A 72089-nucleotide genomic window follows, 5' to 3' on the forward strand; every position below is an offset into this window, starting at 1 on the left:
CTCGATGGACGTGAGTTTGAGTGAACTCTGGGAGTTGGTGATGGGCAGGGAGGCCTGGCGAGCTGCAATTCACGGGGTCACAAAGAGTCGGACATGATTGAGCAACTGAACTGAACTGAACTAGTGCACAAAAATCTGGTCCCATCACTTCATGGCAAATAGATGGGGAAACAGTAGAAACAGTGACAGACTATATTTTTTGGCACTCCAAAATCACCATAGATGGTGACTGCAGCCATGAAATTAAAAGACGCTTGCTCCTTGGAATAAACGTTATGACCAACCTAGACAGCATATTAAAAAGCAGAGACATTACTTTGCCAACGAAGGTCCATTTAGTCAAAATTATCGTTTTTCCATTAGTCATGTATGGATGTGAGAGTTGAACTACAAAGAAAGTTGAGTGCTGAAGAATTGATGGTTTTGAACTGTGGTATTGGAGAAGACTCTTGAGAGCCCCTCAGACAGCTAGGAGATCCAACCAGTCCATCCTAAAGGAAATCAGTCCTGAATATTCATTGGAAGGACTGATGCTGAAGCTGAAACTCCAATACTTTGGCCAAATCATGCGAAGAGTTGACTCATTGGAAAATACACTGATGCTGGGAAAGATTGAAGGCAGGAGGAGAAGGGGATGACAGAGGATGAGATGGTTGGATGGCATCACTAACTCATAGGACGTGAGTTTGAGTAAATTCCAGGAGTTGGTGATGGACAGGAAGGCGTGGCGTGCTGCAGTCCATGGGGTCGCAAAGAGTCAGACATGACTGAGTGACTGAACTGACTGAAACTGAATGTGTGCAAACATACACACACACACACACACACACAATGTCTAAAAGGTATTCTGCAAAGGCACATAGAGCATCCAAAACAATAAACTGTATTTTGAACCACAGAACTAGTCTTAATACATATCAAACACTGAAATCATAGTGTATACTCTGTCAGAATTAAATTAGGCAATGAAACAGAGATGTGGAAAAATCTCAAAACACTGGGAAATTCAACAACACTTGTGGTGACAATGGTGGTGGTGGTGGTGTAGTCACCAAGTCGTGTCTGACTCTTGCGATTCCATGGACAGAAGAGCCTGGCAGTCTAAAGTCCATGGGATTCTCCAGGCAAGAACACTGGAGTGGGTTGCCCTTTCCTTCTCCAGGGGATCTTCCCAACCCAGGGATCGAACCCAGGCCTCCTGCATTGTGGGTGGATCCTTTACCAACTGAGCTACAAGGGAAGAGCTAATAAAACAAGAAAATATTTAGAACTGAATGAAGAGGATATACGGGATATTACTATAGCAGTGTTTAGAGGGTAAACTATAGCTTCAGTTGTGTATATTAGAGAAGGAAGACAGAAGAGAGCTATTCAAATGTTAACTATTTAAAAAGCTGGTAAAAATGAATTAACTATTAAATTTTAACTCAGAACAAAAGCAAACCATAAAGGTTAAAAGAAACAAGAAAGAAAATAGAAACAGACAAATAGAGAAAAATCAATATTGGTATGGAAATATTATCCCCCAAATAAAAAGTAAATAAACAACCTTAATAAGCATATAACTAGACTAAGGAAAAAAAAGAGAAAAACACAGCATCAGAAAAGGAGGAGGTGGCACTGAAACAGAAACTGTAAATGTGAACAACCCAATCCCTAAAAATTTGACAACTCACATAAGGATGCATTCATTGAAAATGCAAATTAACAGATGCAAAAAAATAGATGAATAATTCTGCATTTGTTAAGACATTGAACTTTTAGTTAATTTTTAAATTAATAGTCTTCCCATGAAGAAATCTTCATGTGCAGATGGCTTCCCTGTTGAATTCTAGATAACACTGTTAGAAGAAATATTATCAGTCTTAAACAAACAGAAAACAGTGGAGAAGGGAACTCATTCTAACTGATTTTATGAGGTCACCATAACCTTGATAGGAAAACCAGACAAGGACATAACAAGTAAATAAAACTCCAAACTAATAATGGCAGACACAACTAACAAAATATTAGCAAATTCAATCCAACAATATACAAAAAGAAACATATAATATTACAAGATCAAGTTGGGTTTATCCCTGAATAGTTTATCCTTTCCTTTAACATTTGAACATCAATTTAATTCACCACATTAACAGGATAAAGGAAAAAAATAGGATTAAATCAATAAATGCAGAAAAAGCTTGGCAAAATTTAATGCACATTTGTGAGAAAAAAAAATTTTATAGCAAAGTAGCAACAACAATGTCCGGTGAGAGAGGAGAGAGAACTTTTTTAGCCAGATAAGGACACCTATGAAAATTCTACTGGGAACAGCATACATAATGTTAAAAGAGTAATGATTTCCTTCTAATATGTCAGGAGTAAGATAAGATTGGCTACCCCAACCCTGCAATTCAATATTATCCTAGAAGTCCTACCCAGGGCAATAATACAAGGAAAATAGAGAAAAAGTATAGAGATGGACAAGAAGATGTAAAATGTTCTTTATAATGTTCTTAGAATACAGAAATTTCAAGTATCTATTAGAACTAATAAATAAATTAATGACTACTACAGAATACAATGGAAACAATAAAATATCAGTTCCTTTTATATAAACTGAAGATAAACAATGGGCAAATTAAATTTAAAATGCCATTTACAATAGCATTTGAAATCATAAACAGTGTAGGGTTAGGTTTTATGTAAGGCTACTATACAAAAAACTACAAAAGACTGGAGACATTTTTTGAAGACTTAAAACATTGATGAGATATACAATGTTAATAGACTGAAGACACACACAGTGTTATTAATATGTCAGTGCAGTTAACATAAATTTCTGAAGTCAGAAATTCCATGAAGAATTTCTGAAATTTAAAACCTGGTTCTAAAATTCATAAAAAATGCAATGAAATTATAATAGCCAAAACAATCTTGAAAAAGAAGAAATGTAGACTACTTACACTACCTTCTATTCAAGATTAGTCATAAACTTACAGTAAGCAAGATAATTGGTATTAGCCCAAGAACAGACAAATAGACCAATGGAACCAAATAGTAAATCCAAAAATAGACACATACTTCTCTGATCTAAAGTATTAAAAATTGAGACACAACTGGAATATAACATTGTGTAAGTTTAAGGTATAAACTTGTTGATTTCATAAGCTTTTATATATTGCAAAATGATTACCACTAAAATGTTGTTAGCTTACATTTCCATCAAGTCATATAATTGATCTTTGTGTGAGGATGGAACCTAGGATCTCCTACAATGCTGTTTTGGTGATGTCACCTCTATGGCCAATTGACTTTTGAAAAAGGTGACAAAGTAACTCAATGGGGAAAGGGTCTTCTTCAAAAAGTAGTGCTGGAAAACTTGACGTTTGTATGAAAAAATTTTACTTCAATCTACCATCACAATATATATAAAAAATAACTCAAAAATTACTATAGATCTATATGTAGCTGCTAAAAGTATTAAACTTCTAGAAGAAAACAAATGAGAGAATCTTTATTAACATTGATTTAGGCAAAGATTTTTATTATATAGCAAAAACTATAAAAGAAAATATTGACTGAGTACATTTCTACCAAGATTTAAATGATTTGCTATTTAGAAGAATATAGTTAAAAAAACAAAAGGCAAACAATCTGGATAAGTTTTTTGATAATCACATATCTAACAAAGGGCTTATATCCAGAATATAAGGAACACTTATAACTTAATAACAAAAAGATTTAAAAAGTGATCATTAAATTGGTAAGAGATTTGAAGACTTCTCCATTTAAACAGCCAATAGCCATTATTTATGAACAATGGCAGCATCATTAGCCATCATAGAAATGCAAGTTAAAACTACAATGTGTCTTCATTATCCACACTTGTCCACTACAATCCTAAAATTAGAAAGACTGACAATCTGATGTGTTGGTCAGAATGTGAGGACCTAGAAAGTTTAGACATAGCTGGCAGAAATGCAAAATTGTACAGTCAATTGGGAAATCAGTATGATAGTATCTTATAAAGTTAATATATCTGACTTTGCTTTGCATAGTATATACTACTATAAACATGACCATGAAATTGGAATGGTGCAAAAAAATCTTACTAATCAAAGATAGATCATAGTTGTGACTTTTTAAGATTCTGTGAGCTATCACAAACTCACTTTCAGTTATATATGTTTAAAGAGATTAGAAAATCTTATAAGGCTAATATTTTGTAGACTAAAATACTATCTACAGTGTTTTAAAATAATTATTTTAAAAATTACAGATAAAAAATTATTATTAAAAATTATTAAAAATTACAGATTAAAAAAATTATTTCTTTGTAAAAAAAATTCAAGGGTAATTTGAACAGTGCTTGCTTCTTATTTTACAACTCACACTGTGGAATGAACATTTTTTTTTCCCTCCCTATGCCTTGGCAAGCTGTCATACTTCTTTTTTAGTTAGGATCAACTTCCAACATTTCATCCTTTGCAATTTCAGTGTCATATGAAGGCTTTTTGCATCAGTCACTTCCTCTGGGACACTCTCTCCCATTTCATCGCAGCACTGTCTCATTTATGTCGGTAAGTTTGCTGTCACTAAGTTCCTGTGACTACAGATCTCAAATCTCTTGAATGGCAGCAACAGTGTGATGTATTCAAAGCAGCTGCTTCTCCTATCATGTCACTTATATTTCATTTGAATTTCACTTTCAGCTTTATGACTTTTTATTTCTTGGCTGCCCTTTCATCTTCACTGGTCATTTCTCGCTTTCAATTATCTGTTTCTGTAAAATACATCATGACTATCACGAAGAGACAAGAGACAACACAATGGCAAACTTGCTGTCTGGGTATGTACAGATGCACTGATTTTAAAAGAAATGGTGCAACTGATTACTAATAAGGCTCATCTGATATTTATGTGATGATTAGTACATTAAAGAGGTACCAGTGAAGTTTGTGTTTCATGCAGTTATCAGAATTAATATAAAATTGCAACTGAAATTAGAACTATGTTGTTGGGGGAATGATATGAATTAACTAAAACATGATGTCTTTGTTAATTTAGTTGGCTATAACAAAAATACCATACAGTGGGAGGATTAAAAAACAAATATTTGTTTAACAGATCTGGGGGCTAGGAAGTTCACAGTCAAGGAACGGGTAGATTCAGTGCCTGGTGTGGACCCACTTCCTGGTTCATAAACAGCCCTCTATCTCACTGTGTCCTAACATGATGGAAAGAAGGCTGGCTAACTCTCTGGTCTCCTCTTATAAAAGTACAAATGCCACTCACGAGGGTTGTAGCTCCGTGACATAATTACCTCCTAAAGGCTCTGGTCCAAATAGCATCGTACTGGGGCTAGGTTTCAACATATCAATTCAGGGGAAGTGTGCGGGCACAAACTTTCAGTACACCACACACAGTAAAAAAATGTGTGCATATCAGAATCCTACAGTGTGACGACTGTCTGCATGTACTTATCAACTGACTGAGATTTTCTACTTCGATGTGTTTTCCCAAGAGAAATGAAAATGCAAATCCACTTAGATTTGTGTACATATGTCATCACAGCAGCACTTTATTCATAATAGATAAAAAGTGCCAGTAACCCAAATGTTCATCAGCTCCTGCATAAACATGCAAATCGTTGTATATCCATACTATGCAACACTACTCAGCAATAAAATGTAACAAAATATTACTATATGCAACAATATAAGTGGATTTTAAAATATTAAAATGTATCCAAAAAAGTACAACACAGACACTATATATTATATGGTTCCACTGATAAGAAGTTATAAGAACAAATATAGTAACAAAAAACTTATCAATAGTTCCTTGGGATGAGGGGAAGTTATCAAATGCAAAAAAAGCACAAAGAAGATTTAAGATGAAGGAATTATCTTACATCTTGAATGTGAATGTGTTTCCATATAATTACTCAAATTCAAATTGTATACTTTGAATATAGTGAATTTTACTGCATATAAGTTATACTTCAATTAAAACTCCTTTAAAAAATAAAAAACTAAAGTGATTTTTGTCTGAAACTCAAAAGGTAAGAGGATTTCTCACTAGGAGAACCGCACTAAAACAAATGTTAAAGTCTTCCAGTTTGAGGGACTAAAATCACAGATGGAAATTTGAATTTATACAAAGAAATGAAAGGCAAAGGAAATGGTAAATATAAGTAGCTTTCTCAAATCAGTTTTATTTTTTCAGAGATAATTGACTATTTACAAAACCAGTTTATTTTCAAGTTATATACACACACACATACACACACACTAGTGAAATATGTTACAACAACATAAAAGACAAGGAGAAATGGAAGTATACAGCTGTTAAGTTTTTGTCATATGAAATGGCATACTATTACTTTGGTGTAGACTACAGTAAGTCAAAGATACATAGTTTGACATATTTTATCTTAATTTTATTTTCAGAAAATTTAGATTTAAGAGTTGTAAAAATAATAACCAGCCAACTTTCACCTGGATTACTAAAAGAGCATTTATATTACCTTTGTTTTCTTCCTTTTCTCTCTCCTCCCTTCTCCCTCTATCTATCTACACACACGAAAACAACTCTGCATATACAACACAGAGACGTGATACCCCCGCATATATAAACATTTTATTCCAATGTGTACTTCTCAAAACTAAGGACTTTTCTTACATAATAGAACAAGAATGTTAGAAAGTGAATATTTTAATAATATCTAATCCACAAACTTGAGGTTTTATCAGTTATTCCAGTAATTTTTATAGCAAAAGGAAATTCAAGCAATGTTTGCATTCAGTTGTCATTTCTCTTTAGTATATATATATATATATATAAACCTAGCACAGTCTCTACAGTATGGAAAAACACCAGATGCAAAGTAAATAAGAGTGGAGATAAAATGAAAAACTAAAATTACCTGAAAAATCCAAAAGGAGACTGAGGAAAAAGGGGTGAGGGAAGGAAGAGAGAACAAATGGAACAAATAGAAAATAATTAGGTAGATAGTGGATTTAAATCTTGTCATATTAATAATTATATTAAATATAAATGGTCTAAACATGGAAATTAAAAAGCAGAAATTCTCAGAATGGGTAAAAAAGAAAAAGACCCAACAATATGCTTAAAAGAAATCTTCACATATATATAGGGACAAAATAAAAGAAACAGGATGCCAAAAAATTCATTATGCAAACACAAAGTATTAAACACTGAAGTGTCCACCTTAACATCAGACAATGTAGACTTCAGGACATAAATAAGTGAAGAAGGATATTTCATAATGTTAAAGGATCAATTCATCATCAAGGTATAACCATTCTAAATGTATATGGACCTAATAACAGAGCTTTAAAATACATGAAGCAATAACTGTCAGAACTAAAAGAAGGAATCCACAATTACAGTTAAAGTGTTAGTCGCTCAGTCTGACTCTTTGTGACCCCACAGACTCTAGGCCACCAGACCCCTCTGTCCATGGGATTTCCCAGGCAAGAATACTGGAGTGGGTTGCTTTTCCCTTCTCCAGGGGATCTTCCCAACCCAGGAATTGAACCCAGGTCTTCCACATTGCAGGGAGAAGAAGTCCTGACATTCTCATTAATAGAAAACCAAAAATAAAAAATGAAATAGAAGAATTGCACAACACCATTAACCAACTTTGACACTTATTGAACACTTGACCAAATATCTGTAAAAGATACATGTACAGCAATCAATCACCAAGGTAGACCAGATGGGTCCTAAAACCAGGTCACCATAAATATAAAAAGACAGGAGTTAGAGAATACTCTCTAACATTATCAGAGGTCAATAAAAAAGTTATCTGGAAAATCCCCAAGTATGTATATAATGTTAAATGACTTTCAACAGTGGGTCCAATATAATTCAACTGAGAAATGAAATTCTTTTCAACAAATAATGCTGTAGTAACCATATTGCCACATGTAAAAGAAATGAACCTCAATCCTTACTTCACAAGATACACAAAAGGTATTATAAATGGATCACAGACTTAAACATAAAATTTAAAGAGCTAAATTTGTAGAGCTTTTAGAAGGAGACACAGGAGATTATCTTTGTGATCATGAACTAGGCAACAATTTAGTAGACAAAGGGGGGAAAAAACCCAATCATTTACAAATTTTTTCAACTGTACTGTATAGAAATTATAAACTTCCTCTTCAAAAAAAATGAGATAAATAAAATATATATTTACATGGTTAAAACAAGAATTGATATTACTACACTACCTCAAGTTGGCTTCCCTGGTGGCTAATACTGTAAAGAATCTGCCTAATAATGCAGGAGACCCAGATTTGACCCTTGTGTCAGAAAGAACCCCTGGAGAAAGGAATGGCAACCCAATCATGTTCTTGTTTGCAGAATTCCACGGATAGAGGAGCCTTGTAGGCTACCATCCATGGGGTCACAAGGAGTTGGACACTACTGAGTGACTTTCACTTTCACTTCATAAAGATCAGTTAAGAAAGCCACAGAATGAAAGAACAAAATTCCAAAGTGTATTTCTAACCAAAGACTTATAACCAGATGATATAAATTCAAAGATGATAATTCTTAACAATGAAAAGATAAACAAGCCAATTTTAAAGAGAGGCATCAAAAGACTAGAAAAGAAAATTCCACAAGAGAAAATGCGTGAAAGGCAAATGAGCACATGGAACAATTCTTGACATCATGAGTCTTCATGGAACTGCAAGTTCATACCACAATGACACACCACTGTATGTTTAGTATAATAATATACTGAAGAAACTGATGACATCAAAGCTTGGCAAGGAGCTGAAGTAACTGAGACTCTTAAAACATGTCTGTAAGCATGTAAAATAATAAAGCCAAACTGGAAAACATTTTGCATGTTTTAGGTCAAACACACCCCAAAAAAGATGTCCTTTTCATTATAGGGGACTGGACTGCAAAAGTAGGAAGTCAAGAAACACCTGGAGTAACAGGCAAATTTGGCCTTCAAGTACAGAATGAAGCAGGGCAAAGGCTAATAGAGTTCTGCCAAGAAAACACACTGGTCATAGCAAACACCCTCTTCCAGCAACACAAGAGAAGACTCTACACATGGAAATTACCAGATGGTCAACACTGAAATCTGATTGATTATATTCTTTGCAGCCAAAGATGGAGAAACTCTATACAGTCAGAAAAAACAATACCGGGAGCTGACTAAGGGATTAGACCTGATAGACAGAGTGCCTGATGAACTATGGACGGAGGTTCATGACATTGTACAGGAGACAGGAATCAAGACCATCCCCAAGAAAAGAAATGCAACAAAACAAAATGGCTGTCTGAGGAGGCCTTACAAATAGCTGTGAAAAGAACAGAAGTGAAAGCAAAGGAGAAAAGGAAAGATATACCCATTTGAATGCAGAGTTCCAAAGGACAGCAAGGAGAGATAAGAAAGCCTTCCTCAGTAATCAATGCAAAGAAATAGAGGAAAACAATAGAATGGAAAAGAGTAGAAATCGCTTCAAGAAAATTAGAGATACCAAGGGAACATTTCATGCAAAGATGGGCACAATAAAGGACAGAAATGGTAAGGATCTAACAGAAGCAGACGATATTAAGAAGAGGTGGCAAGAATACACAGAAGAACTGTACAAAAAAGATCTTCATGACCCAGATAATCACAATGGTGTGATAACTCCTGAGCCAAACATCCTGGAATGTGAAGTCCAAGTGGGCCTTAGGAACGTCACTACGAACAAAGCTAGTGGAGGTGATGGAATTCCAGTTGAGCTATTTCAAATCCTGAAAGATGATGCTGTGAAAGTGCTGCACTCAATATGCCAGCAAATTTGGAAAACTCAGTAGTGGCCACAGGACTGGAAAGGTCAGTTTTCATTCCAGTCCCAAAGAAGGGCAATGCCGAAGAATGCTCAAACTACCACACAATTGCACTCATCTCACATGCTAGTAAAGTAAGTCTCAAAATTCTCCAAGCCAGGCTTCAGCAATACGTGAACCATGAACTTCCAGATGTTCAAGCTGGTTTTAGAAAAGGCAGAGGAACCCGAGATCAAATTTCCAACATCTGCTGGATCATCAAAAAAGCAAGAAGCTCCAGAAAAACATCTATTTCTGCTTTATTGACTATGCCAAAGTCTTTGACTGGTGTGGATCACAATAAAATGTGGGAAATTCTGAAAGAGATGGGAATATCCGACCACCTGACCTGCTTATTGAGAAATCTGTATACAGGTCAAGAAGCAACAGTTAGAACTGGACATGGAACAAAAGACTGGTTCCAAATAGGAAAAGGAGTATGTCAAGGCTGTATATTGTCACCCTGCTTATTTACCTTGTATGCAGAGTACATCATGAGAAATGCTGGGCTGGATAAACCACAAGGTAGAATCAAGATTGCTGGGAGAAATATCAATAACCTCAGATATGCAGATGACAGCACCCTTATGGCAGAAAGTGAAGAACTAAAGGGCCTCTTGATGAAAGTGAAAGAGGAGAGTGAAAAAATTGGCTTAAAGCTCAACATTCAGAAAATTAAGATCATGGCATCCGGTCCCACCTTTTCATGGCAAATAGATGAGGAAACAGTGGAAACAGTGGCTGACTTTATTTTTCTGGGCTCCCAAATCACTGCAGATGGTGATTGCAGCCATGAAATTAAAAGACTTACTCTTTGGAAGGAAAGTTATGACCAACCTAGACAGCATATTAAAAAGCAGAGACATCACTTTGTCAACAATGGTCTGTCTAGTGAAGGCTATGGTTTTTCCAGTGGTCATGTACTGATATGAGAGTTGGACTATAAAGAAAGCTGAGTTCTGCAGAACTGATGCTTTTGAACTGTGGTGTTGGAGAAGACTCCTGAGAATCCCTTGGACTGCAAGGAGATCCAAACAGTCCATCCTAAAGGAGATCAGTCCTGGGTGTTCATTGGAAAGACTGATGTTGAAGCTGCAACTCCAATACTTTGGCCACCTGATGCGAAGAGCTGACTCATTTGGAAAGACCCTGATGCTGGGAAAGATTGAGGGCAGGAGGAGAAGGGGACAACAGAGGATAAGAGGGTTGGATGGCATCACAGACTCAATGGACATGGGTTTGTGTGGACCCTGGGAGTTGGTGATGAACAGGAAGGCCTGGCATGCTGCAGTTCATGGGGTTGCAAAGAGTCGGACATGACTGAGCGACTGTTTGAATATACTATATGATTCAAAATGTAATCTAAGAGAAATAGATATGTCTATCAAAATATTTATATATGAATGTTCACATAAGTTTATTCAACATAGAAAAATGAAACAAATCCAAGTGCCTCTCCCCCCAAAAATTGGAAAATGGATTTTAAAATAATGGTATATTCATATTAAATAGTAGTGGTTGACAATAAAAAGGAACATATTACAGATAAGCACAACACATGGATAAGTCTAAGAATCACTATAGTGAGTGAAAGAAGCCCAACACAAAATAATATATTCTGTATGATTCAATTTATATGAAATTCTAGATGAGGTAAAGTTGACAGCCTCCAGGTGGAAGAACTAAGTAGGAGAAGGGAACTTTGGGAAATAATATAAATGTCTTATGTCTTTTTGGGCTTCTCTGGTGGCTCAGACAATAAAGAATTTGGCTGCAATTCAGGCGACCTGGGTTCTATCACTGGGTTGGAGAAGATCCCCTGGAGAAGGGAATGTCAACCCACTCCAGTATTCTTGCCTGAAGAGTTCTTGACTGGAGAATGTCTTTTAAGGTGTTCAGTTACAAGGGTATATGCATTTGTCAAAAACCATGATGTAAATTATGCATTATTTAGGCAAATCACTTTTGTAAATTATACCCTCTATAAAACATTAAATCAATATCCTGGAAGTGAGTGTTAGAATTTTTCTTTCCTATAATACAGTGGAATCAGAGATATCCTAGGTTCAGGTCCCACTTCTGACTCTGACTGTGTGCAAGTTCAATTCTCAATGCCTCATTTCTTCATCAGCTTCTTTATCAGTCAGGGTAGCGGGAATTAAAAAAAAAAGAGACGGAACTGACTTATTCAATTTGTGTAACATTGGGATATTTTTATAAAGGGTTGATTTACAAAGGTGTAGGCAGTGTACTAGGAAAACCACAGGCAAGCCACTGCCTCAAAGCAAGAACCAGTGGGCCTCCTTATATTCATTTAACTGAACGAGTAAGAGAAGTGACACCAAAACCTTGAGGAAGAACAATCCTTTAAAAGCCATCTGATAGGAGCCATCACCCTCTGTGGAGGAATGCAGCCAGCTGGATATGGCAATACATGGAGGAAGCCTGGAGGTTCAACAACCCAACTTCACTCCCTTTTTTGCCTCTAATCAGCAGCAGGCTCTTCCCATTGGCTGAAGTCAGCCAGAAACCAAGTGGCTTTGATGATGTAATACACTATTACTAATCATCATCATGCACTACTTGGAGAGTTTTGATACTGTGATTTATAATAAGAAATAAATTTTTTCTCTCCTCTAGGAGCTTTCAAAAAACCCCTAAAACTCTTGGAAATTCTTAAGTGCTGAGAGATGTAAAGGAATCTTTTGTTATATTACTGAAGTGACTTTAGGAAAACCCCTATGGATGGGGGCAAGCTACCCAGAGAACCAACCAGGTAATTAGAGGGTAAATAATTTTAGTTCCATTCCTCTGGGCTCTGGGGAGGAAAAAGGATCTGGCAATTGAATGAACTGTCAATGGCCAGGGAGTTAATGAACTGTACCTGTGTAATGAAGCCTTCCTAAAAACCCAAAAGGTCAGGGTTCTGAGGGCTTCCAGGTTGGTGAACATATGGAGATTGGGGAAGAGTGATGCCTTCAGAAGGTGCATGGTAGCTCCAAACATTTTTCCCATAACTTGCCCTATGAATCTCTTCCACCTGGCTGTTCCCGAGTTACTTCCTTAGTTTAGTAAACTGGTTATCTAGCAAGTAAAATGTTTGAGTTCTGTCAGATACTGAAGCAAATCAATCAAACCCAAGGAGGGGCTTGTCAGATTCCCTGATTTATAGCCTGTAGGTCAGAAGTATGAGTAACCCCTCGGACATAAGACTGGCATCTGAAACCTCAAGTGGCTCCAGTATACATGAGGTTGGTCAGAAGCACAGATCTGACCAGGAACCTCGGCTTGTGACTGGTATCTGAAGTCAGGAGTTGGGGGTAGACTCGTAGAACTGACATCTGTGGGACCTAATGCCATCTCTAGCAAACAGTCAGAATTGAGTTAAATTGTAGAACACCCAGCTGGAGCCCCAGCATTGCTTGGTATTGGCGGGGAGGGTGGGTAGGTAGGTGGGGTAGATCCTACCTTTTAGTGGAATTGGGTCCAGGAATTCAAAATAGCCTTAAACCACTTATTGCTGTTCCTCAGTTCAGATTTTCTGTTTCAGCAGATATGAGTGAAGCCCAGTAATTTACATTTCTATGGAGATCCTGGTGACACTGATGCTGCTCATCTGAGGAACACAATTTGAGAATGAATGATGTAGTTTCTATGGGTCAGACTTCCAGTGCAGACAATATGGTGGAAAAGTGGCTAGTGGCCCTGGAGTTGGGACAAATAGATAACCAGCAAAGAGGATGAACCCTCCTACACTACTGATGGGAATGTAAATTGGTACATTCACTACGGATAACAGTATGGAGGTTCCTTAAAAAACTAGGGTTACCATACAATCCAGCAATTCCACTCCTGGGCATATATCCAGATATAACTATAATTCAAACAGATGCATGCACCCCTATGTTCACACCATCACTATTCACAGTAGTCAAGACATGGAAACAACCTAAGTGTCCATCGACCAGATGAGTGGATAAAGAAGATGTGGCATATGTGAGTGTATACACACACATACACAACAGAATGCAATTCATCCGTAAAGAAGAATGAAATAACGCCATTTGCAGCAATATGGATAGACCTAGGGCTTCCCCGGTGGCTCAGATGGTAAAGAATCTGCCTGCAATGTGGGAGACCTGGGTTTGATCCCTGAGTTGGAAAGATCCCCTGGAGGAGGGCTTGGCAACCCACTCCAGTATTCTTGCCTGGAGAATCGCCATGGACAAAGGAGCCTGGCAGCCTATAGTCCATAGGGACACCAAGAGTCTGACATAACTGAGCAACTAGGCACAGGGCACAGAGATTATCATACTAAGTGAAGTAAGTCAGAAAGGGAAAGACAAATCCTCGTATGGTGTCACATATGTGTAAAACCTAAAATATGATGCAAATGAACTCATCTAGGAAACAGAAATAAATTCACAGACATAGAGAAGAGACTTGTGGTTGCCAAGGTGGACGGGAGTAGGGTAGGGATGGATTGGAAATTTGGGATTAGCAGATGCAAACTATTATTATAATTTATAAATAGTAATGCTCTACTGTATAGCACAGAGAACTATATTCAATATCCTGTGATAAGCCATAATGGAAAAGAATATGAAAAAAATATGTATAACTGAATTATACTGTACAGTAGAAATTAAGACATCATAAATCAACTATACTTCAATAAGATAAATTGAATAAAAGAAGATATCCAGCAAAAAGGGGACATACACTTGACCCTTGAACAAGAAGTGTTACAACTGTGTGGATCCACTTATACAAGGACATTTTTTTTTTTTCCAGTAATTAGGTACATGACCCTGGGTTGGCTAAATACATGGATACAGAACAACAAATTTGAAGGGAAAGTGAAAGTTGCCAACTCTTTGTGACCCCATGAACTATATAGTCATGGAATTCTCCAGGCCAGAATACTGGAGTGGGTACCTTATCCCTTCTCTGGTGGATCTTCCCAACTCAGGAATCGAACAAGGGTCTCCCGCATTGCAGGTGGATTCTTTATCAACTGAGCTATCAGGAAAGCCCATGAATTTGAAGGGCCTACTGTAAAGTTACACTCTGCTTTCTGACTCCTCAATGGTCAGTGGCTCTAACACCCTGGTTGCTCAAGGTCAACTGTGTATGAACACAAGCAGACACATGAACATTACAGTGTCTACTGATCAATTAACAACCGCTTTTGCCCCATCAATAAATCTGTTAACAAATTTATCTATTCTAGAGTATCTGCTCTACTTCAATAGAAATAAACTCTTTTACCCATGAATAAGTGGAATCTACAGATATGTTATTGGCTAGAAGGATGGCCTCTTAATATCTCAGAGTTGTTTAAGGTAAGTTAAAGTGAAAGTGAAGTCACTCAGTCGTGTCTGACTCTTTGCGACCCCATGGACTATAGCCTACCAGGCTCCTCTGTCCATGGGATTTTCCAGGCAAGAGTACTGGAGTGGGTTGCCATTTCCTTCTCCAGGGGATCTTCCTGACCCAGGGATTGAATCCTGGTCTCCCACATTGTAGGCAGATGCTTTACCGTCTGAGCCACCAGGGAAGACTAAGGTAAGTTAAGACTATCCTAAAGAGATAAATATTGTCCCCCAAAAACTTGATGACTCAAGATAAGGAAGAAAATCACATAAAAACACTGCATAATGCACACTTGTAGTTTTTGAATACCTGTTATGTTTTAAGAAATTTACATATATGAATTCATTTAATCTTTCTAACAGTCTCAGAGTAGATATACTGGAATTATTTTTTTTTTTTTTCATTTTACAGTTTGCTAAATGTATGAAAGGGAAAAAAGTTCTCTATAGAAGAGAATAGAGTATTGCATTGGTATAATTTATCTTGTTCAATGTATCCTGTGAAATTAGTTTACAAAATGTATTTTTAATTTGTCACTGAAAGCTAAACTGAATTACTTCCACCTTTTCTTTAGTGGTGGAGTATCTACATTTAAAATGTTTTGAAGTTGTTTTACTATAAGTGGCTCTGCCAATAATTTGTTCATTTGTATTATGAACTTTTTAGTCCTTCTTTTTTCCTATTTTGAGGGAGAACAGTTAATAATGAAATATACTTGATGCTTATTCCTTAATTAATAGGTTCCAAGCACCATGTAAAATAGTCTCCCAGTTATTCCTTCTAAAATTACCTTTTTTCTTTCCTTCCTTCTGTGTTTATCATTTTTATGCTTCCTTCCAATGTAAGCATCTCATAGTAGCAGAACTGAATGGAGATAAATATTTTAATGCATTAATTGTCAGGTACTTTTCAAATCACTGATGGTACATCCATAAAAAGAGAAACAAACTAAAATTGCACATTTAGTGAGGATACCTTCTCACTTCATCCTATCAACAATTCTATGAGATAGGTATTATAATCTCTCCCATGTTACAGGTAAGAAAATTAAGACTTGAACAAGACATGTTACCTACCCAAAGTCACAAAGTATAAAAATAAAATGGGGATTCAAATACAGTTCTAATATTTCCCTAACACTGCTAGTAGGGAAAAATTATTCATAGGCTTGTCACAAAATCATCCATGGAACTGTTAGTATTAAGTCAACATTTCTTTTCCATCAAGTTAAAAGAAATTCAGTTATAAGAGAGACATTTACTATAGTTACATTTTCATCATACCCAACACAAGTTAATATTCTGAATAAAATTACTACCATGAATTAACTTTATGTCTGCGGAAAATGGGATTGTGTGTAATTACTGATTTCAATTCACAATAAAATAAGCAAATTATCTTCACCAGCATAAATGTACCATAAATTGTTTTGAGGCATAATGAAGAAATGAATTTCTAAAAGAAATACGGACTAAATCTGCCAAATCATTGTAAATGATAGCCCATTTAAAATTAGGGCATCTAATTGCAATTAGAAAATGTTACCCTCTTAATGGTTACATTATTATTTGGGTAGACCAATAATCCTCTTTGCTGATGTTCCATTTCTGGAGTATTGACAAATTTTACACATTTTAATATCAAAGCATCATCAAATTTATATATAGAATGATTTACTGTTTTCAAGATCAGATTTGTCATAATGAATTGCCTTCCATGAGTGTGTAACATAATGACATTTTAATTGAGAGAAGGTGCTTTGGCAAATAAAAAGGAAAGCTATTTTTCGTTGTGTATTTTTAAGTTTGTTCATTTTCAGCTGAGGGTACTTTCAATTCAAAAGATTGTTCTAACATATGGCTACTTGCATTTATTTTAATGAGTGAAAATAACCTTTACTATGTGACATTTTAAATCAAATAGAATAATCAGCCTAATTTCATCATAGTATTTTATAACAATTATCTATTACATTTTGCATAAGAATGCAACATCTGCATCACAAAATGTCACAGATAATAAAGGTGGCGATCATTTTATTGTAAAATTCTTATGTTATCTAAAAGAATCATTTATGTTATAGAGCCAATTCTAGTTCACTAGTAGCACTGAATTAAAATGTTTTCAAATCAAATTTTCACTGAACCTAGAGTAGTTATCAGTGATTTGAGAGATTATCAATTCAATGAATTAACCAATAAGTGACCTGTTTCCCACATGTGTGCTCCTTAACTGAGATATGCATGCTAAACTTGTCACTTTGCTAGTAATTTTCTAGCATCCATTGTTCTGACTGTGTGACTTCCCTAGCTGAGGGAAAACAAATATATATCTCTATCTCTATCTACTTAGTAAGCATTGTATTAAAAACCCGTTTAATTCTTTGAGGGGCAGTATTCTTTTTCAGTACAGTTCAGTGGCTCAGTTGTGTCCAACTCTTTGCAACCCCATGAATTGCAGCACGCCAGGCCTCCCTGTCCATCACCAACTCCTGGAGTTCACTCAGACTCACGTCCATTGAGTCAGTGATGCCATCCAGCCATCTCATCCTCTGTCCTCCCCTTCTCCTCCTGCCCCCAATCCCTCCCAGCATCAGAGTCTTTTCCAATGAGTCAACTCTTCGCATGAGGTGGCCAAAGTACTGGAGTTTCAGCTTTAGCATCATTCCTTCCAATGAACACCCAGGACTGATCCTTTAGAATGGACTGGTTGGATCTCCTTGCAGTCCAAGGGACTCTCAAGAGTCTTCTCCAACACCACAGTTCAAACACATCAATTATTTGGCGCTCAGCTTTCTTCACAGTCCAACTCTCACATCCATACATGACCGCAGGAAAAACCATAGCCTTGACTAGACGGACCTTTGTTGGCAAAGTAGTGTCCCTGCTTTTCAGTATGCTATCTAGGTTGGTCATAACTTTCCTTCCAAGGAGTAAGCGTCTTTTGATTTCATGGCTGCAGTCACCATCTACAGTGATTTTGGAGCCCAGAAAAATAAAGTCTGACACTGTTTCCACTGTTTCCCCATCTATCTGCCATGAAGTGATGGGACCGGATGCTATGATCTTAGTTTTCTGAATGTTGAGCTTTAAGCCAACTCTTTCACTCTCCTCTTTCACTTTCATCAAGAGGCTTTTTAGTTCCTTTTCACTTTCTGCCATATACATATCAAAACATTTTGAAATATTTTAATAAATATAAATGCATATCAATATAATTCATATAAACTTATAATGTGTGACCATTTTGATAAAAATCAAAATATTATTTCAAGTTATTGTCCTTAAATGGAACAATACAGAAATAGTGCAAAAGCAAGATACTTTGAAAATAGTAAATATGCATACCATTGGGAAAATGGTTGTTGATAAAATAATCATTTCACAACAAGGAAATTAAATAAACATATTTCTAGAAATCAATATCATTTGTAAAGGCAAAAGATACTGCAGACATTTACATATATGTTTATTTCTTCTTTTAAAATTTGGATTATCTGGATACTGATACAAAGAAGAGGTCTCTTTTCTCCATTATTACAGCAATTACTAAGCATGTCTATTTCATTTTTCATTGTAACCTCTTTCTTTGGAAGAGAGGGCCTGAATTTACTAATGAACTAAATTTTATTTTCCAAATCACTATTTCACTTGAAATTTTCCCTCTTTATTCCCACACCATGGGATCCCTAGTCTTTCCCATTCTGTTGTTTTCCTCTATTTCTTTGCATTGATCATTAAAGAAGGCTTTCTTATCTCTTCTTGCTATTCTTTGGAACTCTGCATTCAGATGTTTATATCTTTCCTTTTCTCCTTTGCTTTTCGCTTCTCTTCTTTTCACAGCTATTTGTAAGGCCTCCCCAGACAGCCATTTTGCTTTTTTGCATTTCTTTTCTATGGGAATGGTCTTGATCCCTGTCTCCTGTACAATGTCACGAACCTCATTCCATAGTTCATTAGGCACTCTATCTATCACATCTAGGCCCTTAAATCTATTTCTCACTTCCACTGTATAATCATAAGGGATTTGATTTAGGTCATACCTGAATGGTCTAGTGGTTTTCCCTACTTTCTTCAATTTCAGTCTGCATTTGGCAATAAGGAGTTCATGGTCTGAGCCACAGTCAGCTCCTGGTCTTGTTTTTGCTGACTGTATAGAGCTTTTTCATCTTTGGCTGCAAAGAATATAATCAATCTGATTTTGGTGTTGACCATCTGGTGATGTCCATGTATAGAGTGTTTTCTTGTGTTGTTGGAAGAGGGTGTTTGTTATGACCAGTTCAAGAAAATCGGAGATACCAAAGGAATATTTCATGAAAATATGAGCTCGATAAAGGACAGAAATGGTACGGACCCAACAGAAGCAGAAGATATTAAGAAGAGATGGCAAGAATACACAGAAGAACTGTACAAAAAAGATCTTCATGACCCAGATAATCACGATGGTGTGATCACTGACCTAGAGCCAGACATCCTGGAATGTGAAGTCAAGTGGGCCGTAGGAAGCATCACTACGAACAAAGCTAGTGAAGGTGATGGAATTCCAGGTGAGCTATTCCAAATCCTGAACGATGATGCTGTGAAAGTGCTGCACTCAATATGCCAGCAAATTTGGAAAACTCAGCAGTGGCCACAGGACTGGAGAAGGTCAGTTTTCATTCCAATCCCAAAGAAAGGTAATGCCAAAGAATGCTCAAACTACCGCACAATTGCACTCATCTCACACGCTAGTAAAGTAATGCTCAAAATTCTCCAAGCCAGGCTTCAGCAACATGTGAAACGTGAACTTCCTGATGTTCAAGCTGGTTTTAGAAAAGGCAGAGGAACCAGAGATCAAATTGCCAACATCCCCTGGATCATGGAAAAAGCAAGAGAGTTCCAGAAAAACATCTATTTCTGCTTTATTGACTATGCCAAAGCCTTTGACTGTGTGGATCACAAGAAACTGTGGAAAATTCTGAAAGAGATGGGAATACCAGACCACCTGATCTGCCTCTTGAGAAATTTGTATGCAGGTCAGGAAGCAACAGTTAGAACTGGACATGGAACAACAGACTGGTTCCAAATAGGAAAAGGAGTTCGTCAAGGCTGTATATTGTCACCCTGTGTATTTAACTTATATGCAGAGTACATCATGAGAAACACTGGACTGGAAGAGGCATAAGCTGGAATCAAGATTGCCGGGAGAAATATCAACAACTTCAGATATGCAGATGACACCACCCTTATGGCAGAAAGTGAAGAGGAACTCAAAAGCCTATTGATGAAAGTGAAAGTGGAGAGTGAAAAAGTTGGCTTAAAGCTCAACATTCAGAAAACGAAGATCATGGCATCTGGTCCCATCACTTCATGGGAAATAGATGGGGAAACAGTGGAAACAGTGTCAGACTTTATTTTTCTGGGCTCCAAAATCACTACAGATGGTGACTGCAGCCATGAAATTAAAAGATGCTTGCTCCTTGGAAGAAAAGTTATGACCAACCTAGATAGCATATTCAAAAGCAGAGACATTACTTTGCCAACAAATGTTCATCTAGTCAAGGCTATGGTTTTTCCTGGGGTCATGTATGGATGTGAGAGTTGGACTATGAAGAAGGCTGAGCACCGAAGAATTGATGCTTTTGAACTGTGGTGTTGGAGAAGACTCTTGAGAGTCCCTTGGACTGCAAGGAGATCCAACCAGTCCATTCTGAAGGAGATCAGCCCTGGGATTTCTTTGGAAGGAATGATGCTAAAGCTGAAACTCCAGTACTTTGGCCACCTCATGCGAAGAGTTGACTCATTGGAAAATACTCTGATGCTGGGAGGCATTGGGGGCAGGAGGAGAAGGGGATGACAGAGGATGAGATGGCTGGATGGCATCACTGACTCGATGGACATGAGTCTCAGTGAACTCCGGGAGTTGGTGATGGACAGTGAGGCCTGGTGTGCTGCAATTCATGGGGTCGCAAAGAGTCGGACACGACTGAGCGACTGATCTGATGGATATTTCTAAGTTTAGGAAAACTTGCCCAATAAAAATTTTTAGCCACTTATTTGTTATCTTCAGCCTTCAAAACCTTGAAAACTACTACAAGGTCTGGAAGAAAGACAAGATCAAAAAAAAAAAAAAAAGACAAGATCAAGGGAAGTAACATTAGCAATAAGAGAACTTACTGAAACAAATTATTTGAGCTTAATTTTATTTATCTGTGCAACTAGGTCAGAAATAACACCTACCTTCAGTGGAAAATCTTGAGGACTAGAAGGTAGTTAAGCAACTGGTATGCTGGTGGTTACTTCTCCAAGAAAGTTTCTGAGATCATGACTCATAATTCAAGATAGTTTTGTGGAAGCAAGAGACTGATGATCTCAAGGCAAAGTGTCAGGTTCTAGCTACTGTGGCTTAAACTTCAATCCTAATATTATTTATTAGGAATGTGTGTTATAATTGACTTAGTCTCATGTTGTTTGACACTGTGTATTTGGTAAGAGTCCAAATAGCAAACACTTAACTGAAAATTTAAGGTACAAATCATTGTGTACAGACTATAACAATTTTGTGGTTTGATAAAAATAATGTATTGAATTCATATCTTTTACGCAAATATGTCTGTGAGACACAATTCTGGACACCATAACATTGACAAATAAACAAGAGATTCTTCTGAACTTCTTTGTTTCTGAATATTTGTTACCAATTTTCTTTCTGGATGAAGCACAAGCTGGAATCAAGATTGCCAGGAGAAATATCAATAACCTCAGATACGCAGATGATACCACCCTTATGGCAGAAAATGAAGAGGAACTAAAGAGCCTCAGATGAAAGTAAAAGAGGAGAGTGAAAAAGATGGCTTAAAACTCAACATTCAGAAGATCATGGCGTCTAAGATCATGGCATCTGGTCCCATCACTTCGTGGCAAATAGATGGGGAAGCAGTGGAAGCAGTGACAGACTTTATTTTCTTGGGCTCCAAAATCACTGCAGATGATGACTGCAGCTGTGGAATTAAAAGACGCTTGCTCCTTGGGAAGAAAAGTTATGACCAACCTAGACAGCATATTAAAAAGCAGAGAGACATTATTTGTCAACAAAGGTCTGTCTAGGCAAAGCTATGGTTTTTCCAATAGTCTTGTATGGATGTGACAGTTGGACTATAAAGAAAGCTGAATGCTGAAGAATTGATGCTTTTGAACTGTGGTGTTGAAGAAGACTCTTGAGAGTCCCTTGGACTGCAAGGAGATCAAACCAGTCCATCCTAAATGAAATCAGTCCTGAATATTCATTGGAAGGGCTGATGGTGAATATGAAAGTCCAATACTCTGGCCTCCTCATGCAAAGAAATAACTCACCGGAAAAGACCCAGGTGCTGGGAAAGATTGAAGGCGGGAGGAGAAGGGGATGACAGAGGATGAAATGGTTGGATAGCATTACCGACTGGATGGACATGAGTTTGAGCAAGCTCCAGGAGATGGTGATGGACAGGGAAGCCTGGTGTGCTACAGTCCATGGGGTTGCAAAGAGTTGGACATGACTGAGTGATTGAACTGAACTGAATTTTCTTTCACTTTGAAAGAGATTTCAAACAAGTAAGTGACACAGACAAAGCATTATTTCTGCCAACAAAAATGTACATTGCAACTTTGTAAGCCATAAAGAACCTGGCTTTAAAGCATACTATAAATAACCTTAAAATTCATTGACAACCACATTCTATACATGCTTTGTAACAGATTTCACTATTGGACTTCTTTGCAGGAGGCATCTTGGGCTGTGTCTTGATCAAAGTCTTGATAAAACTATGGAAGCCACATGCATGTTGATTTTAAATCAACAATAGGGCCAAGATCAAAACTAATTTCAGCAAACTATAATGAAGAATGAAACGCAGCAGAAATACATCTTTAATAGATGAAGGTCAAGTCTCACATTATTTGAGTATCCCTCCTCCTTATGGTACATGAACTTCATGGAAAGCTCCCTTTACAACATCACCTTGTATGAAGTCTAGAACTTTGGCTTAACTCACACTTGGTTTAGAGGGATTTCAAATCAATTACAGCATTCAGAGAACACATATACCTGTCATCTTCCTAGCTCCAAAATTCACTCACAGTTCCAAAATACAAAAAAAAAAAAAAAAGTGATGAACCCAATTCCAAATATTATTTTCAATAGATAGCCTCTGTAACTGTGTTTTTAATTACTTAAGCTTTCTAACTTCCCAACTAGAAAATCAAGAATTAGAATAGCTAATCTTTAAAGCTTTTCTCAGCTTTGCAGAAGATAATAACCTTAGTTCTGCAAGTATATATGTATGTGTGAGTGCGTACTCAGTCTCTTCAGTCATGCCCAACTCTTTGTGACCATGTGGACTGTAGCCCACCAGGCTCCTTGACATGGGATTCTCCAGGCAAGAAAACTGGAGTGTGTAACCATGCCCTCCTCCAGGGGATCTTCCCAACCCAGGGATCAAACCTGCATCTCCTGCATTGCAAGCATATTCTTTACCACTGAGCCACCAGGGAAGCTGATATATATTTATACGTATGACTATTTTGGGGGCATCTCCTATGGCTTATATACAACTTGCTTATCTTACTTGGTATAAAGAGAAACAAAATCAATAAGAAAGAAGTTCCTAAAGTACTACAAATAATAAAGCCGGCATCAGAACATAAATGTGACACCCAAAGCTACACTCTATTTAGAAATAAATAAAAATCTGCGTTCATTCTGAAGAAAATGAATACAGGAAAACCATCTTTTTTCAATGCCTCTTGCGAAGTGACAGTTTTTCAAATACTTGTCTTTTTCTTAGTGCTTCTTTTTAAGAGCTAATAGTTCTACTTTCTGAAGAAATAATCATGGCTCACTCTAACATTTTTGTTTGCTTTTTTTAAAAACAATTACAGCTGTCCAATCATTCTGTGGACATCTTATAATGAGAAAAGTTCCCCATCATGGGCTGTTTCCAAGGAACAGACTTTTACAGCTTATTTTACAAAGGAAAAGAAAAAGGCTATTTCTTCTGAAAACATACCAGTGACTTTTTGACAGATAACATTGAGGAGTTGCAAAGAAAGCTTTCTGTCATATGTTTTCTTTACAAATAGAAATTTTACTGTTGTGTTTCTCCCACAGCCCTACATTAGAAATCTCTAAACAGCTGAGTGGTGGGAAAAGATCACACCATACATACATGCAGGCAAATACACACAGCTAAAACAAGTCTGAGAAATGATAAAGCCTCTGTGTTAGAAACTAACAAGGAGATACTCAAATTGATACTAGCCAGCATTATGGGCTTCCCTGGCAGCTCAGACAGTAAGGAATCCACCTGCAATGCAAGAGACCTGGGTTCGATACCTGGATTGAGAAGATCCCCTGGAGAAGGAAATAGCAACCCACTCCAGTGTTCTTGCCTGGAGAATCCCATGAATGGAGGAGTCTGGTGGACTACAGTCCATGGGGTCACAAAGAGCTGGACATGAGTGAGCAACTAAGCACGCACACAGTGCTGTGGTAGAAACTGGAATTCAGGCCACTTTCTAAGAGGAAACGTGGGGAAAGGAACAACTATTAACATTTTAATCTGTGTTATGTGCTAGAGACTGTGCTAAGTCTTTTATCCACATTTTCTATTCAAATTCTTCAAAAGCTTTGAAAGTAGGTGTTATATTCTTAGACAAATAAATACATAGAAATAGACCTTAGAAAACTTAAATGCTTAGTCAAAGCTAAGGAATAATAGCACCAGGATTCATGCCTAAGTATATCTGACTTCAAAGCTCATGCTTTTTCTCAAATATTAGCCCTTCTCCATCCCATCCCCTGGTCTTGACACCTAGAGATCTTAAATTTGTCATTTGTTAATATCCTGCATCTCAGCTGTTTCATTTCAATTCTGCTCTCTCACCTTAATTTTGAAAGGTCTTTTTGGATTTGGGAAGAAGCTTGAATTTCACCATGCCTAATTTTTTTCTTCACCTGTCTTATTTACTTGTGTGAATCTAGAAAGTAACCAACATGTGGTTTACTTTCATATTTGTGATCTTTGCAAATAACTTAATTCTACTTAGCCTTAACTAAAGTATCAGGGAAGAACAATCCTCTGCCACTGCTTTGTTAAAGGATAATTCTGTAGATTCTGTGGGGATTCTGATGACTGGAAAATTATTTTATAAAGAAAAAAATAGGCATTCACCATGATTGACATGAACAGTATGCTTTTTGCCCCCAAGCAAGAGAAAGAGCCGCTGGTGTGATAAGCTGAGACAAATAGTCAGGGGGATACTGAGGAAAAAGAAATAACACATATGTGTCTGGAAGAGTGGATTCTCAATATGAATCCAAATCTAGAAGTATTAACTAATTTTTTCCCTCTGTTTATAAAATTATAAAGTGAGAATTTGGTAAATCTTAATATATTTTTATTAATATTCTTGGAGATTATGAGGTAAACACATTTGACTTTAAGGTCAGGCTTATGTTTTTGTCTTTCCTATAAGCTGGGTTTCAATGATTGTTGTAAGTTAAGGAATAAGTCTTGTCTCTAGAGAAACAATGCTACCCCTGAAATCTACCTGTAACACAGCTGAACTGTAACAGTGGCGGGAAAATATCTGCACTTTGTTACTTGTTTAATTTTAACATAAATGTAAAACACACAAGAAAAACTATAATTTCACAAAAAAAGTGTTTATATTTTCTATAAAATTAGAACTTTTCTATTTTGTGGACAATTTTAAAGAAATGTGGTAAGTCATCAAGACAGTATGGTACTGGCACAGAGACAGATATATAGATCAATGGAACAAAATAGAAAGCCCAGAGATAAATCCACACACCTATGGACACCTTATCTTCGACAGAGGAGGCAAGAATATACAATGGAGAAAAGACAATCTCTTTAACAAGTGGTGCTGGGAAAACTGGTCAACAACTTGTAAAAGAATGAAACTAGAACACTTTCTAACACCATACACAAAAATAAACTCAAAATGGATTAAAGATCTAAACGTAAGACCAGAAACTATAAAACTCCTAGAGGAGAACATAGGCAAAACACTCTCCGACATACATCACAGCAGGATCCTCTATGACCCACCTCCAAGAATATTGGAAATAAAAGCAAAAATAAACAAATGGGACCTAATTAAAATTAAAAGCTTCTGCACAACAAAGGAAACTATAAGCAAGGTGAAAAGACAGCCTTCAGAATGGGAGAAAATAATAGCACATGAAGCAACTGACAAAGAATTAATCTCAAAAATATACAAGCAACTCCTGCAGCTCAATTCCAGAAAAATAAAGCACCCAATCAAAAAATGGGCCAAAGAACTAAATAGACATTTCTCCAAAGAAGACATACAGATGGCTAACAAATACATGAAAAGATGCTCAACATCACTCATTATCAGAGAAATGCAAATCAAAACCAAAATGAGGTACCATTTCACGCCAGTCAGAATGGCTGCTATCCAAAAGTCTACAAGCAATAAATGCTGGAAAGGGTGTGGAGAAAAGGGAACCCTCTTACACTTTTGGTGGGAATGCAAACTAGTACAGCCAATATGGAGAACAGTGTGGAGATTCCTTAAAAAACTGGAAATAGAACTGCCATATGACCCAGAAATCCCGCTGCTGGGCATACACACCAAGGAAACCAGAATTGAAAGAGACACATGTACCCTAATGTTCATCACAGCACAGTTTATAATAGCTGGGACATGGAAGCAACCTAGATGCCCATCATCAGATGAATGGATAAGAAAGCGGTGGTACATATACACAATGGAGTATTACTCAGCCATTAAAAAGAATACATTTGAATCAGTTGTAATGAGGTGGATGAAACTGGAGCCTATTATACAAAGTGAAGTAAGCCAAAAAGAAAAATACCAATACGGTATACTAACACATATATATGGAATTTAGAAAGATGGTAACAATAACCCTGTATACGAGAGAGCAAAAGAGACACAGATGTATAGAACAGTCTTTTGGACTCTGTGGGAGAGGGCGAGGGTGGGATGATTTGGGAGAATGGCATTGAAACATGTATATTATCATATGTGAAATGAATCACCCGTCCAGGTTCAATGCATGAGACAGGGTGCTTGGTGCTGGTACACTGGGATGACCCAGAGGGGTGGTATGGGGAGGGAGGTGGGAGGGAGGTTCAGGATGAGGAACACATGTACACCCGTGGTGGATTCATGTTGATGTATGGCAAAACCAATACAATATTGTAAAGCACTTTGCCTCCAATTAAATAAATTTATATTAAAAAAATAAAGAAATGTGGTAGTCCTTGTTCCCCTTTGCTCTTTATGTATATTTTAAGATGTCAGTAAATTTCCTTTTGCTACATGGCATAATTTCACTAGTGTCTTGCCAACCTTTTTTGTTAACTTCTAATACGATGAATAAAAGGAGTGATACAAAAATGATGATCACTTAGTCTTCTAAAATTTTAAGATGTTAAAATCTTTTTTAGACTTTTGTCATTGTAAAATATCAACTGTAGACTTATAGTTTGCCGATTCTGCTAATATAAAGTGTACATAAAATTGTCCTCTTCTTTCAGCTAGAATATTGTATAAGGTTAATGGAAACATGTCCACCCAGTATATAGCAATACTGTTCAAAGCTGTCTGTAAAATTCTCTTTTTGTTGTTTACTCACTAAGTCATGTCTGACCCTTTGTGACCCCATGGACTTCAGCATGCCAGGCTTTCCTGTCCTTCACCATCTCCCGGTTTTGCTCAAACTCATGTCCATTGAGTTGATGTTGCCATCCAATCATCTCATATTTTGTCGTTCCCCTCTCCTCCTGCCCTCAATCTTTCCCACCATCGGGGGATTTTCCAATAAGCTGGGTCTTTGCATCAGGTAGCCAAATTATTGGTGCTTCAGCCTCCACAAAATTCTCTTATTTAGTCACAACAATTAGAAAATCCAAACTTGGTCGTGAATGGGTGTTCTCATCTATTCACCATCTTCCAAGATACTTACCCTTTACTTTCTGTGGTGATGGATCATGCCAAGGTTTGAGTGAATAACAGAAAGGGTGGTCTCAGCCTCTTCCACACACTAGAGATGAGAATCAGACACTCTCGAAGCAAAAACCACACTCTAGAGCCAAATGTTAAGATGAGTCATGATAGACATGTCAGGTAGGGGAGAATCTAAGGTGTTTCTCTCTCCACCCTCTCTGCCAACATGCAGGAGAAAAATCACTTTCAACTTTGTTACAGGGAAATCCTTATGTACAGAATGACTGATTGCCTAAGACAGACAGTGAAGAAGGAACGGGTCCTGGGAAAGGAGGGCAGAGGAGGGAGGGGTGGGGAGAAGAAGAGATGAGAGTTAAGATGATGATCTAAGAATGACCTGATACAGTGGTCCTAAAAGATAAGGAAAGAGCTTTGGTGTACTACCCTTAAAGGATTTCAAAATTAAATGGGGTGCTATTCTAATATTGCTAAAGTTCATGACATTTTACGGAGTGCCAGTTTCATGGATTTCACCTTTATATTTTACAAATATTAGTTTTTAAATTGAATCCTCTCAACGACTCTATGCAGTAGATACTCTTATAAATCCAATTTCACAGATAAGGAAAATGATATTCAGAGTGGATAAGTGAGCTGTTGAATGCCATATTTCTAGAAAGATATGACAGGATTCACACAGCCAGGTTCAGCTAAATCTAGACATGTATTTCTGTTTCACCACACAGCATAGAGAATTTCACAAGTCTGCCTTCAGTATGTGAGACAGAGAGAGAGAGAAAGAGTCACTAAAAGAGACAGAGACACACAGAGAGATGGAGAAAGAGAGACAGAAAGACATACATGCTTAGTCTTGGAACAAAATCCTGCATATGCTATAAGGAGACACAATGGGGAGCGTCACTTGATTCACAAAGGTCTGAATGTCACCTGGGGGTGGGAATTGCTCTTAAAGTTATCATCCACATGTTGTTGTTGTTCAGTCGCTAAGTCACGTCTGACTCTTGGGGACCCCATGAACTAGCCCGCCAGGCTCCTCTGTCCATGGGCTTTTCCAGGCAAGAATACTGGAGTGGGTTGCCATTTCCTTCTCCAGGGGATCTTTCTAGAGCGGGGATTGAACTTGTGTCTCCTGCATCTCTAGAGCAGGTGAATTCTTTACCACTGAGCCACCAAGGAAGTCTATCATTCATGTAGCTAAGGCCAAATATCTTTACATATTTGGATGGGATAGGAAAAACTTGCTCTAGTTTCCTCTATTCTATATAGGTAAGAGAAAAATACCTTTATGCATTTAAACAGTGAGCAAAGTTTTAGTCTCTGGCATTCAAGATACATACTGTTAAGTAAGGCAGAAAAAGAATTTTATGTGGCTTTGTCACTTTTCTGATGAGAAGCTCAAAAACATTAAAACATACTCTACCCTTTTAAGAGAGGTAATATTAAAAGCTTTGAGAGAGGTATCTTTTTGTTGTTGTTATAGCATATTCAAAAGCAGAGACATTACTTTGCCAACAAAGGTCCGTCTAGTCAAGGCTATGGCTTTTCCAGTAGTCATGTATGGATGTGAGAGTTGTACTGTGAAGAAAGCTGAGCACCGAAGAATTGATGCTTTTGGACTGTGGTGTTGGAAAAGACTCTTGAGAGTCCCTTGGACTGCAAGGAGATCCAAACAGTCCATTCTGAAGGAGATCAGCCCTGGGATTTCTTTGGAAGGAATGATGCTAAAGCTGAAACTCCAATACTTTGGCTACCTCATGCAAAGAGTTGACTCATTGGAAAAGACTCTGATGCTGGGAGGGATTGGGGGCAGGAGGAGAAGGGGACGACAGAGGATGAGATGGCTGGATGGCATCACTGACTTGATGGACGTGAGTCTGAGTGAACTCTGGGAGTTGGTGATGGACAGAGAGGCCTGGCGTGCTGCGATTCATGGGGTCACAAAGAGTTGGACACAACTGAGTGACTGAACTGAACTGAACTAATTGTTCCTCAAAGTGTGGTATTGTCTGGTGGACAAGAAATAAGATGCTTTTCTGAAGCAGCTATTAAAATCTTTAGGAAAAAATGCACTGCTGACCTTTGCAACATTTGCTTAAGACTTATAAAGCACCTCCATCTTCTGGGATTAAAGACACTAAAATATTTGGTGGGTTTATCACTGTATTAACATTCATGACTATTATCCAATTCCTAGTTAAAATAAATAAGGATGGTGCCCAGTGTCCTCTGTTGATCTTGTTTCCTTAACAACATATTTTATAGGAAAAAATAAGGAAACTTTTTTTCATACTTAAAAAAATAGATCTAAAAAAGTGGTAGTTTGTGAGTGACAGATGGTAGTATAAAACACCATAATCAGAGAAAATGTATTATTTAGGGAAAGTAAATTCCTTCAGTTTCTGGTAGCTGCTCTAATCATCTGAATAAAATAACAGTATGCAAATGCTTGCTCTGGAGTTTGACAAGGCTGTCACTTTCCCTTATCGGACACAGTACTTTCTCACAATGCAGTGGAAAGAAAGGAGGAAATGAGGTGGAAAATATTATTATAGGATTTTTAGGGTACTTTGATAGAACCTAGAGACAGCTGTTAAAACTACTGTATTTAAGAGCAAATGTGGGTAATGAACTATAAAGTGAAATATGTAGGGCAGGGAAATATTTCTGGCAATATATATGCTCTAACATAAATTTTACTTCTGTATTTGATGTTAAGGAGTAGGCTGAGGCTATGTGGAGACATTGATCAGACAGTCAACACTGCCATTTTGTTTACAAAACAGAGTTTGAGAATTAGTTTATGAAGAGTTGGTGACTGCCTTGTGTCACGTAATAGAGACTTTGTAATCCATCTCCTCCCTCCTTTCCACCTTCTCTCATTTACTCCTTCCCTCTGTCTCATACTTTCCCTCTTTGCATTGGCTGCCAGGAAGCATGGGGTGCAATATACTGAGAGTATGACTCAGCTCTGCCTCTCAATACAATTACCACTTTTCTATTAATATTAACAATATCAGTCTATTTTTCTTGGACTCTCTGCATATCATTTACACTGGCATAAAGGTGATTTTATTATGAAAGTGAAAGAGTTAGTTGCTCAAGCGTGTCTGACTCTTTGCAACCTCATGGACTGTAGCCCACCAGGATCCTCTGTCCATGGGATTCTCCAGGCAAGAATACTAGAGTAGGTTGCCATTCCCTTCTCCAGGGTGTCTTCCTAATCCAGGGATCCAACCCAGGTCTCCTGCATTTCAGGCGGATTCTTTACCATCTGAGCCATGGCTGACTGCAAGATGTCAATATCTGTTTTCCTCTGAATCTCTGCATACCATTTACACTGGCATGAAAGTGATTTTATTATAATCCATTTCAAATACCTTGTAGAGAAGCAGATTGTTAATTCTAAACAAACATGAAACAGATACAAGAGTTAAATAATTAATTTCAAAGAAAATTCAACAGATAGAGCAGGGTGGTGATCTGATTCTTCTTTCTCATCCTATTCTCTTGGGTGACTAACATAGAAAGAGGGTGGTACCAACAGGGAAAATGTGTTATGGGATGTTGGAAATCATTGTTAACAATGTTTTGGGGTGAATACATGAGTAGCAACATAAGTTGTATTGATTATTATTGCACAGTTTGCTCTGCGAAAGCTTTCTTATTATTTTTCTGGCACTGTCGAGGGAAAACAGAATTCTTTTATTACAAAAATATGACTATCATTTGGCTATGTGTTTATCTCTCTAGACAATATTTTGAAGGTTTTGTGAAATAAGTATTTAATACCACAAAGAAAAGACTACTGAATTGGAAATGATTATTGTGGTATGTAAAATATTCTCTTTTGATGTGAGGTTTACTATAGATGGCCAGTTCTGGAGTTTCCTCTCTTGTTGTCTTGTTTTGAGAAATTTTAACTATTTTTCTTTTTGGGGGTTGAAATATTTGTTGGAAGTGGGTAGGGGGCAATAATGATTTTACCAAAGGGTTTGTAAAATCTAAAAAGATGATATGGTAGGATGAAACCGACACGACAATGTTCATTCTTAAGCAAGCAGAGATTTTTTTTTTTTCAATCAGGTTAGATAACCTATGAAAGATAAAAGTGTGTGATAGGAGTCACTGTAGAGATTCTGCCACATGGAGAAAAGATGATGAGGAACAAAATATCCCCCCTATTATCAAACACTGAGCTTCTCGGCCAACCAGTTGGCAATCTTTCTTTCCTTAGAGAATGTGGAAGGTGGGGAACATAAATACCTTCAACCTGAACCCAGAATAGAAGTTGACCCAACACGATTTAAATGCTTTGTGGTCTAAATGAGAAGAATCTGGAAAGAAGTGACATTTCAAAATCAGAAGTGTGTACCTGTCTTGCAAGAGTCAGAGGCTTGAATGCTCCTCTGAGGTAGGCTGTCACTTGTTCTTGGGAAGCTGTTTGAATTGTCCTTTAAAGGGAATAAATGTGACGGCAGTCAGCTCCTCTGAGGGATGCTCTTATCTCTGTCAAGCTCATCTGTCTTCTGTTACTACCAAAAAACGTGTGTGTGCATGCACACGCATGGTGTATGTAAATATCCTGAAAGAGTCTTTTTGTTTGTTTTTATTTCATGATAAACACAAATGCATTTATTATCAAGCACACATATAAATATGTATATGACCCATTCTTGGAGTACCATATACTTTATCATTCAAACACAGATAGGTTTGAGGGAGGAACAGGACATTATTAACCATTATACTGGAGCAGCAGTAATAGCCTGGGACAGACTTGGTTGTTTAGTTACTCTAACTTTGGTTTGTTATCTCTAAGCTTTCATTTGTGATATGGTCAATCATTATTATCACATGAAATCGAAGGTTTGAATGAAGCAAATGTCAAGATTACAGAGGCAAAATTTTGTCACCCTTTTAGCTGATGGAATCCAAAAAATATGACTGGACATTGGACTGGCTCAGGGTGTAGCCCAAGCTGTCATGCCTGAGGCTTTCCTAGAGCCTCATATCTTGTCCATATAAAGACCAAGGACTTCTTTAAACTGGTGCTCTTAAAATTAACATGCACATGTGAACACAATGAGTGTTCTGTCATACACAATGAAGTTGGAAAGAGAAAAGCAAATATTGTATATTGATACATGGATAAGGAATCTAGAAAAATGGTACTGATGAATCTATTTGCAGGGCAGGAATAGAGACTCAGATGTAGAGCACGGACTTGTGGACACAGATGGGGAAGAAGAGGGTGGGATGAACTGGGAGAGTAGAGTGGACATGTATACACCACCGTGTGTAAAACAGACAGTGGGAAATTGCGGTACAGCACAGGGAGCTCAACTCCGTGCTCTGTGATGACTTAGGGGGATGGGGTGGGGGGTGGCATGGAGGCTCAAGAGGAAGGGCTTATATGTATACTCAGAGCTGATTCTATATCGTAGAAACTAACACAACATTGTAAAGCAATTACCCTTCAATAGAAAAATAAAAAATTAAAAACTAATACGCATATGAATCACCTAGGAATCTTGTGAAATGTTAAAATACAGATTCTGATTCTTGTGGTAGGGCTTGAGATTCTGCATTTTTGATAAGCTCCCAGGTTGTGCTCACTCTGCAGACCCCATATTGAATAGCATATCCCTAAACTATTATAGTTAACTCACAAATTTTGTATATTTCCCATTTTTTTCATTGAGAGATCATTTCATCATACCACTTAACAAGATGTTACTAGATTCACCAAGGAAACCCCATGTTAGATACACAGTAGACCAATTAAAGCATGACTATTGTTGATAGACAAGTGTTTCAGAAGGGCTTCTGTCATCTACCTCTGGAGTAAAAAAAGTCTCAAAGGAATGAGATTTTAAATGCCATGCTTTATCTATGGGCTGTTTTAAATCTTACTTCTTCCTGGAAATAAATTGACAGTGTTCTTGTTTCTTTGATCCCTTCTTCTCAAGTAATAATGTGTTTACTGTTTCCTCAGAATTCCTCTTCCTTTGTTTGAAGACAGTAACTTTGATCCATACCTTCATTCTCACTTCTGAGGTTTCAGTTCAGTTTAGTTGAGTTCAGTCGCTCAGTCATGTCTGACTCTTTGCCACCCCATGAATCGCAGCATGCTAGGCCTCCCTGTCCATCACCAACTCCTGGAGTTCACTCAGACTCATGTCCATCGAGTCATTGATGCCATCCAGCCATCTCATCCTCTGTTGTCCCCTTCTCCTCCTGCCCCCAGTCCCTCCCAGGACCAGGGTCTTTTCCAATGAGTCAATGCTTCGCATGAGGTGGCCAAAGTACTGGAGTTTCAGCTTTAGCATCATTCCTTCCAAAGAAATCCCAGGGCTGATCTCCTTCAGAATGGACTGTTTGGATCTCCTTGCAGTCCAAGGGACTCTCAAGAGTCTTCTCTAACACCACAGTTCAAAAGCATCAATTCTTCGGCACTCAGCTTTCTTCACAGTCCAACTCTCACATCCATACATGACCACTGGAAAAACCATAGCCTTGACTAGATGGACCTTTGTTGGTAAAGTAATGTCTCTGTTTTTGAATATGCTATCTAGGTTGGTCATAACTTTCCTTCCAAGGAGTAAGCATCTTTTAATTTCATGGCTGCAGTCACCATCTGGAGTGATTTTGGAGCCCAAAAAAATAAAGTCTGACACTGTTTCCACTGTTTCTCCATCTATTTCCCATGAAGTGATGGGACCAGATGCCATGATCTTCGTTTACTGAATGTTGAGCTTTAAGCCAACTTTTTCACTCTCCTCTTTCACTTTCATCAAAAGGCTTTTTAGTTCCTCTTCACTTTCTGCTATAAGGGTGGTGTCATCTGCATATCTGAGGTTATTGATATTTCTCCTGGCAATCTTGATTCCAGCTTGTGTTTCTTGCAGTCCAGTGTTTCTCATGATGTACTCTGCATATAAGTTAAATAAACAGGGTGACAATATACAGCCTTGATGAACTCCTTTTCCTATTTGGAACCAGTCTGTTGTTCCATGTCTAGTTCTAACTGTTGCTTTCTGACCTGCATACAGGTTTCTCAAGAGGCAGGTCAGGTGGTCTGGTATTCCTATCTCTTTCAGAATTTTCCATAGTTTATTGTGATGACTTCCCTGGTGGCTCAGATGGTAAAGCGTCTGCCTACAATGCGGGAGACCCGGGTTCAAGCCCTGGGTCGGGAAGATCTCCTGGAGAAGAGAGATGGGAACCCACTCCAGTATTCTTGCCCCCCACCCCCCAAAAAAGTGGCTCAAAGAGGTTTCAGGACCAACTATTTTCTTCTCATTTGAAAAACTTAGGACAAGAATTCAGACACCTCAATATTTTGATTAGTCCCCTCAGATGATGATTAGTTTTGTCTTGCAGGGGAAGAAGTTAAGAACATAGGGAAGCTGGAGAGGTGAGGGTGACAGGAGACAATACTGTTTATTGATGTGAGTGAAGGGGCTGCCAGTTAACTACCTCCTTGTTAAGGGACACTACCCACAGACAACCTTTGCATCTATTACAAAACTATGTTTGTGACTTTGTGCCACGGTGGTAATGTAGAGTATGCAGGTCTCTCAAGGTATCTCCCAACTACCCTCTCCTCATGCACAGAAAAATGTGCATACCATTTGATATATCTATTTGCTTCTCAAAAAAAAGGGAAATACACATACACAAGTTCACATAAATTGCTAAATATGATGCATACAGTCAGTGGCAGGAAATTTATTAAAATTCCTATTTAGCAAATATTTAGTTTACTGTAAAAAGAAGTGACTAGGCTATGGTTTTTCCAGTGGTCATGTATGGATGTGAAAGTTGGACTGTGAAGAAAGCTGAGCACTGAAGAATTGATGCTTTTGAACTGTGGTGTTGGAGAAGACTCTTGAGAGTCCCTTGGACTGCAAGGAGATCCAACCAGTCCATCCTAAAGGAGATCAGTCCTGGTTGTTCATTGGAAGGACTGATGCTAAAGCTGAAACTCCAATACTTTGGCCACCTCATGCAAAGAGTTGACTCATTGAAAAAGACTCTGATGCTGGCAAGGATTGGGGGCAGGAGGAGAAGGGGATGACAGAGGATGAGATGGCTGGATGGCATCACTGACTCGATGGACATGAGTTTGGGTGAACTCCGGGAGTTGGTGATGGACAGGGAGGCCTGGCGTGCTGCGATTCATGGGGTCGCAAAGAGTCAGACACGACTGAGCAACTGAATTGAACTGAACTTAATATATTTTAATTCCAGATAATTCAAAATAGTATCACAATAAAATGAAAGATGATATAATGGAGTCAAGGGATTTTAAAGATCTGGTTGATACAGAGAAGCAGAAGTATTATATGGTATCACTTGTATGTGCAATCTAAAAAGAAATAATACTAATCACCTTTTTTACAAAAAAGAAACAGACTCACAAATTTAGAGAACTAACTTATGGTTGCCAGGGGTGGGGAGAATGCAGGGGGGTAGTAAGGAATAGTTAGGAAGTTTGGAATGAACATGTACATGCTGCTATATTGAAAATGAACCAACAAGGACTTTTGTATATCACAGGGAAAACTGCTCAAGGTTATGTGACAGCCTGGATGGGAGGGGAGTTTGAGAGAGAATGGATACATGTATATGTATAACAGAGTCCCTTTGCTGTCCCTCTGAAACTATCACAGTACTGTTAACTGGCTACATTCTAATATAAAATAAAAAGTTTAAAATAAATAAAGATTTGGCTGATGTACCTCTTTCATGTCATTTCTAGTTTACTGTCTGTCAAAATTTCAACAGAGAATGAGTCTAGACTGCCGATCAAATCTTTACTGAGCGATCATCAAAATGCTTAACTCCCCCAATGTCCCTGTCCGCACACTTTTAACAGTGTACTATGTATTTCCTGGTTTTTTAGCTTGGGTATGTTTATGAAGCTTTGTGAGGACTGAAAATTCTATTTCGCATTCACTGTGTTTTCCTTGCACACCTGGTCATCCTTGCTCACCTATAGGAGCCATCAGTAGTAGGTTGAATGGATTCTCATTTTGTATATATTTTTATCTTTGTTTAAATATGTTTTTAATATATCTTTGTGTAACCCATCCTAATAAAAATGAAAACGAGTTCACATCAATCAATTTGTCCCTACTAATCAAATCTGCCATTGCAAAAGACTATCATTTCTGAGGCAGAAATAGACTGTTTTTTAAAAAAAAACAGATGAAATGAATAGAAAATTGTCATTCATTATGTAAAATTAAGCAAAGCTTAATAATTAATCTCATTTCCTTGTGAAACAGTTTTTTTTTTTCTGCATGTCTCACTTGAATTAATGAAATAAGTAAAAAGGAGACAAAAAGACTAATAATCACTGCATGCCTAAGTGCTCAGGATGGTGAAGTATCCTGTGCTGAATATTTTTATTATGGTAATTGATTATTATGATTGGAGATTAGAAGACATTTTCCAATAATAGCTTTCACTTATTGAAGACCTCCCATCTGCCCACAAACTAGGCATCCGCATGAATCATTTAAAATACTCTTAGCTGGGTTTTATCATTCCCACTTGATCGATGATGAACCTTAAGCTCAGAGAGGTTAAGTGGCTTCTCTACATCTAACAGCTTGTTAGTGCCAAGCTTTGAGTCAGATAGCTCCTCATTTGAATTATAATTTCATGTCCTATCTATGACATTTATATTTTTCTTAAGAAATATATGTCCTGAATGCACCCAGCTCTTTTAGGTTATTCATATATAGCTGCACATGGAAGATTTATGAAATCAGACAATTCACAGGAAAAAAATTTTCACTTCCCATAAACAATGTTTCTCCCACCTTAGGCCTATTTGCATATGTATATATACAAATATCTATTTGTATTTTGCTCAAATTGCTCTTTCTCTTTCACAGTTATCCTTTCGATTGAGTATTTGTTTCATAATCACAGGTGATTTTGAATTAGTAACTATATTTATTACCATCATTTCTATCTTTATTTTTGCAATAATTTAAGGCCACTTCTTACGAGTACTGATACTTTCAATATTACCATTACCATTGTACTTCTAAGAGGGAATGTCTACTATTGAGATCAATGACTACAAAATTAGCATAAAAGTAACACAATAGGTTACAAAAAACTCGACACACAAGGTTTAGATGACCTTTGTCAAATGCTCAGGTCATGTCTAAGGGTAAAAACCAAGCTGAGTTAGTGTTACTTTAGAGAGTAACTTGGTTCAAGTCTATAAAATTCATGTGCTGAAAATCCATATGTAGAGATGTTTCAAGATACATCATGGTTTCCCTGGTGGCTCTAGTGATAAAGAATCTGCTGCAATACAGGAGATCGAGGTTCATTCCCTGGGTCAGGAAGATCCCCTGGAGGAGGAAATGGGAACCCACTCCAGTATTCTTGCCTGGAGAATCCCATGGACAGAAGAACTGGTGGACTACACTTCATAGGGTTGCAAAGAGTCGGACACAACTCAGAGACTAAACTTTCACTTTTCAAGATACATGATCATCATTGTTATTAGTTTATGGACATGTATTTATATGCGATATGCATGTGTTTTATTTCTAGCTTCTCATCTTTTAACTTTTTATTTTATATTGGATTATAGCTGATTAACAATGCTGTGATAGTTTGAAGTGGATACCAAAGGGATTCAATCATACATGTATTCATTCTCCCCCAAAGTCCCCTCCATTCCAGGCTGCCCCAGGATGTTGAGCAGAGTTCTTTGTGCTATACAGAAGGTCCTATTGGTTATCCATTTTAAATACAGCAGTGTACATGTCCATCCCAAACTCCCTAACAATCCCTGCACTCATCCTTCCCCTCTTCTGTCTTCTCAGCTTTACTTTCCTTGTTTTGTCGTATCTATTTTCTTCTTTATATGTTTATATCCTAAAAGCAATGCCTCAGGTTTAGCCTACTTGACTGACTCACTATTGCCTAGATCAGTCATTTTGAAACTTTCATCCAGCACTCACCAGTAAAATATGGAAACATTTATCACCAATGTCAGTAGATTTATTTGTAAATAATTTACAAAAACTTCTACACTAAAATATTCTATGTATTTTAAAACATGCAGAAAAAAATATTTTAAAAGATGATAAATACATAAGTTCTAATATTTTCTTTCCACAAGTCAATAAAGTACATTATTCAACTCACTTTGGCTCAGAAGTTAATATTTAATTTTTGAACCATAGTTCTCAAGATCTAAAGAGAAATATATGTTACCAAGATACTGCCCTAGCCTTCAGTTCAGTTCAGTTCAGTCTCTCAGTCATGTCTGACTCTTTGCGACCCCATGGACTGCAGCATGTCAGTCTTCCCTGTCCATCACCAACTCCCGGAGTTTACTCAAACTTATGTCCATTGAGTCAGGGATGCCATCGAACCATCTCATCCTCTGTCATCCCCTTCTCCTCCCACCTTTAATCTTTCCCAGCATCAGGGTCTTTTCAAATGAGCCAGCTCTTCACATCAGATAGCCAAAGTATTGGAGTTTCAGCTTCAGCATCAGTCCTTCCAATGAATATTCAGGACTGATCTCCTTCAGAATGGACTGGTTGGATCTCCTTGCAGTCCAAGGGACTCTCAAGAGTCTTCTCCAACACCACAGTTTAGCCCTAGCCTTACTATTCATCTTTTGTCATCTTAGATAAACACATTTTCCTTTACATGGGCTTTGCCATGGCTTGGAGGGTAAGGGGACACCCCCTGGGTGACCCTAATAATCAATAACCTTTTCAGTAATAGGACACTTGGCAAAGATCTTTTAGAACATTTTCAGATATAAAAATCTTTTCCATGGTTTGATTAAATGTGTGTGCATGCTCAGTTGCTTCAGTCATATTGACTTTTTGCAATGCTATAGACTGTAGCCCGCTGGGCTCCTCTAACCATGGAATTCTCCAGGCAAGAATACTGGAGTGTGTAGCCATTTCCTACTCCAGGGCATCTTCCTGAACCCACATCTCCTGTGTCTCTTGCATTGGCAGGCAGATTCTTTACCACGGAACCACTTGAGAAGCCCTTGATCAAACACCCAGGACCTAAAATATGTCTTGTAAATAGAGTGTACATTTGTGTTTTCTCTCTTCTGCCAAAAACCTAGAGTAATTTTTACATACAGTAACACCTAAGCAATTTAGTATTAAAGCAAGACTTCTGGGAAGGTAGGAAATGATCTTATTGAGTAATCTTTGGAAAAAAGTGGTTTCTTTACACTTTTCTACCAGATGAAAAACATGATTAATTGAATATCAGAAAATTTCAAAAGAATATCTATTTAACATTCTTTAAAAAATAACTTATATGCATTAGCTTTCTATAAATGGCATAAAATAGGTAAACTTTTAACCATAGATGCCTTAAGTGCTTTTATGCTCTACATAAAGTGACATTAGTCTGAAAACAGAACAAACTTTAAGAACAAGGTGCTTCAAAAAAAGATCTTCCTTTGTGGTAAGTGCCAACAAAGAACACATTTTACATTAATTGGTTGTCTCAGTCCAGACCATCTGTCTCTCCAAATGTAATGAATCCTGGCATTCTTATTGGTATGTACTGAATAGCTCAAATTGGGTCTGAAATAAACCCACTTCAAAGTCTTGTTATAGGATCAGTTTGTGAGTTGTGGAACAAATGTTAAGATTCTTCTAATCAGAGTCCCTCCTGGTGAAAAATTTAAGTTCGATTGCCTATAGCTGGAGGATGGGCTTCACGTGGACACATTTTGCATTTGCATACTAGAATCACACGTTCTTCTCTCACTATACAACTCACGCATGTGTAGGTACCATTACGTAATGTGACTGTCTAGCATTTGAAACGTGGCATTAAAATTCACAAGTGTCTTTATACTGAGTGTTTCATTGGTTCCTGACAACTTACCACCATTTTGTAGATGAGAAAATTGATATTTCAGGGCGGTGCATAACTTAAACTGTGACTGTTTCTCCTATGATACTCTCCTCTTTCATTCTGTTGACATTATATACTCTGGTCATCTCCTGCAGCCAAACTTCTACCTACCTTGAATCTCTGTAACTTATGAAAGAGGAAGGGAGAGAGGAAGTTATCCCATAATCCTACCAGGCACTTCAACCCCATCTTAAATGGTTCAACTTTCCCTCTATCTCAGACCACCATAAGTCCCTCTATAAACTCTTACTGTGTTAGTTGCTCAGTCGTGTCTGACTCTTTGCAACCCTGTGGACTGTAGCCCACCAAGCCCATCAGGCTTGTCCGTTTATGGAATTTTTTAGGCAAGAATACTGGAGTGGGTTGCCATTTCCTTTTGCAGGGGATCTTCCTGACTCAGGGATCAAACTCAGAACTTCTGCATTGCAGGCAGATTCTTTATCATTTCAGCCACCTTATAGATACTTTTTTAAATAATTGTAATTAAAATGATATATACACAAGAATGATCCACCAATAGAAAACTTCAGGAAAATAGAGACATTGTCTATTTTGCTGGCCAAATACAGTAATAATATTCAATTTCAAGTAATGATTGAACAGTTAATTACCAGGTTCTGTGCAAGCAGCAAAACCCTGTCATCATGAATTGGAAAATATGACACTTCCTCTCACTTAGCAGCTCTTTTCAAGGTGCAAGCAAAATGGAAACTGTAAAAGAACTAACTTCAACACTGCTGCCTATTATGGAACTAGTGAGAAGCTTTTGGAATTAGTCACGCCTAGGATTGATAAGTAGCTCATCCCTACACTAGGGGATAACATTAGACCAGTAACTCTGCAGTCATTCTATAGCTATTCATATAGCCATGTATTAGACACTATCTATTAAGATTCTTTAAGAATTTTTCAACTTGTTGAAAGTAAAGTACATGCATTCAGACTTTCTGGTGGTCCAGTGGTTAAGAATCTACCTGCCAATGCAGGGGACACAGGTTCAATCCCCAATCCAGGAAGATTTCACATGCTATGGTGTAATGAAGTCTGCACGTTGCAACTGCTAAAGCCCACATGCTCTAGAGCCCTACTCTGCAACAAGGGAAGCCACTATAATGAGAAACCTGTGCACGACAGCTGGAGAGTAGCCCATGCAACTAGAGAAAGTCTGCGCACAGCTATGAAGACCCAGCACAGACAAAACAGATAAACAAATACAATTTAAAAAAGAAGTAAATGCATTTGTACAATCATTAGATAGATGATATTTTTTTCTCTCTTCTGGAGATACATATGTATCTCCAACAAGATAGGTGATAATGAGGTAGAAGGTAAAATGTTGAGTTTATGAATGGCAATCATTGATAAGGTTAGTAACTTCCCCAAATGAGGTTTTAAAGAAATGTCAAAAAATTCATGGCTGTTTGGCTGCCAAGAGGGAGGAGTGTGCGGAAAGGATGGAGGAGGAATTTGGGATTAGCAGATGCAAACTACTGTATAGAGAAAGGATAACAATAAGTTCCTACTGTATAGCACAGGGGACTATATCCAACATTCTGTGATAAACCATAATGGAAAAGAATATGAACAAGAATGTATACATACATGTATAATTCAATCACTTTGCTGTACAGTAGAAATTAACACATCATTTTAAATTCACTATACTTCAATAAAAAGTTTTTAAAATTCATGGCTGTTTTAATAACAGTAATAAATCATTGCAGTGGGAAAAAGTGTGGATTACTTCACCACAATCCCCAAAACAACAGGAAAAACTCTACCCAACATTCCAAAGTCTAAAGGAGAGGACCAAAGAGGCTAAGTCTGGAGACTTTCCAATGGTTTGGCCAGATTACTTTCACTCAATAGTTATTCAGTTGTTCTAAATTCTTTGCTACTACTATTACTGTTACCACCTTTTTCAGTAAAACCAGGATAGGTAGAGGGGATGTTTGCCTTTGGGGGAGGGCAGTGATTATAAAGAGTGAAACTCTCCCTCTACCACATGCCAAATACTAAATTCTTGAGAGTCCCTTGGACTGTAAGGAGATCCAACCAGTCCGTTCTGAAGGAGATCAGTCCTGGGATTTCTTTGGAAGGAATGATGCTAAAGCTGAAACTCCAGTACTTTGGCCACCTCATGTGAAGAGTTGACTCATTGGAAAAGACTCTGATGCTGGGAGGGACTTGGGGCAAGAGGAGAAGGGGACGACAGAGGGTGAGATGGCTGGATGGCATCACTGACTCGATGGACGTGAGTCTGAGTGAACTCTGGGAGTTGGTGATGGACAGGGAGGCCTGGTGTGCTGCAATTCATGGGGTCGCAAAGAGTTGGACACAACTGAGTGACTAATCTGATCTGATCTGATTCTGTGATTTAATGGGGAACAAAATAGACCTGGGCACTGTTTTCACAGAATTTAGAGTCTTAAGGATTAAATGTAGTAAATTACATATTATGATCTAATCAATGCCTATAAGAAATACTATCAATAAGGTTCTGATTGTGCATGATATGATAAACAGACTTAGTCTGGAAGCTCAGGGTATTTAAGAAGTAACTACAGGAGGGAGGAAGGCTCAAGAAGGAAGGGATATAAGTATACATGTAGCTGATTCACCTTTTGTACATCAGAAACCAACACAACATTGTAGAGCAATTTTACTCCAATAAAAAAATGAGAAAAAAAAGAAGCAACTAGAATAACTAGGTTAAAACTGGAGAGCAATAGAGGCATTCTAGATTGTGGGGACAGTATAGGCAACAGTTTTGAAACTGGAGGGAACACAGCAAAGAGCATGTAAAGTCTTAGACATGGTACAGTCATTTCACATATATTATCTCATTTAACCCTCACCTTTTTCCTGTAAGGTAGGCATTGTTCTTTCCTCTGGTGTAAAATAAGGTGACAGATAATTAACGAGAATGAGTAACTTGCCCAAGGTCACACAGTTTACTGAACTCGTATCTAAATTCAGATCTCCTGTTTCTGATGGTGATGGCTCAAACTCAATGGAAATACAAGAGTTTACTAACAAACAAGCATAGGAAGCTTCCTGAGTTAGTCTGGCTTGCAAATTTGATGAAAAGATAAGATTTAAGCAACCAGATAAATCAAGTTATTCTATATCCCAAAAGTTCAAAATAACTCCCAAGAAGCTTTTGTTCATTATTCATTTGTGGAATAAAAATTAGGTATTAGAAATCAGCCAGCATTCTACACTTTTGTTGCAAGTAAAGATTAACTTTGAAATTATTTAAGAAGGCTGACAGATGCTTCAAGATTTTCAACCTGCTTTTAGTAGAGAAAAACAGACACCATATTCTATTTATTGCACTTCTACATGTAAATCTTACTTTAAATTTGACTACAAGAAAACTACCTTTGAATATAGAGCTATTTATTCCAAAATGTCATGCTGGCACATACGGTTTCTTCAAGCAGTCTTTTCCTCTACACAAAAAGGAGCAATGATGAAGTGAACTAGATTCATAGTGACAATTTTCATGATTTTTATATACCTTTTATGTGATAATCCCTGGTGGCTCAGTGGTAAAGAATCCTCCTGCCAAAGCAGGAGACACAGGTTCGATCCCTGGGTCAGGAAGACCCCCTGGAGATCATGGCAACACATATCAGTATTTTTGCCTGGATAATCCTATGGACAGAGGAGCCTGGTGGGCTACACCCCATGGGCTTGCAAAGAATCTGACATGACTTAGTGACTAAATAGCAATAGCAACACGTCTTTCACGTCTTCTGGTGGTTGACAATTACTCAGAAGATATACCTTGGGAAAAGTTTCAGACGTCACGGCTATATGAATTGTCTATTGGACAACAGACGATGAGATGATTGGATGGCACCACTGGGTCAATGGGCGTGAACCTGGGCAAATTCTGGGAGATGATGAGGGACAGGGAGGCCTGGCGTGCTGCAATCCATGTAGATGCAGAGAGTCAGACATGACTTGGCAACTGAACAACAGCAACAACAAAGCTTAAAAAGAAAGGCAGAAAAAATTATAGGAACATTTACTTTTCAAAATAATAGTGGCTTTCCCAGGTATACCAAAGAGACTAATGGCCTTGGGTCTCACTGGACTGACAACTCCATTTGTAACAATCTATCATGAGAGAGTGTGTGCCTCTTTAAAGCCTCAAGAATATTTCCAAATCTTCAGGAACCAGAAATTGAATATGACAGACTATATCCTGCGCTGCTTTGTGCTTCCTTAGAGTCATGTCCAATCATGTTTCGGACAGCCTTGCAGCTTGGGAAAGTCCCATGAAGCCTTGCCTTTATTATCAGATGTTGTAGCCCCTGAATAGGGGACAGTTGCGGGGCCTACACATTGCATTGCTCATGTTGGGCTCCCACCTCGCTGATTCTTCTGAAAATGTGGTTACAAATCAGGTACAAAACATCTTGGCAAATATTTTCAAGTCATAGTCACCCCTTTCCAAAGTTTATGGAGATGTCAGCCATGATTACCAACATTCTGTTTAAAGCATAAATCCTCATTGGACTTAAAAAATAGTTTTTAATTGATAGTGCTGCACATACTAAGGGAATTTTTAAAACTCTTCATACATACAAAGAACAGTTTTACATTTTTTGCCTTTTCTATTTCTTTTCCAAATTAGCTCTTTCTTCCCATGTGAAATTGTCTAACTCTGTTAAGATTCTTGAGGGAAAAGCAACAGAAACAGAACTGGGCTGGTCAAATCTTTTTGAGGAACTAACTGAAAGCTCACTTGGAACATCATGGAATGAAATGGAAAGCCGAACACCTGCATTTTGGGAGGAGAAGAATCATGGCGTATTGAAAGATATTACGAGCAGGTACTTGGGTACAATCTTTTGTACCATTAACATTTCCTGTGTATCATAATACTAAGAATTTATCCCAAAGATTGTTTTAATCTGTTTTCCAAAAGAGAAATGAGGTGTTGTTACCAAAAAAGCGGACAAAGGAAGCAAATGCCTGTAACCATTGTTTTGAATTTTGTGGTTTGGTTTCAGTTGTCTTGTTTGCTCTCAGGCTGGTATACCTGTATTTCTTTCTTTTTTTTAAGTTGCTACAGAAAACTACTCAAATGGCCATCAGTAATAATGTGAATACAGCATGTTATATTCACAAAAATAAGTGAAGCTAATTCATCGTGTTAAAAGACAGGATTTTGGTAACCTTTGAAGTAAGGACTAGAAAGAAAAATGAAGAGGCTCTAGAGACACGGGTCATGCTCTTTCTTGAACTGAGAGCTGGTTTCAAAGACAGTGTTGAGTTTGTGAAAATTCACTGAGCTGTAGAAAAAAAAGGACCACCGAGCTGTAAACTGTAAACTTATGTACACTATTTCGTATGTACATTGCCTGAGCCAAAATGAAAAGGAAATAATGTTGATCCTGTCTTTTAAGAAAATGATGTGTTAACCACAGATTTCTTTTTTTTTTAATCTTAAGGAACATAATGAATGGAATGTAGAGAACGTGGAGAATAAAAGTCAAAGGGCACAAAATGGCTGAGCCAAGGTTATAGATAATTTCTTCCTCTAGCAAAATAATTTTCCTCATCAGCTATTGATCTTTTAATGCCCATTCCTCTCCTTTCTTGATGGTTATGTGCCATGGAATAAATCTCAAAACCTTCCATATTTTCCATTCCCAATCATACATTTCCAAAGGAAAAAAAATTAAAAACACAAATTCTACAAGAAAACAACTTTATCCATTTGCCTACCCCCAGTACCTTAAACAGTGCCTAGCATTCAGCATGTGCTCATACGATATGTGTTAATTACATTTTTTTTTTTTAAATTAGAGAAACATTTGTCAAAGTCTTATCCCTGCTATGGGAGACTCAACCAAATGTCAAAGTGAAGTTTTTCTTTCTTTAAATGTCAGCAACTCAAGGAAATTCTGTTTGAATAAGGTCCAAGGTCAGAATAGCTTCTTTAAAAAGACGAAAACTACTATTCAGTTTTCTCAAAGAAATTTTAATTTTAAAGCCATCAACGATTTCCCAAGATTAATTATCTTCCTCAAGAGAGATAGTGACAAAAGTCAATTATTGAGAAAGGTTACAAAGCGAAGAGTGTATGATTTTCCAATTATGGCCTTATGCAGGTTTTTTTTTTGGCTATTTCTTTAATGCTAAATTGTATTTAATGTAATTTAGTTCTTTCTCCTGACACTCTAAAAGTCTATCAAATGCTTTTGTCACTCCTTTTGACTTTGCTTTTGCTTTTGGATTGCTTATTTCTGATTAATAGAAGCTTGAAAGTCTCTTGTTAGGAAGTCAATCAGAATGTAGCTGTTTAATAATGGTACAGTGAACAGTTGACACTCTGCTGGGCTAACATCTTTTCAACAAAATGATTACATCTACTGCACATCAATCACTTGACATAACCAAAATAAAGCTGGCTTAATAGAACAATATCTCATGATAAATACCTTCCCTTGAAACTTCACATCTTTGCCTCCACACTTATATATTGATAAATGATGTTCCTTCACCTTGATGCTCTCTTTCTCTGAGCAGGAGGCTCATTGTCCTATGACGGCATCCTATTGCATTCACTACATTACCTAGATGTTTAAGGCAGTTTTCAAAAAGAGTCTTCTCGGTCTCAGTATATTGCCAGTTAAATCAATAAACACTGCGAGATGGCCTAAAGTTTAGAAAGGCTGGGTAACAAGACACCTGTTTCTTACTTTCTGTCATCTTTATAGCCAAGAGCAAAATCACAGGTTAATCAGGTTGCTTGCCTGTCTTAGACCAGTTTCACAGGTCTCAGATGAACAGGAGCTTAGCCTGAGCCTCCATCTTCAGTAATTTCTTCTGTCTGTGAAGTAATAAGAATGATGTTTATCTCTTGAAGAGTTTTATAAGACAGTTACAATCAACCATTGGAAATGGAACAGGCTTTGTATGGAGGCTTCCAGTTTTTCAGTCTTCATACAACTTCTTTGTAAGTCAGTTATCTTCTAAATGAATCTGATATCTTCTAAATGAGTTAAAGATCTTTTCTCATGTAAATTCTGTATTTGTTCACTCTTGTTTTAAGACAATGCTACCTCCAAAATCTGCAGCTTTAGATAAGAAGTATTTATTATTGTTCAGGAGTCTATGAGTCATCAGGGTTGATTTAAGCCAGGTTCAGTCATGTGTCAGGAGAAGGAAATGGTAACCCACTCCAGTATTCTTGCCTAGAGAATCCCGTGGACAGAGGAGCCTGGTGGGCTGCTGTCCACAGGGTCCCACAGAGTTGGACATGACTGAAGCGACTTAGCATGCATGCATGCATTGGAGGAGGAAATGGCAACCCACTCCAGTGTTCTTGCCTGGAGAATCCCAGGAACAGAGGAGCCTAGTGGGCTGTCGTCTATGGGGTCGCACAGAGTTGGACACGACTGAAGTGACTTAGCAGTAGCAGCAGCAGCAGTCATGTGTCAACACTCAGTGATAGGCCAGCTGGGAATTGACTGGCTTCACTCAGAGGCCTGTTGATTAGAGAGCAGTCAGCCAGGTCAATGGGGTGACCCAGGCAGCTTATCTCTCATCACCCTACACACCAGCTTCTGCTTATTTACATGGCAATGGTTTTGTTCCCAGGGAATAAATGGAAGCACACACCAGAATATTGCATCTGACCCACTGTGTGGCCAGAACAAGTCACAAACTCAGCGCAGCATCAAAGGATGGGAAATACAAGCCACCTCTTCATGGGAAGAGATTCAAAGTCATGTTCCATAAGCCATGGATATGAGGAAAGGAGAAAAATTATAGCAAATTTTGTAATCAATCTATGGTAAATTCAGGAGTACCCAAATAGTCAAATATATTTCATGAATTTTTCAAATTATTACCCACTTTAAAATTTCAACTAAAATTTTTGTGAAACCAGTCCAATGAAATTATTTCATTTATGTAAACAATGGTCTTGAATTTCATTGATGGACTTTTAAAAATTATGGGATACATGTTAGGTGGAAAACAACATTTATGAATTTGAACATTTCATCATAAAGTTATGTATTGATGGCACCCTTTCAAATTCATATAAAACAATTTTTAACTGCATTGTCAGTATTAGAAGCGTTAAGTAAGCTGAATTTGAGAATAGAAATGACATTATATACTTTATGTCAAATAAATCTTCCTTGGTGTAAAATCTGAAATGTTCACACATCATATAAGGCAAGGTGAATGCCACATATGTTCAACTTAATATCTAGGTACTTTTGATTTACCTATAATAAGGCAAATAAGCATATTATAGTCAGATCTTTATAGCAATCTCATAAAGGAGCAGTTTAAAAGAATATGATTAATACCAAGGAATTTAGAAAAATTAAGCAAAAAACATGCTTAAAGCTCTTTGGTTTATAAAAGTATTAAATAGTATATGTAAAGAACTATTATAATATCTAATACCCATCACTCAATACGTAGTAGTATTTTTGTTCACAGTTTAGCATAATATTCATTACTTTTAGAAGGCTAGCACGTATTTTTCAATGAGTTCTGTGAACAACATACATATATCACTGTGGCATAATTCTTTAACCAGTAAATATGCTCATACTCTACTGGCTGTAACAGCCTGACATTTTATAATTTAGTGGCTTTTATTCCCACTTGTGAAGGCTGCATTATTTTCTGTCAATTTATCCTTTAGTGGGAAGTTGTTTTCAAATAGAAAATATACTATTACATTAATAGATGAAAAAAATGGTTGCATACTCTTCTTTCAAATGTTAATTTAGTACTAAACAGACAAGAAAACATGAGAAATAATGTTAACCCAAGTTTCCAATAATCTGCAAGTGAAGATACAGGAAGCCAATTTATCATAAGGACTGTAGAATGAAATAATTGTTTAATAAATTGCTTAAAGCTTAATTACTGCTTTCTGTATTTCAGTCAAAAAACTTTAAGCTGGTCTATAAAGACTTCAAGCATGAATATGGAATTTTTCACAGTTCAATACCGTGAGTAGTAATTCTAGGAAATGTATGATAAATGTTTTTTTCTTACTTCATTCTGTCCTCTGAGATCAGATCATCAGCAAACAACAAATGAAACTTTGAGCAGGGAGATAGAACTTTTCTGCAGATGAGAAAGACAAATTCAGGATATCATCATATTCGTAACAATTACAAACCTTTTTTGGATACCCAAAACCAAATATTGAGGTTATATAGAAAAGAAAATATATCTAGAGAAACACCACCAGTGTGTGTGTGGGTGTGTGTGTGTGTGTGTTTCTTTTAGTAACACTAGCTTGAAGGTCTTTAGCTATATTAACTTTAAAATTATTGTGATGATTATACTTACATGATAGTTACAAAGTGTTTCAGAGAGTATGTGGCCAAGCGTGTGCTTAAAACATAGGAAATCATATTATCATTATTAACATCATTGTAATCACCATTATCTTTAAAATACTTGTACTAAGACTTCTCTGATGTTCAGTTTCTAACAAAATACTGTGAAAAGCATTTTAATTTATCTGTTTTATCCACAGCAAAAATTTACTCCTAACTACACAAATGTTTTCATTGAAGCTGACATACAAAAAGAGTTCTATGAGTACATTATAATCATAAACTAGTCCATGAAGATTCGAAACTATATCACACCTTCAGCTAATGCTTTCTGTGTAGTCAGCTATTTCCAAAGTGGTATCACAAATTTCTGAGCTTGACACAGAGGTGTCAAGAGAGGTGTCACAGAGGTGAAGTTTTCTTCAAAGCAAACAACAATACTGCATTCTCTGCTTCTTTCACAGAGACATTTACTTTAGCTCTCAAGAGTTCTATAAAGACCCACAACCAAAAAGTCATGAATCCCCTATTCAGTCTATTGTGAGCATCCCTTCTGAGCATCACAATATCCTTTCTCTGGGATAAAAAATAGGACACCCATGTTCTGCCCTCCATCCCTTATGAGGTGACCACTGGTGTGTTCCTAGGTATAAGGCTCTTTAAGAGAAGAAACTATACTGATTGAATTTGCTTCTGCACAGCATGTACAAGGAAACAGAGCTAAAAAAGAGCCTTAATCAATATTGACTAAAGATGATAATTTGAGAGGTGAAAGAAAATCTATGAGGATTTCTTTGGAAAAGCCTGAACCATCAGAAACAAGATAACAACTTAGAGCTTAATCTGTGGTAACAAATTTATAACAAAATAACTTTTTAAAGTACTCCACTATTATGTCAGCATATTTTTTTTAATACCACAGCAAACTGGGCACTAGGATTGTGGATTCCATTATTAAGACACTCATCTGATCTGGAGGAATATTCTTACAGGAGAACAGTCTATATTAGTGCTTTCTAGGATGCCTATATTTTAACATATTCAAGAAGTATAAGAAAAAGTGATTTAAGTTTAAATATTTGAATGAAAACATAAGCCCAAGTCTGCATGTAAATTCAGTTCAGTTCAGTCACTCAGTCGTGTCTGACTCTTTTCGACCCCATGAATCACAGCACGCCAGGCCTCCCTGTCCATCACCAACTCCCAGAGATCACCCAGACTCATGTACATCGAGTCAGTGATGCCATCCAGCCATCTCATCCTCTGTCGTCCCCTTCTCCTCTTGCCCCCAATCCTTCCCAGCATCAGAGTCTTTTCCAGTGAGTCAACCCTTCACATGAGGTGGCCAAAGTACTGGAGTTTCAGCTTTAGCATCATTCCTTCCAAAGAACACCCAGGACTGATCTCCTTTATAATGGACTGGTTGGATCTCCTTGCAGTCCAAGGGACTCTCAAGAGTCTTCTCCAACACCACAGTTCAAAAGCATCAATTCTTCGGTGCTCAGCTTTCTTTAAAGTCCACTCAATGCAATTACTTATGGTCTACTCATCTGCTGTAAAAATGCATGAATCCATTAGAATATACAGATAGATAAATATTTCCATTTTTTCAATTGTGTTAAGAACACAATGAGATTTATATTTACATGTTTAAGTATATAGTACAGTAATGTTAAGTATAGGAACATTATTGTACAATGGATCTCTAGAACTTATTCATCTTACAGAACTAAAACATTTTTTTCAACTTATGATTTCTTTGAAATCAAGGACAAAGCATTCACACAAATAACCAAATATTTATCAATAATCATTTTCAAGGAAATGATTTAAAAACTATGAATATTGCATATCAAAACAATAATGTATTAACTAGAGTGCATGGGGCTTCAATCATTGAAGCACAGCCCTATATATATTTTTTAAGTGCTTCTCTAATGGGCTCACTGACTATCACACCTAAAGCAGTCTGCACTGCTAAGGTACATGTTCACAATATAATTCAACAAAGATCACACTCTCTTTTTGTGTGATATCTTTTTGATATGTTCTCTTATTAGACAGATTTTTTTAATTTATTTTAGTAATATCTTGGTAAGGCTGGGAGTGTGGAGTAATTTGAATCCTCTCAGAAATGAGGTCCATGGACCATTACTACACACTTTGCAATGTACAATTTACTTTCCTCTGGCTCAGATGGTAAAGAATCTGCCTGAAAAGTGGAAGACCTGGGTTTGATTGCTGGGTTGGGAAAATCCGCTGGAGAAGGAAATGGCAACCAACTCCAGAATTTATGCCTAGAGAATCCCATGGACAGAGAAGCCTGATGGGCTACAGTCCATGGGGTCGAAAAGAATCAGACACGACTGAGCGACTAAGCACAGCACAACCAACAGTGCATCGTTTTATACATATAACAGGCTCAGTAACTAAACATGTCATATGCTCTTCCACATTCTCTTTTCCAAGTAAGATGATCATTTTTTCTGAATCCAAATTTATAAAACATCATGAAAAAACAATTAAGATGTTGTCTGTCTTGTAAAATCAGGCTCATTTTTCTATGTTTACTGAAGAGCTTTACTTCACATGATGTGTGTACCATCTGAAATCATACATAGGATTTATCACCACTCCTAATTCAATTTAGATAGTTTCTAAAATAATTTCCATATCTTTAATGAGTTTTGTAAATCACCTATGAGAACACACAGACTAACACTCTTTGTGATGCTACTAGAAGAGAGATACTCATAAAAAGAAGCTATGCTAATGAGGGAATTGTACTGGAATTTTTCACTGTATGTGTTCCATTATTTTAATCAAGTGACAGAGTCTCCATACTTGTTGGACAATACAACAGCAACACCTGAAGAAAAATGAAGACTGTGACAGTTAACAAATTACAAAATATTATGTATGTTAACATGAGCAATATTTTCAGGGCTGAAAATAAATCCTCAATGCTGTAAGAGAAAAGGTTTGTATTGTTATTCACAGCAGTGAAGCATATAATTATAACAGACCCAGAAATCCAGTCAGCATAATCACTGTCTCTTAGTTGTCTAGGGTTAAAAAAATAAGAGAAAAAAAAAAAAACTACAACGACATTAGAAAACATTTTTGTTCAGAGAGTTATTAATCAGAAAAAATGTCCTCCACGGAAAGAAAGAAAAAAAAGTTCCTACTAAAAGTGGAATAATTTTTCTATTAATTATCCCCATTGAGACTTCCTCAGTGACACAGAAAAATGTACATCTTCATATGCCAGATAATTATAATGTCCCCAAGAATGAGACTTTAGGAGCTTTAGTCTATATGTGTTCTGGTTTCAAGGCATCAGAACTATTTTGCAAAGAGTTTTCACTTTGTCTTTAAGAAATGATAAAAGATACAGATGTTAAAGAAGTAAGTGTAATGATCTCAGAAAAATAACTTCCAAAGTGTGAATAGTCCTTAATAATTCTGATATAAGAAAGGTACTTGAGTTTAGATTTGTCCATACTACTTGCTATGTGACATCACATCAAACTGTAGCAAATTACTGAGCATATTTTATGCTACCTTTCTTAAGATACTGAATTCTTTTTCTAACCTTCTTCAAATAGGTAAATTTAAGTTTAGAATATGAAAAGTTCTTAAATGTATTCAGTACATAAACACTATCAAAAAACCTTAAGATTAATGAGAACTGGAAAATTCGACTCCTATAACTTATAAACTCCAAATTAAAATTTTGATACAAAGAATCAGTGAAGGGGTTATATTGAAACATTAAACCTGTGAATATGCAAACGTACGTTTACCTTCTATCTTTTTGGTAAACTCATCTTAGATGTACCACAAGAAGAGTCAATATTCTATGTGTGCACAAACAGAAATTAGGATGAAGCAAGTATCAAAAAGTTCATTAGGGCTGTTTTGAAACAGACACCTCAGTAGATTTATTATTTTTATTAATCTACATTATTAATATATTTTGGTGGTAGTTTAGTCAGGCTTCTCTGGTAGCTCAGTCGGTAAAGAATCTGCCTGCAATCCAGGAGACCCTGGTTCAATCCCTGGGTCAGGAAGATCCCCTGGAGAAGGAAATGGCAACACACTACAATTTTCTCGCCTGGAAAATCCTATGGACAGAGGAGCCTGGCAGGCTACTGTTTATGGGGTCGCAAGAGTTGGACATGACTTAGTGACTAAACTACCACCATCTAGTATCAAAGAAGCTCTTTAAGACTCTTTTGAAACAAAGATACCTCAGTAAATTTTTTATTAAACTTCAGTGTTGCTGCTGCTGCTGCTAAAGTCGCTTCAGTCGTGTCCAACTCTGTGCGACCCCATAGACGGCAGCCCACCAGGCTCCCTTGTCCCTGGGATTCTCCAGGCAAAACACTGGAGAGGGTTGTCATTTCCTTCGCCAATGCATGAAAGTGAAGTCACTCAGTCATGTCTGACTCTTAGCGACCCCATGGACTGCAGCCTACCAGGCTCTCCGTCCATGGGATTTTCCAGGCAAGAGTACTGGAGTGGGGTGCCATTGCCTTCTCTGAAACTTCAATGTTAATATATTTTAAATAACTTCCTAAATGTATATTTTAGTTGTAGTTCCTGGGAAAGTATATATTCATGAATAGAGAGATGTGGTATACGAAAGGGAAAAATAGAATTTGTATATACAAAAATGTTTTGGGGAATCAGAAGAAAAGCAGCTCTCTGAATTAGCAGGGCTTCCCTTGTAGCTCAGCTGGTAAAGAATCTGCCTGCAATGCAGGAGACCCTGGTTCAAATCCTGGGTCAGGAAGATCCCCTGGAGAAGGGATAGGCTACCCCTCTAGTATTCTTCAGCTTCCCTGCTGGCTCAGATGGTAAAGAATCCACCTGCAATGTGGGAGGCCTGGGTTCAATTCCTGGGTTGGGAAGATCCCCTAGAGGAGGGCATGGCAACTCACTTCAGTATTCTTATCTGGAGAATGCCCTTGGACAAGGAACCTGGAAGGCCATAGTTCATGTGGTCACAAAGAGTTGGACATGACTGAGCAGTTAAGCACACAACACACAGGGAAAGCTCCTACGAATCTATTAGCCACCCTCTTCTCTCATCTACAGGTTTCCAATCTATTTATTTTTAAAAAACTTTGACTGATTTGACTATATCAAGTCTTTTCCTAACCCTGGGTTTATGGGACAAGTACATTACAAAATTTCTGACAGAGAGATGTTCTAGAACAAATTAAACCCATCAGTATCTTCATGTGTTAAAAGACAATTATATATCTTATCAGGTACTTTCTAGCAACTTAGTTACTATTTACACAATGGAGAATTAACTAGAATTAAGTAAACAGTAAGAGAAGATACAAAGTTATCACTTAATTCTGGTGATATAGGTTCATCCCCTACTAGAGAACAGGGTGTTCTGTATAGAAATATTCAGGATATTGAATATTAAATATCCCATTCTAGTCAGTATTTTATTGAATATTAAACATACCTTCTATTCAATTGTTATCAGTGTTTATAGTAGACACATTCATAAAAATTAGATTGATTTGCTAGGTATGTGCCAATGATTTATCCCTCTGAAACCTGTACACTTTTAATCTCCTGATTTTATGCATATTTTATTTATCTTTTTCATTACCTGAGCTATGCCTATGCAGTCTGACACAGGACCTGGTCTTGAAATCTAGTCTCTATCATGGTCCCAAGTGGTCACTGCCTCTTGATATTGACACGCTTGTGCAATTTCCCCCTGCAGGATGAGTAGTAGGATTAGTTTGTGTGGTCAATAGCATACAGCTGAAGTGAAGTTATGCTACTTTCAAGACCAGAGCATTTGTCGTTAGCATGTTCTTCTTCACACATAATTTGCAACATTGTGCAGCTATACAGAGAGGTTCACGTGGTGAGGAACAGAAGTCTCTAGCCAACAGTCATCAAGAAAACAAGCTTGGCAACAACAATGCCAATAGCCTTGTAAGTGAACTTGGGAATTTTTTCTCTATCTTCAATAGATCCAACAACTTAATTACAAACTTATGGAAGACCCTGAATCTATATTGCAAATGATCATCACCATAGCATTAGCTTACACCTCCATCGTGTCCAATAATTAGCATTTCATTTTTGTGGTGAGAATGCTTAAGATTGATTCTCTTACCATCTTTTATACATATAAACCCTGATGGCTCAGCTGGTAAAGAAATCTGCCTGCAATGTGGAAGACCTGTGTTCGATCCCTCGGTTGGGAAGATCCCCTGGAGAAGGGAACGGTTACCCACTGCAGTATTCTGGCCTGGAGAATTCCATGGACTGTAGAGTCGGACACCACACACATAGACACACACGCACACACAGTATTTCCCTGTGGCTTTTCCAGTGGCTCAGTGGTAAAGAATCTACCTGCAATGCAGGAGTTGCAGGAAATGTGGGTTTGATCCCTGGGTGGGAAAGATCCCCTGAAGGAAGGTATGGCAACCCACTCCAGTTTTCTTGCCTGGAGAATTCTATGGACAGAGGAGCCTGATAGGCTACAGTCCACAGGGTCTCAAAGAGTTGGACGTGACTGAAGTGACTTAGCATGCATGCACGCACATTATTATTAACTAGAGTCCTCATGATCTATATTAGATCTCCAGAACTTATTCATCCTATAACTGAAAGTTTATGCTCTTTGACAATATCTCACCATTTCCCCTATGCTTCAGGCCCTGGTAAATATCATTCTACTTTCTGTTTCTATGACTTTTGTTTTTTTTAGATTTACATATAAATGATATCATACATTATTTGTCACTCTCTGCTTGACTTATTTTACTTAGCATAATGCCCTCAAGATGCCCTTCTTTCTCATGGCCAAACAATATGCCATTGTATATTGATAGCACATCTTCTTTATCAATTCATCCATTGATGGGCATCCATATCTTGACTATTGTAAATAATAGCAAGGAACATAAGGGTAAATATATATATTTGGTATCCTGTTTTCATGTCCTTTATATATACAACCAGAGGTCAAATTGCTGGATATTATGGTACCTCTGTACTGTTTTTAAGGAACCTCCATACTGTTTTCCACAGCAGCCATACAAACTTACATTTCCACCAACAGTCTACAAAGGTTCCCTTTTCTCCATGTCTTTGCCGACAATTGGTATCTCTTGTCATTTTGACGGTAGCCGTTCTAACAGATGTGAAGTCATATATCATGGTGGTTTTGATTTTCATTTCCCTGGTGACTGCCTGAGAAAGAATGGCATTAACTCTTCTTTAAATGTTTAAGAGAATTCACCAGTGAAACCATCTCGTCCTGGTATTTTCTTTGTTGGGAGATCTCTGATTACTGATTACTCTGATTGTTGATTACTGATTCAACACTCTTATTATTGGTCTGTTTAGATTTTTCTATTTCTTCATGATTCAGTCTTCACAGTTTCTAAGATTGTATCCATTTCTTCCAGGTTAGTTGATGGTTGGCACTGAGACTGGGTTCTGTTATATCATTGTCTCTATATATTGGATTGGCCAAAAAGTTCATTTGGGTTTTCCTGTAAGATGTTATGGGAAAACCTGAACAAACTTTTTGGCAAACCCAATATTTCTGACCGAATATGAAACACTATCCTGGAAATGTGTCTGAGCCTGTCTTTAGAAGTTTAGTTTCTTCATGAAATCAAAAGAAATCATCTTTCCTGGATGTGGATGAAATTCGAGTCATGGTAGAAAAACTATTATCCTAGAACTTGACAACTGACGATTTCAGGTGCAGTAACCCTCAAATTACAAATCAAGTTTTTGTGACAGCTAGACATTGGTTCTACTATCCTGAAGCTAAATATCAGTTATTCCTTAAAAGGAAACTAATATCTGATTCCTCATATTTATTCAGAACATATGTGAGCATTCATATTAAATGATAATATGAACGACCCCATGGACTGCAGCCTCCCAGGCTCCTCTGTCCATGGGATTTTCCAGGCAAGAGTACTGGAGTGGGTTGCCATTTCCTTCTCCAGGGGATCTTCCCAACTCAGGGATTGAACCTGGGTCTCCTGCATTGCAGGTGGATGCTTTACCCTCTAAGCCACCAGGGAAACTTCCTATTAAATGATAAAAGTGCCATTTATCTTGGGTTTTCTCCACACAGCTGAGGAGATAGGGCAACTAAATGCTCACTTGGTTCTTTAATTTAGCTTTAAAAGAAGTAAACTTTATTGCTTATAAATCCCTTAAACCATGAAGTATATTCTCTGCTATTCTTTCCCAAGGTTAAAATACTTATTTTTAAAAGAATAAAAATTCATTTTAAAAGGCCAAGCAATTAGGAAAAGAAAATTATATACAAGATGGCATTGGGGTGGGGTGGCAAAATGAAGTGTGTTGGAGAACGGAAAGCCAGGATTACAAGTAGAACTTCAGGACTGGTGGAGGCTGCAATGTGTTGAGACTGTAACTTTGGAAGTAAAACACAGAGGGAGTCTCCATGTACACTTGATAATGTTGATTCAGAATGGTGGTTCAGAGCCTGAAGTATTGTCAGCATTTTGCCCATCGTACTAGTCTAAGGAAGGCTTGTGCTGGCAGTCATTATTGGCAGGTAAAGAGAGAAAGTGAAGTCGCTCAGTAGTGTCTGACTCTTTGCAACACCATGGACTACAGCATACAAGGCTCCTCCATCCATGGAATTTTCAGGGCAGAAGTACTGGAGTGGGTTGCCATTTCCTTCTGCAGAGGATTTTCCCGACCCAGGGACTGAACCCAGGTCTCCTGCATTGCAAGCAGATGCTTTTACCGTCTGAGCTCTATTGAGGGGTAGGTTCAACATTAAAAGACTGAGGAAGAAGTCACATTGATCTTAACACTTAAGTACAGCCACCATTCTTAACTTTATAGTGCAAAACAAATATGGTTGGTATTTTTATCTATGAAATAAATTTCATTAATGTATCCACTAATGTGCTCATTAGCTCTATCTCCACCAGGTTTCTCTTTAAGAAAGCACTATACCAATAAGTTTGAGAGTGACTTAGAGGTCTTACCTAAATGCCCATTGACAGATGTATGGATAAAGAAAATGAGGTACATATATACAATGGAATATGAGCCATAGAAAAGAATGAAATAGTTCCAATTATAGCAATGTGGATGGACCTAAGGATTATCATATTAAGTGAAGTAAACCTTACAGAGAAAGGCAAATACTATATGATACTGCTTATATGTGGAATCTTAAAAGAAAACAAAAAAGATACAGTGAATTTTTAATTTCTTTTTACAAAACAGAAATAGACCCACTGAAAACAAACTTATGTTTGCCAAAGGAGAAGGGCGGTGGTGGCAGATATAAATTAGGAGGTTGGGATTAGCATATATACACTATTATGTATAAAATAAACAACAAGGACCTACTGTATAGCACAGAGAACTATACTCAACTTTCGGTAATAACCTATAAGGGAAAAGAATCTGAAAAAAGAAAAATATATATATATACATATATGTATACATATACATACGGTGTGATTATACAGTGATAATCAGTGTATAATCAATTATACAGTGATACATACAGTGTTATGTATATGCATACATATGTGTATATTTATATATACATATAGCCGAATCACAGCTGTATACCTGAAACTAACAGGAGGTTGTAAATAAACCATACTTCAATAATACATAAAGGAAATAAACAAAGTAAAAACAAAAAAAAATGCATGATATGGAGTAAAACTTTAAGATAAATAAAGTTGTTTAAAAATGTGAGAGTGTGATTTAGACATTTTACTTGCTTTTTTATTAATATATTAAAAAAGAAATCATCTTCTAACATTAGGATCATTACCACTAACCATCACATTTCTCAAGATCCACCTCACTAATAAACTGATACAAAAGTTGTAAATCTTTAACATACAAGACAGACAGTCCTGTTGGAAGATCTACCAAAGAGGTGGCTCATTACCAAGGAGCAAAAGAAGACCCAAATAATTGATTGCTATGATAACAAAAGCAGAGGGACATCAGCAGGCAAATTAACATCTTGCAAAGTTAAAACAGAAATGTTCATGTTTAAATGTTTCATCTTGAGTGCCCTGGTAGGATCACTGCAGTGTGTACAAATACTACTTTTTTCCAAATATTTTTGGTAGAAAGGGACTTTCTACATAGTTAGAAACAAAGGATTCAAACAAAGGAGGGAGCATTGAGCAGATAGCTAAAGGATGAATTTACTAAGGACATTAGAATAAAACTGGTCATGATGCCCAGTGCCTGGGAGAAGGTCTGGAACATAGCAGGAACCAATAAACACATAAGAAGTCTCAGAATTTTAAAACTGGACAGGACTATTAGAATTCCTAATAGCAGTCAATTCATTTAAAATCTAGAGAAACTAAGCTTTAAGACTTTTTTTTCCTCAGAGACTTAGAAAGGTAATTATAACATAGTTCAAAACTTAGAATGTGGACTCAATGAACATGAGTAAATTATTTAAATTCTATGAGCCTCATTTCTTCAACAGTAACAAACAGCTGCTTTAAGTTCTACATGTAAATAAAGAGCTAACAACATGTCTGCACAGGGAGCATTCAATAAATGACAGTTGCAGTGTAGATACACAAAGTTGCTAACAGACCAGAGGATAGAATTTATGTCTCCCACATCCATCAGTATTAATCAATCTGTTTACAAATTCTAACTGAACTATTACTGATTGAGCTTTCATGCATGTTGAATGTCAATTTCATATATGTTATTCTTAATATAATATCATGCTTCTTTCAGAACTGGTGCATAATATTGAATGTTACTACAACCAGTTCATTTTTTCCAGCAATAGTCCTTCTATTATAATTTCAGAACACTCCAATTTATCAATGTTAAAGATAATTTCCTCCCCTCATAAAATATTAACATCCTTTTCTGTGTGACTAAGAATTGTCTTCAAGCAACTTCTTCCTGTCATTAATTAAAATAATGAGTAGTGTAATATTAAAAGTGTAATTCTCTGACAAGCACTCAAGTGTTTGCTGAGAAGTCCCTTTCTACCAAAAAACATCTGGAAAATAATATGGTAAATTAAGAAGCTGATACTTTAATATACTGCAGGGTAATCCCCAAGCCCACATAGGCAAAGTGCCAAGTTGGCAAAGCTCTTATGCCTGGCATGGTGCCCTGGCTTCCTCATTTTTCTTTTTTTAATGTGTTACATGAGGATTTTACTCAGCCCTTCTCTATTTTCACTGTTTTACTTATCAGACAAGAAAATGACAACAAACACATGCCAACCCAGGTTACCTTTTCTGCTTGCAATGGACAGTGTCTCCCTCAGACACAGCTATCGTAAATATTTTAGGTACTCCAATAGACTGGGGAACAGCCATAGTTAGTAAAAGCAGTTGCATGACTCCTGCCCTGGCAGTAAAAGTAAACTGCTCCTTCTCATTGGTTTTATGTCCTCTGCTAGATGCATTTTAATGGGCATTCAGGTCCCCTTCCACGAGGCTATAGCCCTTTCCTTATTTTTTCTTCTGTCTCAATTTTATGTTTTCAGGGTGTTAAATAGTATATTAAGAGCCTGAAGCTTTAAAAATCAGTCATCCAACACTTTGTGAAATGTCTTACTTGATTTGTCCAGGACTTTACTGTTCTGATTCCCAACCATATGATGTTTTACACTTTGTAAAAGATGTTGGTATTCCTAACAACTTTGATTCTCAGATGTACACCATGAGGGATTACTTTCCCCACTTCTTTTATGAAAACTGGAGCTCAGAAAGCTAAGTGATTCTTCCCCAAACCAAGAAACAGTTCATACAAATGTACAGATTAAAATGTAAAACTTGCCATAAGATAATCATTCCACATATTAGTTACATATAAGTAGAGAAACAAATAACTGAATTCAGATCTTGGGATCCCACATCTAGAGATCTTTCTGTGGCAGTACCTTGTATCAGAAAATCGAGGTAGGTGAAAGGTACATAGTATATGAAAACAGCATATGGAAATATTTTCATATCATATTCAACTATTTCCCACTCACCAAGTCTCAGGTAAGTATCATTGAAGTAATTTTCAGGTAAGTATCATTTATCATTGAATGACAAAATTATTTTTATCTGATAGAAATAAAAAAAGTCTTCAATAGTATCTTACCCAAGACTTGATGGGTGAGAAATAGCCGAATATGAGTCTTCCATATGCCATTTTCATTGTCTTCTCCAAAACTCCCCACAGTGTTTATTTTTTCTTATGGTGGAACTTTTCCATTGCAGTTTGAGTCTCAGATAATTTTTGAAAGTTTGATGTCAGAAACCATAACCTCATTTTCCCCCCTACATACTGCAGTAAAATCTTTTCAAACTACTGGGTTGGCCAATAAATTTGTTCTGATTTTTTCATGAGATGTAACAGAAAAACCCAAACAACTTTTTGCCCAACTCAATGATTTTGTTAACAATAAGAGGCAAAATTCTGTACAGAAAATTCCAACAGTGGAAGAGGAAACAGAAGTTGGATCAATCACAGTCTGTGTTTCTGCCAACAGCTGGCCATCTGGTTGACTGTCTTCCCTCCTCCTGTCATGAATCACAACAAAACAAAACACTACAATTGTAATGATTTTCTAGGGTCCACAAGATCAGTTCGGAATGCCTCAGCAAGGCCATCAGGCTCTCTTCTGTCCTTTAGCCACATTTTCAGTCCTTTTCTCCAGTCCCACCAACTCATACATTAGACCTGCCCAACCATACTGTTGAACCTCCTTGGTACTTTGAACAAAGTATCCCAGTTCTCTATGTCTTCAGTAAAATTCTCCAGGGAACTTTATTTGTATTGCAGAAGGCTTATGAGAGTGTGTTTTCTGGAACAAAAGGAAGGGAGTAAAAGAAACAGAACCAGCTAGTGGAAGAAGCTGAACGCAAAGGCTACAGTGTTCGAAACAGACACCTTAGCTAATCTCAGTCAACACTTCCCTGAATTAAGGCAAAGTACCTCAGACTTTGTACCTCAACTGACTTGTCACTGAATGTAGTCTGACTCTGAGAAGGGGTGGAACCTTGAGCAAGGCATCTTTCTGTGGCTTAAAGTAAGCCAAAGAAAGAGGTTCAGGTGTGACCTATTAACAGTCAACATTCTAGGCAGGGGGAAGAATGAATATCTCAGTTCTAAAAAGGAGTCTGGGTGGAGCACCATGGTGTTCACACTGGCCTATAAGGCCATGCTATACTCTTTTTGGAGATGAATCCTAGTTATATTTTAGAATAAAGGCCAAGCAACCTTTCCACTGGGAATCATTCTGTAATCACTCATTAGAGTTATTCTCACCATCATTGTTCCATTATATCATGTTATGCCTCTAGATAATATGTTTCACAAGTCCCACTGATCTATGAGTTGCGTGAAGATTGACCTTATATCTTATTTATTACTCTCTCTCCAGCACCCAGCACAGCACCAGACTAGAACAATTAATAAATACTGAGTTAAAAACCCACATTGAGCCAACAGCATGCAGGGTGCTCTCCTGAATGCCTTGTTCCTTTCAGTCTTGATGATGTAGAGGAAATTAAGTCATATACATGTATAACTAGAGAAGATTTGCTGATGTTCTGCCCTGAGGTTCTTACATGAAACATTTTATTGAGGAAGAATTTGTATCATTTATAGCCCAAGGAGGAAATGAAGTAAAGCCAGAGAGACAGTTGCGATAAAAATTGCACATTACTCAATATTAGGAAAGCTAAATTCCAGCCCAGATATTGCCAGGTACTAGTTGGGAGAACTTAGATGATACTGGCTTTCTGTTTACTATGATTTCCTAAAAAATAGTTGTGTGTGACTTCATCAGAGAATAACTGAGCTAAAAGGAAATTTGCAGAACTTTTCATCCTTATCCCTACAATACCAGTAAAGTGAAAAAAGGTTAAGGATGCTTTGCAAAGAAATACCTTTTTAGAAAACAAAATTTTAGTTATTTACAGATGAAGTAGAGGTGTGCATCTATTTAAAGCAAAAGTAAATGAGAAAAAGAGATAATAGCCAAAGATCAATGAGTCTCAAAAACTTTAGGCATATTTCCTAAGTAAGTTCAATATGTACATGGGCATAAACAAATATTCTAATACTTTAAAATTCATCCTTTTTCTTCTAATACTATCTCCTGGAAACCTCATCATATTCTTACTTTATTTGTCTCTGCCAGACAAGGCAAAATCTATAGAAAGATGTACCAGCCCATATTAGATTTGATCTCAAGAGATTTTGCTGTCAACCAAAGCTGTTTTTCCAGTAATCATGTGTGGATGTGAGAGCTGGACCATAAAAAAGACTGAGCACTGAAGAATTGATGCTTTTGAATTATGGTGCTAGAAGATTCTTGAGAGTTCCTTGGACAGCAAGGAGATCAAGTCAGTCAATTCTAAAGGCAATCAACCCTGAATATTCATTGGAAGGACTTATGCTGAAGCTGAGATTCCAATCCTTTGGCCACCTGATGCAAAGAGCTGACTTACTGGAAAAGACTCTGATGGTGCAAAAAAGCAGAGGGCAGCAGAGGATGAGATAGTTAGACAGAATCACCGACTCACTGGATGCGAACTAGAGCAAATTCCAAGAGATAGTGGAAGACAGGGAGGCCTGGCATCCTGCAGTCCATGGGGTCACAAAGAGTCAGACACGACTTAGTGAGTGAACAACAGCAACAAAGGTCTTTTAAATAATGATTAAAATATTATATTTTAATTACCAATTACTATTCTTGAATATGTTTTTTTCTTGAAGAGATACATGTCCATGGCTCTAGAATTTTACCCATGGAATCTGTGAAGCTTTTATTTCTCTTTTGACTTATTTTGTGACTTTTTTGTTTACCTAAATCTATGTCATTGCATTTTGTTTAAAAAATAAAAAAAATTCAAAGGTAATTTACCTGTGAAAAAGAATGCTATTCAAGCTTAAAAACAAAGGAATTTATTCTAGGTTACTATTGGGAAAGTCAAGTTTGAAATTGATGTATGGGGGTGTGGAAATCCAGGAGGGGGAATCACAAACCTACAAAAACAAGTTGCATCAGGATTACTGACTAATTCTTCAACTGTGCATAGCAAGGGAAAGATTTCAAAAGTATAAATGTATAAATTAAAAAGCTGAAAAACAACTAAATAGGTGTATTTAATATTGGGGTTTGATTTCAAACAATTTAACTGATTAACCAATTAAATAGGCTTCCCAGGTGGCTCAATGGTAAAGAGTCTGCCTGCCAATGCAGGAGATGTGGGTTCAATCCCTGGGTCAGGGAGATCCTCTTGAAGGAAATGACAACCCATTCTAGTATTCTTGCCTGGGAAATCCCATAAACAGAGGACATTGGTGGGCTATACAGTCCATGGGGTTGCAAAGAGCTGGACACAACTTAGTGACTAAACAACAATTAACTAAATGGTGATGGAGGTAAAGTCTGATGCGGTAAAGAACAATACAGCATAGGAATATGAAATGTCAGGTCCACAGATCAAGGTGAAATGAAAGTGGTCAAGCATGAGTCAGCAAGAGTAAACATCAACATTTTAGGAATCAGTGAACTGAAAAAACCAGACTGGGAAAATTTAATTCAGATGACTATTATATCTACTAATGTGGTCAAGAATCAATTAGAAGAAAAGTAGCCTTCATAGTCAAAGAGTCTGAAATGCAGTACTTGGGTGCAATCTCAAAAATGAGAGAATGATCTCTGTTTGTTTCCAAGGAAAAACATTCAATATCACGGTAATCCAAATCTATGCCCCAAATACTAATGCCAAAGAAGCTGAAGTTGAATGGTTCTATGATGACCTACAAGACCTTATAGAACTAATAAATACCAAAATAGATGTCCTTTTCATCATAGTGGACTGGAATGCAAATGTAGGAAATCAAGAGATACCTGGAGTACCAGCAGGTTTGGCCTGGAGTACAAAATGAATCAGGGCAAAGGCTAACAGAGTTTTACAAAGAGAACGCACTGATCATAGCAAACATCCTCTTCCAACAACACAAGAGATGATTCTACACATGGACATCACCAGAAGGTCAGTACCGAAATCAGATTGATTATATTCTTTGCAGTCAAAGATGGAGAAGCTCTATACAGTCAGCAAAAACAAGACCAGGAAATGACTGTGGCTCAGATCATGAACTCCTTATTGCCAAATTCAGACTTAAACTGAAGAAAGTAGGGAAAACCACAAGACCATTCAGGTATGACCTAAATAAAACCCCTTATGATTATACAGTGGAAGTGACAAATAGATTCAAGGGATTGGATCTGATAGACAGCCTGCCTGAAGAACTACATACTGAAGTTTGTGACAATATACAGGAGGTGGTGATCAAAACCATCCCCAAGAAAAAGAAATGAAAAAAGACAAAATGGTGTCTGAGGAGGCCTTACAAATAGCTGAGAAAAGAAGAGAAGCTAAAGGCAAAGGAGAAAAGGAAAGATATGTCCCTCTGAATGAAGAGTTCCAAAGAATAGCAAAGAGAGATAAGAAAGTCTTCCTCAGTGATCAGTGCAAAGAAATAGAGGAAAACAGCAGAATGGGAAAGACTAGAGATCTCTTCAAGAAAATTAGACACACCAAGGGAAAAGTTCAGGCTAAGATGGGCACAGTAAAGGACAGAAATGGCATGGACCTAACAGAAGCAGAAGATACTAAGAAGAGGTGGCAAGAATACACAGAAGAACTGTTCAAAAAAGATCTTAATGACCCAAATAACTGTGACAGTGTGATGACTCACTTAGAGCTAGACATCTTGGAATGCAAAGTCAAGTGGGCCTTAGGAAGCATCACTATGAACAAAGCTAGTGGAGGTGATGGAGTTCCAATTGAGCTATTTCAAATCCTGAAAGATGATGCTGTGAAAGTGCTGCACTCAATATGTCAGCAAATTTGGAAAACTCAGCAGTGGCCACAGGACTGGAAAAGGTCAGTTTTCATTCCCATCCTAAGGAAAGGTAATGCCAAAGAATGTTCAAACTACCACAATTGCACTCATCTCACACACTACCAAAGTAATGCTCAAAATTCTCCAAGCTAGGCTTCAACAGTACACGACCTGAGAACTTACAGATGTTCAAAGTGGATTTAGAAAAGGCAGAGGAACCAGAGATCAAATTGCCAACATCTGTTGGATCATAGAAAAAGCAAGAGAATTCCAGAAAAACATCTACCTTTGCTTTATTGACTACACCAAAGCCTTTGACTGTGTGGATCACAACAAACTGCGGAAAATTCTTCCAGAGACTGGAATATCAAACCTCTTGTCCTGCCTCTTAAGAAATGTGTATGCAGGTCAAGAAGCAGCAGTTACGACCAGACATGGAACAAAGGACTGGTTCCTAAATGGGAAAGGAGTAGGTCAAGGCTGCATATTGACAGCCTGCTTACTTAACTTAATATGGAGAGTATATCATGCAAAATGCTGGGTTGGATGAAGCACAAACTGGAATCAAGATTGCTAGGAGAAATGTCAATAACCTCAGATATGCAGATAATACCACCCTTACGTAGAAAGCAAAGAGGAACTAAAGAGCCTCTTGATGAAAGTGAAAGAGGAAAATGAAAAAGCTGGTTTAAAACTCAACATTCAAAAAACAAAGATCATGGCATCCAGTCCATCACTTCATGGCAAATAGACAGAGAAACAATGGAAACAGTGACAGAGTTCATTTTCTTGGGCTTCAAAATCACTGCAGATGGTGAATGCAGCCATGAAATTAAAAGATGTTTGCTCCTTGGAAGAAAAGCTATGACCAACCTAGACAGCATATCAAAACAGAGACATTACTCTGCCAACAAAGGTATGTCTAGTCAAAGCTACGGTTTTTCCAGCAGTCATGTATAGATGTGAGTGTTGGACCATAAAGAAAGCTGAACACCAAAGAATCGATGCTTTTGAACTGTGGTGTTGGAGAAGACTCTTGAGAGTCCCTTGGACTGCAAGGAGATTCAACCAGTCCATCCTAAAGGAAATCAGTCCTAAATATTCATTGGAAGGACTGATGTTGAAGCTGAAACTCCAATACTTTGGTCACCTGATGTGAAAAGCTGACTCACTGGAGAAAACCCTGATGCTGGGAAAGATTGAAGGCAGGAGGAGAAGGAGATGACAGAGGATGAGATGGTTCCATGGCATCACTGACTTGATGGACTTGAGTTTTAGTAGGCTCTGGGAGCTGGTGATGCGCAGGGAAGCCTGGTGTGCTGCAGTCCATGGGGTCGCAAAGAGTCAGTCAAGACTGAGTGACTGAACTACTACTAAATACTCTTTAGAGTATGTGGACACAACTCAGTGCCTCTAAAATTTTTATTCACAATGTTCAGTATGCAATTAAAACATACTAAATATACAGAGAATAAGAACTATTTTAATCTATAATCAAGAGAGAAAACACTAAATAGAAGCTGACTCCGAAATGGCGCAGACATTACAAATTGCACACAAGGACTTCGAAGCAGCTATTATAAATATGTTAAGAGACTTTTAGCAAAGATGGTCATAATGAATGAACATATGAATATTAGCATGAAAATAATAAAATATAATTGAAAAGCACAATATTTGAAGTGAATAGTTCATTTGCACAGCTAAATTTCAAAGTGGAAGCAGTAGAGGAAAAGAACAATGAATCTGAAGAGAAATCAAGACATTTTTTTTCATTACAAACAGAGAAAGAATGAAGATAAATGAGCAATTCCCAGTGGTCTGTGGGATAATATCAAACCATCCAGCTGCAACTAAGAGAGAGGGGAAGACAGCAAGAGAAAAGACAGTAGAGAGGAAGAATGGAATAGAAACATATGTTAACAGTGGGAAAGACATACATACAGAACATCCAAACACACACACACACCCTCCCACACACATTCCCTTTTGCTCCCACAGACAAGGACACACACAGCATTCAGATGGTTTTTAAAATGAAACATATACACAATGGAGTATTACTCAGCCATTAAAAAGAATACATTTGAATCAGTTCTAATGAGATAGATGAAACTGGAGCCTATTATACGGAGTGAAGTAAGCCAGAAAGAAAAACACCAATACAGTATACTAACACATATATATGGAATTTAGAAAGATGATAACAATAACCCTGTATATGAGACAGCAAAAGAGACACTGATGTATAGAACAGTCTTTTGGACTCTGTGGGAGAGGGAGAGGGTGGGAAGATTTGGGAGAATGGCATTGAAACATGTATAATATCATATATGAAACGAGTCGCCAGTCCAGATTCCATGCACAATACTGGATGCTTGGGGCTGGTGCACTGGGACAGCCCAGAGGGATGGTATGGGGAGGGAGGGGGGAGGAGGGTTCAGGATGGGGAACACATGTATACCTGTGGCAGATTCATTTTGATATATGGCAAAACCAATACAATATTGTAAAGTTAAATAAAATAAAATTTTAAAAAAATGAAATTTTCTCTCAAATGAGTCAGAATCCAGTTTGAATCCAGGGTTGAGTCAGGGAAAGTTAACAATAAACTTGCTACCCTTGATGTGCCATAAAATAATGAATTATATAAAGAAAGATAAGCATATGTCCAAATGATACAGCAGCCAGCTGAGGAGACCTCCACTGGCCCAAATTAAAACTTTATGCATCAAAAAATAAAAGGAATGGATTATTACTCATTGAGTAGCAAAAGATTCCATGATTACACAACCATACAGGTAAACAGATGAATAAATAAACAGATGAGGGAGATAAGAAAGTGTCTCCTTACAGATGAATGTCAGGTTATAATATAGAGGGCATGGTTTATTTGGAAAATCATCAATGGATGTTAAAAATACTGACAGTTTCATAAAAAAGGAAATAGTTTAAAAATATCTCCCCCACAAATGACTTATTAATTACAAGGGAAAAGTAGTAACTTAAAGTAGAGAAAACTTACTCACACACCATGTAATCAAAATTAACATCACCAATATTGTGACTAATTGGCATAATGTGCTTTATGATATGATACACTGAGCAGGATACAGCACTATTTCTGTAGTATTTCATTAAGTAATGCAAATGTATGAGTCTAATAATTAAAAGAGATCAGACAAATCCAAATTTAGGACACAGCTTAAAATAAATACCCACTTCTCTTCAAAATCTTCACAGTCAAGAAAGGCAAAGAAGAGCTGAAAAGCTTTTCCAGATTAAAGATATGAAAGATACGTGAAAACTAAGTATTATGTGCAACCCCAAGTTTGATACAAACCATTACTGGGGAAATTCACAACATGTACATACAGACAATGGACCATATAACATTACTGTGTCAATGCAAATTTTCCAAACTTTGACCACTGAATTGTACACTTATAAGAGAATATCTTTTTCTTAGGAATTACACAAGGAAGTACTTAAACAAAACAGTGCATAGATATCTCTAACTTAGACTTCCCTGATGGCTTAGTGGTAAAAAAGCCACCTGCCAATGCAGGAGATGCAGGTTCAATCCCTGGGTTGGGAAGATCCCTTGGAGAAGAAAATGACAACCCATTCTGGTACTCTTGCCTGGGAAATCCCATGGACAGAGGAGCCTGGTGGGCTATAGTCCATGGGGTCGCAAAGAGTTGGGCACGACTTAGCAACTAAAGAACAACAATCTATAACTTCTTCCAAATATCTTTTAAAAACTATGTGTTTGTGTTTGGGTGTATAAAAGTAGATAATGCAACTTAGTTTTATTTATGTAACATATATTTTACATGTACAGTCACACAGAGAGCAAAACAAGGAACTGGAAAGCAGGGTACAGGGCTGACAACTTTCTATAGGCTTGAAGTTTTATCAAAGTTAAAAGTTACAAAAAAAAAAAGTGACAACATGTAAAAACAATCTATGTATTACTACGTATTCCATGTTTGACCATAGCTCTATTCTGTGTACAGACATGGATGAGTTAACAGGTATAGATAAACACACCAATACATCACTTAGTTTGAAAATTAAAAACAATAAAACAATAATGGTTATGGTATTTTATTTCCATGTTCTTTTATTCAAAAGAAAGTATATAATTAATTTTAAAATACTTTCTATTGGCAATCTATATGTAAACCTGTATCAGTAAAGATTTAATTCAACAAGGATGGCTAAATGATATATACATGGCTTTTAGCTTATCCTTGTTCATATCAGTATAAAGGAATTTTCTTCAATTCATTTCTAAGGGCATCTGTGGCACATTGATTGCATTTACAAATTGCATAAAACTGTTTAATCCACTAATCTTTAACTATTTAACTGGCAGGCATCATGGGTTAGATTTAATCAAATTAACATTAAGGTCAAATTAAACAAAAATAGATGTACACATATGAGGTTAAAATTACTGCTTAGATAAATATGTCATGGGAATTTTGATTGAATTCAGTTCAAAGTGGCTTAAAAGTGTTGCCCTTTATTTGATTTCATTCCTCCAGGCCTTAGATCAATCAGCTTAGGTTTATAGAATACCCTGGACATCACACATATCAAATTTCCCCTACTAGTTGTCCTGATAGTATGCATTGTCTTTCAA

This window comes from Bos indicus x Bos taurus, chromosome 18 (genome assembly GCF_003369695.1).
Source record: "Bos indicus x Bos taurus breed Angus x Brahman F1 hybrid chromosome 18, Bos_hybrid_MaternalHap_v2.0, whole genome shotgun sequence".
NCBI lineage: Eukaryota > Metazoa > Chordata > Mammalia > Artiodactyla > Bovidae > Bos > Bos indicus x Bos taurus.